Consider the following 72,089-nt stretch of genomic DNA (forward strand, 5'->3'; position numbering starts at 1 on the left):
CGCGCCAAACATTAATACCTGATATTTATGGACTAGTACCCTACAAGGTACCATATGACCATGATAGAAGAATGTATAAAATGTATTAAAAACAAGTAGAATTGTAAGTAATTTGAGATACTTCTTAATTATGCGGGTAATTGGTTAATTACCGGGTAACGGGACATTACCTAATTAACTAATAAGTTTGGATAATGATTAAAATCCTCACCATACCCTCACGTGGCAGAAAGCCATATCTTAAGCAAATGACTCTTAGTCATTTGGATTAGGTGGCCATCTAAGGTAAGGTAGATATAAACTTACGTAGAAGTTTGGTTTCAAGTGATTTCACCTTGTAGTTCCCTTGTCTTTTCCAATTAAATATTGGCAATATCATGGAGATATTGCATTACCAATAGATGTTATCATCTCCGTATCTAGATATCCAAATCTTCCTTTTCTTGCAGGATCGTCCATAGAATCACCCGCAGACATATTAATTAGACTAGTGGAAAAACAAGTTTGGTATTTAACAACATTCAAGGTCATAACACTTACTGAATATGGAATCAGTAGATGGTCTAGGATCTGGGGAAAAATGAAATAAGGATGACATCACTCTCTGCAGTTAGAAGTAGACAAGGATACAACTAACTTTTTCCATTTCATAAAGCAAACAGAAACATGAAAACTGAAGTATATTACTATAGTAGAAGGCCTTGGAAGGGGAACAAATGACTTACAAGGAGAGTTGAGTAGTGCCTTGACATCGTCGAAGTTTTTTTATGTATAGCCCCAGTTAACATGGTCATACACCATTTCCAAGAATATCATACAGATTTTTCCCTACTCCAGGTATGTTAAGGCTATCCCTTTTATCTTTTTGGCATGATCTATATGACACGAACAAAATGAGCAAATGCACAAATTCCATAAATGACTCCATTCATAGAAGTATTAGAGATGTCTATATTCTTGAATTCCCATATGTCTAATTATTCTATCGTCTGTTTATGGGTCTCAGAAAATACGTAAGTTGATAAAGTTTGTTTCATGATATTAATCAGAGGCATAATGGCCTTATGACATTCCGAAAGATTTTATTGATGTACTTCTCATGCATTGCATTCATTTATACATGCACATTGACCCATGATCAGATGGTGTTATATACGCGTATATATGTATATTATATGTATATGGGATATGGGAAAAGGTTACAGCGTTATATATGCACCACCATTTGATCAGCTGGTATACGCTGATGATTTGCCCACAGTGGCCGAGATGATATGATGGGATGCCCTCAAAGACTTGATGATATTATGAATGCATATACCCATGAATGTCATGACATTCATACGCATATGCATGACACTATAATTATTTCATGATTTACAGATTTATCTAGACTTACAGGTTGAGTCATTTACTCTATATTTCTTCCATGTCTGTTATATATTTATTTATGTGCCTTACATACTCGATACATTATTCATGCTGACGTCCCTTTTGTCTGGGGATGCTGCATTTCATGCCCGTAGGTCCTTATAGACAGGTCGAGAGCCCTCCAAGTAGGCTATCAGCTCAGTGGAAGATGTTGGTGCGCTCCATTTTGTTTCGGAGTTGCTTGTTTGGTTAGTAAGATTTAGACGTGTATTGTTTGGTATGGCGGGACTCTGTCCCGACCTTTATGAAAATTATGTATTCTTAGAGGCTTGTAGACAGATCTCATGTACGTAAAAGATTGTATGGCCTTGTCGCTCTTTGTTCAGTATACGAGTAGTTATTTTGGTCTTATAGGCTCGTATGTCTTATGTATAATTTGGTATCACATGTTGTATTCTACTTATCTCACGGCAGCCTTCCGGCTCAATTATCTATAATAGTATGACATGAAAAGATATGTTATGTTGGTACTCGGTTGAGTAATGTACTATGTGGCGGTCTCGCCCCCATGTTCGGGGTGTGACATCCTCGGAGCAAGACGACAGAGAGGGAGTATGACCTAATGTCATGGCCCTGAGCAAATTACTTGAGGCAATCTGTTCAGTGCTAGGGATTTTTGAACCTGTCCCCTCAGGTGTGCTTATTGATGGCCGAGGAACAATCTCGACCTCGGGCGATTCTGGGGCTTTGCTCGCATCTTTCTTCGGAGCCTCCTTACCACGAGGCTGGGTATCTAATTCAGAGGACTTGGCAACTTCGACGGGTTTACTGGCTCGAGCCACCAGAGCCGAGTCCTCGACCTTGTCTTCTTCCTCATTGTGAAACTGGTGGAGTGAGTCTATGTCCACGTGAATGACATTCCTCCTACGTCTCCGAGTAGGAGCCCTTTTATATTGGGGGTCTTCGGCTTCGAAACCCTTTTCCTCTTATTATCTTTCCCTGATTTTGGAATTGGGGAGTTGATCTCTTCCCAGGAGGGGCTTGCCTCATTTCGGAGAAATCTCCAATGCCTGCATAAATGAAAATTAGGTATGAGAAAAGCAATGTCTCCGATAAAGAAGAAAGTGTCAAAAACTTACAAGAAGAACTTACCATGGTGTTTGACTTCCCATCTGCCCCTCGCCAAATCATGCCAGCAGTGTTCGTCATACGAGAAGGTCGCAACTAGTTTTCGGACCCAGTCTTCGAGGTCGAGGACCGCATGGGGCATCCAAGTGATCGTTGCAAAAAAAAAAAGATGAAGGCATCATGCAATGCATAAATGGAATACAGAAAATTACTGGGGAAACAACTTCACTTACGGTCGGGGTTCCACTCCTCTAGGAATGGCATTTTCTCCTCAGGGATGATATTGCAGGTCCTCACTCGAATGAACCGGCTCATTCAGCCCCGATCTTTATCCTCGTCGTTGCTAGCAAAGAAGGACTTGGTCGACCGGCGTTGGAGCTTGATCAGCACTCGGAAAAGCTAAGGCTGGTACAATCGGATAAGATGACTGAGGGTGAACTCGAGCCCCTTGGCCTTGCTGGAGAAATAACAAAGGATGATCACTATGCACCAGAAGGAGAGGTGGATCTGGCCGAGGGTGACTTGATATCTTTTGCAGAAATCGATCACGATTGGATCGAGGGTACCTAGTGTGAAGGGGTAAGTGTAAACACTTAGGAACCCCTCCACATGAGTGGTGATACTCTCCTCGGGGGTGGGGATCTGTACCACGACCTCATCCAATCCTGGCCTCGAGGTGTTTCTCCGTTATCGAACAAATATACCTCGATGCATGCTCATATCGGCCAGGAACTGTAGGGGATTTTCGACTTTGAAGTCTTTCTTTATGATGCAGGCACCGAGAATGATCTCGTGAAGGGCCGACGCTTTGTCACCGGCCGGACGGGAAGAAGAGGAGGAAGTTTTCTCCTTTTGGGGAACAGTTTTGGAAGTTTTCGCCATTGATTCAGCTTAAAGGAAGCAGAAAGATATGGAGTTTGGTATTTTTTGATACTAAAGGGCGGAGCAGCAAGTAACGAAGGAGAGAGAGATAAAGAGAACGAGAGATCAGAGAAATTGCAAGGTGGAAGTAAAGTCCTTAATTCAAATAAGGAGCCCAGTATTTATAGGTAAGCGACGACAGTTCGGCGGCGCTAGTGGCCGACCTCTACTGTCACGCATTTAATGTTTTGGGGAAGTGAACTGATGGGACGTTTCGGTCACGTCGAGCGCTTACATTACGGGGATGACATCATCATCAGGGACTCCGAAAAACCGAGGCTCAAATCGTTTCTTATCATCTTATTTTAAGAAACACGGGGACTATCTGTATACGGTCAAAATCAGGTATGCCCGATTAGGTAGGCTCGAGGAATCGCTTCAAGAATAAGTCCGAAATAGATTGGGCTTGAGCCCGATGGCGGAGTTCGAAGCTTGAAGATCGAAGTGCTCGATGAACATTGAGGTCGAATATGACAAGCCTCGAGATAATGCCGTTGTGATTTTGTAACAGAAAAAGAAAGATTCCCGCAACGGCCCAAAGATCAAGGCGTAAATACCGGAACAAATTTGTACTAGGCGGTTAGACAACTGTCCATTTAGATTCCTTACTAAAAATGAAAATGTACCTTATTTAGGACTCCCCTATTATATAAAGGGGAGCCCATTCATTTGTAAGTTCATCAATTATTGGCAAAAGAATATACATTCTTCACTTTCTTGCTTATTATTCATCAGAATTGTCTTTTAGCTTTATTGTTCTTACTGACCTACCTCGAGGCCATCTTAGCTCGATGTCAAGACTTGCTTACACACTGGTTTGATACTTACTTCTTTAATTTATACGCTTGATTCCTTGATTATCAGTTGATATTGGACTAAATCACATATCTTTAAGACCTCAATACAAATTTAATTGTTACTCAGATTTTAAGGTAAACAATACCTTTAAGTGAAGATCTCACTTCCCTAGCTATCTCCTTTACCCTTCGGTTAGTTTTAGTCGGCAAAAGACTACAAAGTTAAAAACAAACTTGTTAGCGGACATATATAGATATTTCTCTATTTGGATTTAATCTAAATACATAGTAATCACTTACACTATAAATAATTTTTTATACTATAAATATATTTTTATTCAGTTATAGCAATTTTTTTTTACTTATTCTATTTCTTTTTAGTATTTAATATACTTAGTTTCTCTCCCCAGCCTTGACTATGTCCGGCTAAACGGATTCATATCTATGTTGAAGAACTAATTTCTCTTGCATATTAACCATGAAAAATCTAGACTCTTTCAAAATATAAAGAAATTTTAATATAGTTTCTTGGCTTGGTTCCAAGATGGTGGTACAGTCGACTCTGGTACTACTCTTATTGGCTTTGCCTTAGTGGCTACGTCTAGCCAGCTGTGACATTAAAGCCCGCTGAAGTTGTCAAAAGGGCTATCCCTTTCACAGTTAGAACTGCTAGACACATGGGCTCAGTACGAGTATGTATCGGACCTAGACAGACCCCTTGCTTGGGTAAAAGGATATAGATCCTTCCATACAGTTATTAAACTATAATAGAATTCCCGTATATTTCGAATCCTTATTGGTCGTGCGGACTACCGCCAACCTTCAAGGGTACTAAAGCAGCTAGATCTGGATGGCCGTGCGGACTACTGCCCGCCTACCTGATCCTGGTGGAAGAAATAATTTTTTATACTATCAATATATATTTATTCAGTTATAGCAATTTTTTTACTTTATTTTATAAATTATCAAATTATACTTACAATACAAAGTTATATGTTTAAGTTATATATATAAACAATTGTAAAATTTTCTTATAGTATCAGTGAATTTTGACCTCTGATAGCAAGTTAATACCATTTTTATCAGATTATCAACTAATTCATTTGAAGATATTTACATATAATTACCAAATAAACAACTTGATCGTGTAAATAATTTTTACCCCATTAATACATAGATTAAATTATTTTAATGTGATAGTATAAAAAATTGTACAACGCATATAAGTCAAACTCTGGTGTATTTTAAGTGCACCATCTATGTAGAACGTGAGTAAACAGAAGGTGGTGATAATTTTACCTTGCTCCTGGGGAAGGAAATGGTTTCATAACTAGCTCTATAAGTTCCATTTGAAGATCAAACACCTTTTTACCTTCTTCATAGTTTGAACCAAATGCAGCTCGTGAAAATGCATCAGAAGCCAAAGTTTCAAGATTGGGCCACAAATCCAACTCATAGGACCCTTTTTTTGAGACATTCTTTTCCCGTTTACTCACCATATCACAACAACTTAAGTAAAATATTAGTACCTTAATCTATGAAATATATATATTTTTAAAAAACTTTATCAATGATAATAATAAATAAAGTAAGTGCATACAATTGAGAATATTATTTGTATATGATTAAAATCGGGTTACCCGATTTTACTATTTGATCGAGGCTAGGGAATTGCATCGAAGGTCGGCCTCGCAACGGATCAGACCGAGGTAAGAGGATAAGGCACCGAGTTCGAGCACTGAGGTACCTATCGAATATCGAGGCCAGTAGCGATCGAGACCAAATGAGACAGACATCGAACAAAGCACAATAACAGAAAGGCGAGATATCCGTGACTGGTCGAAGATCATGGCGTAAATCTCGGAACAGACCAAATCAAGGGCAGTTATTTAGTTAATCATGAATTTGCTTCCGTAATTAGAATGGCGATTGGTGACAGTCTCCGAGTCATCGAGTTTTCTTAGGCTCGAAGGTTGTTATTCGTGAGCTTGGAGTAACTTTGCGGGAGTTTTATGAGCCCGGAGTTCCAATCTTGGAGTCATGCGAATGCCGAATTGTTGACGCTAAGTCCCCGAGTAATTCGGGATGCATTCGGTGGAAGGGTTCCTGCCGAGAGTACACTGCGATTTCCTTGTTTGGAGAATGAGGTGCTAAAATATACCCTTTTATTGCTTGGCGTGAACATATATCGTTTCATTGTTGTGAGCTCGGCCCGCGCGGGCGCGGTTCCTCGGACCATTCGGTCCGGTACATGATTTCCTATTGAAACTCAGTCTACTATTCCCCGGTCCTTCCGAAGGGATGGCGCCCTCGAAAGAAGATCGCTCGTCGTTTGACTGTAGAAGAAGGACAGTGATCTCATCGGATCCTCCTCTAGGGGTACGTTGCTCCGCTAATAATCTTGCTGGTGAGACCCTCTTTGGGGCGGAAGTCTGATTCGTGGGAAAAGAGCATGGCGGGCCCTGTTAAAGCCTTGGGATTCCTGGGTGGAGTTAGAATTTCCGAATGTCCCTGCCGGTTCTCTACATATAGGTTAGTGAAACAATAACAAAAGAGTGAAGCGGCTCTTCCTTACTACGGGATGCGTAGGCGATGCTCCTAGATTTGGTATGTTTCTGCCCTTTCGAGGTGTGAGCCCTAATACAGCCCTCCGCCGTGTTTAATCAGGCTCGGCCGAAGATGTGGTTTGCTTACCCTTTGATCATTCCGAGGGTGGAGGCATTGATGCCGGCGATGCTCCATATAACGAGGAGTTTCTCCTCGTCGCATATTGCTCCCTGTCGACCATTTTAATTCCGCCCCTTGCGTGGGATTTCATTCTTTTGGAGAAATAGGGCCGACGCTGTCTTCGGGTGGTGTGCCCGTGGCCATCTGAGTAAGACGTCCGTACCTTGCACCTTCTTTGATGGTACAGAGCTCGGCGTCCGAGCTCGAGCTTAGATGGACTGTATCGAGAGAATGGTCTTCCTACTTGTTGTGGTGATCGTCGTTTGGAATCCGTCACAAATTCGAGGTGCGGGAGTGATTTGGTTCGTTAGTCCGAACCGCCCCATTGGCTTTGGTCTGACATCGTTGGTATGCTTGATCGAACCACCTGAATTCATGAACATATGTTTTATTTGAAATAGATCAAATGAGGGAGAGGGTTACCAATGCGTCAGTGTGAGGCCGAGTGAAGTCTTGGTGTCCTTTTCTCTGGATGTAAGGGTGTCCTCTGGAATATATCCCTGGACCCGTTTTTCCCTGGAGACGAACATTTTTACTCTCCATTTTATGAGTCCTTGGAGGTTGTCGCCGCTCCTCCACTGTCGTGATAATACGCCGCGGCTTGTTTGCTTCATTCTTCCCGGTTGCCTTCCTCTCTTGGGGCTGGATTCGAGCCTGATCGCTCGTCGGTACTCGGTGGCGATTTTATTGAGTAGCACGGATGTTGTCCTCCTGAGCTAGTGGCCATTTTTGACCCCGTGGCCGTGCGCGCCCTACGGTTCCCGCTCCAGGTTGCGGTTCCTTCGGAGGGGTCTTGGTTGAATAGGTATGAATCATTCGGCGTCCTTGGTTTCGCTTATGGTGATCACAACGTTTGGTATAGCAATGCTGAAATCATATTCTTCTAGGCAGGGTGCCCCTACCGGCCATGCCTCGTCGAATCTGGTTCTGCTGAAGATTCCTCGAGGATGTGGCCCTCGAGCCATTTCTCGATTATTGGGAGGTAGGTTGCATCTTGTGGCGTTCCTCCTATCCGCAGCGCATGGATGGTACCTCCATCTTTTTGGCATTAGTTTCTTTGCCGGGATCCTGCTTGGGTATACCGAGCTCAAGGAGGCTCCCGGATGGTCGTCCACGGCCCTGATTCGTGGCTGATGTCGGGTACGGGCATCCGACCAGATCTCGGCTGGGTGTCTGATCAAGCTTCGTTTGAAATGTCCTAGAGTCGTCGGGCATGGTTCGTTTAGGCTTCGAGCGAAGGTCTGTGTTGCCCAGTCACCCGAAACCGGGGGCGATCTCATTCGCTCTATTAGGGAATGAGGTACGACTTCCTATGGCGTTTCATTCTCTCTTTGTTCGGCCTCAGATGTGTCGGGCTCTCCTGTTGCTGCTTCGATGGCATCAGCATGTGCTTCTACAGAGGAATCTGTTGATACGGTAAGCGAGTTTATGAGGTCAGGCGCAAGGCTAAGGCGCCACATCATGGTTCCTTTTGAGAGTGTTTCCCCGAACTTCTTCAACGAGATGGGCTCGAACTCATCATCCTGAGGGTCGCTGCCTTTTCCAGCACACGTGTAAGCGGTGGTGCGCTTGTCGGGATCCGAGGTCCTGTTGTACTTAGGGATTTTTGGCGTTCCGGATTTCCGTGAAGCGAATTTCGGGACCGCTTCCTTGGGGGACAACTATTGCATGAACATCCACGACCTTGACTTGATCCTCTTGGAGAGATCCCCAAGCAACTTCGCTACGGCAGGGTCTGTTATCGATCCGTTGTTGCATGATCTCTCGGGTACTAGATCGGCGCGGGGAGCTGTTTCCGGTGCTACTGTGCTGGGAGTTTTCGGATGGTTCTACAACTGAGCGACAACCAATTGTTGTGCCTACAACATTTCAAAAATATCGTGAAAACTAACTTCCTGTGTTTCCCGAGCCGGGGTTTGTTGGGCTTCATGTTGGTCGATATGTTGTATGCTCCCATCGGTGTGCGAGGCTTCGTCGACCTGCTGTGCACCTTGCGAACCCGCGTCCGCTGGAATTGGCCCAGATGTGTTATCGGGGTTCTGCGGCGTCGTGCCAACCACTAGAACAGCCACACTATTTCCGCCGTGATTTTCGGGGTAGTCGTTCTCGACTCTGTTTACCGAGCCAAACATTTTGACCTGAAATCAAGAGATCTTTGGACAAGAAAAAGTGTGAAAGATAACGTGTGTTTGTGCAATGGAACCAACAAGAAAAATAATCACTATTATTTTTAGCCCCACGGTGGGCGCCAAACTGTTTACCGTGAAAATGGTAACAACAATTAAATTTGTAAATGAGATTCTAAAAATACGTGATCTATTCTCGAGCTAGTTGTTTAAGGCAATTAATGCTAGGAATGTGAAGTTTAACGATGAAATGCAAGCTAAAACGAGGCAGTAATCAAACAGAGGGGCATGTTGCCCGGATGTAGGACTGGTCGATGGGGGACCTTGGGGTCGGTGTTCAGGTCGAGCTCGAGCTATCGGGGGCGATCGAGTATGGGATAACAATTGAGATATGATTAAATAAAGCTCTTTATGGCCAATACCAAGTGATAAAATGAAGAACAAGTAAGAAAATGATAAATGTTAAAGTGGCCTCGGGCCAGTGAGAATGAGCAAGTTAGAAAGAAGAGAGAGAGAGAGAGAGAGAGAGATATTATTGCACTTGTGGAGAAATGGAGCAACATCAGCCCTTTACAAGGTACTGCGAGTCCCCTTTATATAGGAGGGGAACTCGGCTATAGTACAACATGCATTAATTGTTAAGTATGGAGATGGGACGGCTAGATGCGACGTTTTGGCGTAGGCCCTGGATAGGCCGGCTTTGCCAGACCTAACCGCATGCCTTGGGAGCTTCTCCTTCTTGTTCTGGCTTCGATTTCCATCTTCTCTGAATCGGGCCTCGACGGGCCCCGAGGTAGGGTACCTCGGTCGTGACTTCCCATCCTCGGGTTCTCGAGGCGGTCTTCCGAAATGACTTGATAGCGAGAAATCAAGTCCTCTGATTTCGTCGCGTACAATTAGTAAATTAAATAATGCTAACAAAAGAACAAACCAAAATCAAATCAATGCTAATGCTAACAAAAGACATTCAATTCAATACTACGAATGGGAATGTATTGAATATCTATTTTTTATTTTGCAATAATTTTGGATAAAAATGCATAACCTCTTTTTATTTTTTCTTTAGCGTTTAGTCATGTAATTAATACTCCCTTATTAGTCTACTTATTTTAACATGACTTAGTACTTTTAAATTATGTTTATTTTTATTATGGCTTTTTAATTAACAATATTTATATTGCATAATTTTATTGTCTTTATTGTTGAATATTTTAGGATAATGCCATGACACATCTCATATTTTATATTATTTTCTTGGAAAATACTTTATATAGTTGCATCTTACTAGGATTAAAGAAATATTTTGAGCACAAGTTATATGTTTTGTTCTAGATTTTACCGGAAAAAACCCCCGAAAAAACTCGAATAACCCGAAAACCCGAGAAAATTCGAAAAAGACCGAGATTGAAAAACCTCCGTTTTATTGGTTTGGTTTGGTCTTTAGATTTAATAAGCCGACACAATTGGTTTGGTTTGGTAAATATAAAATCCGAACCAACCCGACCTATGTACACCCTACGTAGGAGTAAGGCATGTATTACCTTACTTTACTAGGCCTAGCATAGTTAAAACTGTTGGTTGGTACAGAACTTACATATGTAATTACAGGTATCTAATGATAACCCGGAAATGATATCTGTAGATCAATTTTAATAGGTTGAAAAAAAGAAGAAGACATTTTCGAGCTAATTATGCAGCTCCAGTATTTAAAAACTCTCTTGCTAGCTTTGAAGACTAACTGCATTGGCATAAAGTTGGAACTTTTCAAGTTCTAGTTTACAATCTGCGGTATGTAGAAATGTAATTAGAGGATCTAGAGGTTGAACAGGTGCAAAGTTTCTTTAAATTAATAATTATAATCATGCTTTACTTGTAATAGCCAGCTGGAGCATGAGGCTTTCAAAGTTTAGTAAATGAAATGAGAAGTCATTTGTTATATTCTTTAGTCAATACTGAGCTGCTGGAAAGAGTATAAAAGTCGAACAAATGTTTAATTTGAAGATAATAGCACATTAAATAAGTTTTTGTTTGTGAGGCTCCTTTCCGTATTGACTGGGCAAAGACAGACACAGAGACAAAGATGTATGAATTTTATTGTAGTTTTCTTTTCTCCACTGTATACAACAAGAAGCTGTAAATCAAAGAAAATCAGAACAGCATGCATTAATGAAACAAGTGATACCAATTTAGTTGTCGAGAAATCAAAACTAATGGAATTATGAGGATTTACAACTTCAATGGTATGTCCTTCCAAATTGCTCGTGAAGAGAGTGCAGCTTAGGCTACTGTAACTGATTAATTTTTATTTGGCCGTCCCTATATATATGTACTTGTCACTAGAAGTCTAGAACACGCTCATTGTTACTCCGGGATATTTCAAAGGAAAAATAAGTTGAAATTATTAAATCATGTTAGTTCTTTTGACTTCTGGTGTTATTAACCAATCCTCGTCTGTTGGCATGCTGGTGTGGTATTTGGTGATTAAAAGATTAAATATTCTATTAATTTAAGAGATAAATAAATATCAATAAAGTTATAATACACCGACTTTATGGTTTAGATTTTTCTTTTCTCCAATATTAAAATCCATGTCCAAAGCCTTTCTTAATTTACTATCTTAGCTAAGATGTATAACCTTGTTAACTTTCTTTTACTCCTATCTAATTAATGATAGAGAGAATTACACATAAGTACAATCCATATATATTAATCAATTATGTGATCTATATATAACTTTGCAAAGCTATAGCCCAAAAATAATAGGCCAAGATTCAACATCTAACTCTAAATAGATTCTCGAAATCACTATTTATTTTTTTTCCCTTCAAAATCTCAAGCTTCTAACCCAGTTACCGAATCAGTAATCATTTTTTTCCCCTTCAAGATCTCAAGCTTCTAACCCAGTTAACGAATCAGTAATTATTACTCAAATGTTAGTTCAACAAACCAAATTCATTTGGGTGGTAAAAATTAGATTTTTAAAAGAATCAACCATTGTAGAGCAAGAAGTGAGTTTAAATTTCTAATTTGATTTTGCGAGAAATTTAGAGTGGGTATTGTTTAGACTTGTTAGAAATATCTAAGGATGTTGTTTGGAGATTTGGACCAGTTTTAAATAAGAATTGTATTTTTATACAAGATAGGCACATTATGTATATAGGTCAATAAAATCATGTAATCATCATATCATATCATCATATTATACTAAAAGCGGGAAGCTTCTTCCTGCAAAGTTAGATTACTATTTTGCCCTTATTGTAAATTATTTTTATGTAAAATGTAATAAAATATTATATATTTAATATAATAAATATGAAATAGTAATATTATAATTAAATGACCATTAAATTACATGACCTTATTAATTAGGGTGAAAAATGTATCAATGGAAGGATAGCATAAAAGTCCGTAGAAGAGAGGTTGGGTAACGTACCCATTTAAGATATATTTTGTCAATTATTAATTAGTGAAAGAAGGAAGTAGCAAAAATAGTATAAAGGAATATGTATCTTCAAATATGTGTGTGCATTTTTTTTTCCAGAAACGGTTACGGTCGACAAAAAAGGTGTAATTAACCAATTTAAGAGACTACTTTTGAATTTCTGTAGCAAAGCAGAAATGAAAAATAGAAAGAAAAGAAATTAACTAAAATGAGAATGAAGGGAAAGAACTCCGTTGATTCTGTAGCAGTGGAAAGAACGAATAGCTTCTCTGCAAATTTTGAATTAAAGCAAACTAAAATAATTGTATATATGGAAGGTTAAACCGTTAAATGGAGGTAACAATGCAACCGTACATGAACTTCTATCAAATTGGAAAGGTGTAATACGTAAAGATAGGAAAAGTTGCAACTTTATGCTTTTTGTTATAAATAAATAATAAAGTAATTGAATAAATGAAATAGCATAGTTTTGGGAAATAATAAATGGCCTTTCTCCTTCAGTTACTCCCATCAACGAGCTCCTTCAGTTTCTCCTAAGACATTGATGGCTGCTTCTTTCACTTTCTTTTCCTAATAAAGTGAGTAAATTCATTATTAACTTAATGTTCTGGTTTTTTTACCCCATTTTCTCCTTCAAGAACACTCTAAAATTGGTGTTTTGGTTTTTTCCCAGACATTGATAGCTGATTTCTTCAGTTTCTTTTCCCAAAGTCACTCAAATTATTACTTTACTTATTATTTGCAGTAATTTCACTCTTTATATTTTGTTCTTTCATCTTCCATGATAAGTCCTTCTAAATGCCTTTCCAGATTCTTCCCAGCACTCTTTATAAATGCACAATAAGGTGTATTTGTCCCATAATCCTTATATTCTTTCTGGTACAGTTTTATTTACAGGTTTTTTGGTTGCCGCATCATAAAATTGGTAATAATTCTACACTCTTATCATTACCTTTAAACTTTATTAATATATTCATATATGTTGCCAGCTGAGCTGACGTCGCTTGATTTTTCAATTAAACCTCAAGAATCAGTAGCTTCTTTGAATATTACTCTTGTTATACTAAAAGTAGGAAGCTCCTGCCTACAAAATTGAATTACGATAATATCCTTTAAAATTTACTCTTTATTATTACATTAAAGTGGCTAAAGATGGAAAATTTTCTTAATTATTACTCCAAGCGTTTTCTATTTCATATTTGTTTTTTTTCCACGGTAGTTACAATTTTACAGTCTATTTGCATTCTTTGCTCTATAAAAGTGATAACACACTGTCTGATCACTAAGGCACAATATTCTGTTTCTCTTGCTATATCAAAAATTCCTTTTTCCCTAAAAATTCTTTGCGGCATGTCCTTGGCAAATGTGCCCTTCACGTTTCCACTTTCCAGAAGTAAGGCTTTTGCTAAATTATTAGCCTTGATGACATGTACATTTGAAGATTAGAAGAATGATGTATTAGCTAATTAACGTTTTCGCTTCCTTTTATTTCTTTCATTTTTAAAATGACTTCTCTTTGTTTTAGCTCCTTTTTCAGTTGCATGTTTCACTTGAAAGTTTAGAAACATTATTTCTTTTTCCTTTTCAAGAATCCATGGACAAAATAGTTAATGATTTATACGGATTAGTGACTTAGTTATCCCATTTAAAAAGTGTAATATGTCACTTATTATTTTGTCAATTTTAACCCATTTTATGTTATTATGCGATTTTAATAGATAAACTGAAAGTTCAAATTTCTTGAATAGCCTACATGGTGCATAATGGATGTTAGATTTGACACATGGTTATTGTGTTATGCTTATACACTAATATACTTTATACAATTCAACTAATATTCTTTTGTCAAATTTACAGATGAAAGGAGTCATAATCTTCTATTAGACAAAGGGTCCTTGTACGTACAAGGATGATATCAATAAAACTTTTTGATGTCAATAACTATTAAATATTTTTATTACGATATACTAGCCACTCTAAAGAAGACCTATGTTGATCAAATTTCTTTGCAACTTATACAAGTTACTACTTTCATTCGACAACAACTTATTGATATGTATGTATCTATAAAAGTAAGAAGGCTACAATTTCTTAAAGATAAGGGAGAAACTTCTAAACGTGAAATATTTGCAACCATAGCCGATGTTGGTCATATTCAAATGTAATCTAGATATTGTTGAAATGTAGAAAAATAAGAAAACTGTCACGTTGAATATTTGATATGACAATCCAATTTAAGTTGTTCAAATGATATAATCCTCTTACCTTCAGCAATTAAGTTAGAGCTTATATTTTCATCCCTTAAATTTTGGTGCAACTCATCTCACACGTATTATAATGTTATTCATACCATTTTAGAAGGTTTATACTATTAGGTGAAAAACAAGTAGGAGGATCTATGTTGGAGTTGTTGCTCCTTTGATAACTTGAATCCACGACCTTAGGATTGTAGGTGAGGGGTGTTGACCATCTGAGCAATCCCCTCTTATCGAGGTACAAAATGTTTTAATATAATTGCAAACAAGCTACACCAAGTTGGAAAAGTTGGTGCAATTGAAATATATATATATAATACACTTGATTTCAGGTGAGATACACTTCATTACATGATTGTCATAAAATTACAACAAGTAATAAAAGTCAAATATATCTAATTAAATTTTTATTGTTCATCTTTGTAGATTCATACGGTGTACAATCGTTTTAACTTCGACAAACAAGTAGCGATCCATATTGATCATTCACATAAACTTATACTTTATTCTTTTGTGAGTAGTTTTTACTCAACTCTTTATTCTAATATTTTTGATATTATTTTACAAAATAGTGTGTTACATTATTTGGCATACACGTGCAGTGCATGTGCCGATGAACTAGTAGTATATAAGAGGCATTTATACACTCATATACACTATTATACAAAATTTACTTCATCTTATTCTCTTATGAAATTTAACTTAAATCACTTTAAATTTCAGTTTTGAGCTAACCAATCAATTGGAACAACCCCTATTCAAACAACTAATAAACTCCATGTTTCATGTCTGCATTACACCTAGGATGTAGAGGCAAATCAAGGGAAGGTTAACTAATAGTTACTGAACTTGGATGAAACTCGGTGTGGAATTGAACTGGGCGTTCATATCTTTTGGAGAGATTACAAATTTTTGAGGAAGAAAATTATTAGCTTAAGCTTCGAAAGAGCTTTAATGGAGTTTTCCAGCTACAATATTCGATGTTCTTTACTCCAACCCTGGTGATGCCATTTCCATCTTATTCCTAGAAGAGTTTCGAAAATATATGGTCTGCAACATGATAATTTCAAAACCCCTCAGATCAGCCACTATGTACATCAGTTATTTGGGCAGATGCTACTTGTTTTCATGTTGTAGCCGATGGTGGCTAAACCGGGTAAGAACCTCAAATAAGGGTTAAACCGAGTAAGGTGTTTCTCCCAAATGTATTATACGTAATTGTTTCTTAATGATATAGGAAGGAAAACAAAAAAGACTTAAAACTCTTTTATTTAGAATAGGAGGAAGACAGATCCAAGTTCTAGGTAATCAAATTTACACCGTCATATCATTACTTTATTTAAAATATAATCAGCAGTTTATATATGACCTTTTTTATAACATAAAGTGTGATCTACTTATAAGTTTTAGTTTAGCAAATTATGATGGCATATATAGTAAATATTTATTTCACATTTTGCTAGTTGAGCCTGCCCTTTTAACCTTCAAATTTTGTTTTATATATATATCACACACATTTCAATATTATGTAGTTTTAGAAAGTTTATATTGATTGACACAGAATACACACGTCCAACACATGCATCCAGAAACTAGTTTACAAATAGCCAATTTGACGAGGATGTCAATTTGAACTAGATGTATAGGGTCAACGCATTCCTTTATTCTTCTTGTTCTCCAAGTTGTAGAAAGTAGGTGTTTGTTGCTTTCCTGACAATATTATATTTCGAATTTAGCAATTAGAAAATTAAAGGTTGACCAAGATGCATTCATGGACGAAAAGGCAAATAATAGCTTAGTGCACTGAGCTTAGACTCTTTCAGACAATCAAAGAACTAAAGGCATTTTGCCTTCTGTTACGTCTTCTTTATGGCTTTATGCTGGATTTTTCTTTGCTTCTTCAGTCTTTGTTGTTATTTTCATTTGATAACAAGCCAACCTTTTGATTACCCAACTGCAGATCTTTCTACAACTTGGGTTAACAGCTTTTCTGCACCCCATTCAGTGAATTTCACCGATGGTTCAATAGTAAGAGCTATACTACTCAGAGGAACCCTTGGTCCGAAATATGCTTGTGGTTTCTACTGTAATGGGAATTGTGAGAGTTACCTCTTTGCCATATTCATTGTGCAAACCAATAGTGTTTCCTTTATTACTTCTCCCAATATTGGGTTCCCACAAGTGGTTTGGTCTGCTAACAGGAATAGTCCAGTTAGGATCAATTCTACATTGCAGCTTACAGCACAAGGAGACTTAGTGCTTAGAGATGCTGATGGTACTTTGGCTTGGTCAACAAACAGTGTTGGAAAATCTGTTGCTGGCTTAAACTTGACTGATGAGGGAAACCTTGTTCTGTTTGATGCCAAAAATGCAACTGTTTGGCAATCTTTTGATCACCCGACTGATTCTTTGGTTCCAGGACAGAAGTTAGTATCAGGTCAGAAGCTAATAGCAAGTGTTTCAACAACAAACTGGACTAAAGGAGGTTGGTTTTCTTTCTCTGCTACCGACGATGGTTTCACTGCTCTCGTCGAGTCAAATCCTCCCCAAATATACTTTACAAGGTCTGTCGGTGACTTCAATACGAGTAGAGGTTCCATGTATGTTATGTATTTGAATGGAAGCTTAGCTTTATTCTCAAATTCTAGTGATCCCAACTATCCACGGACACTGGTGTTGTTTTATTGTCTTATTTATTATTTGGTGGTTGTTATAAATAAAAGGAACACCAGAATTTACGAGGTTCGGCTAATTTTGCTTACTCCTCGGACACAACCAATATTTTATTCCACTTCAAAAATACAAGTGAAATAATACTAAAGAGAGAAGATACAAATGCCTTAAGAAGATAAGAAGGCAAATGAGAGGTGTGTTTAAATCCTAAACATTAGGCCTCCTTTTATAGGGAAAAATTCTCAACCCCAAATTGTCACCCACCGATGTGGGACTTTTGACAATCAACAAATCTCCACCTTGGCAAAATTCCACATCTTCAATTTTCTCTCAATAACAAATTTTGGTTGTCTTCATCTTCATTCTTCAGTGTTCAACAATGTTGATCAAATCGAAACAATGTTGAAACTTGACCGCAGTCACCACTTTTGTCAGCATATCAGCAGGATTCTCTGTAGTATGAATTTTCTTCACCGTGACTCCACTTTCTTCTATGATTTCTCGTACAAAATGATACCGAACATTAATGTGCTTCGTCCTTGCATGATAAACTTGGTTCTTCGCTAATTGAATAGCACTTTGACTATCACAAAAAATTGTGATACTTTTTTGTTCAACACCAAGCTCCTTTAGCAATCCTTGAAGCCAAATTGCCTCCTTTACAGCCTCTGTAATAGCCATGTACTCTGCCTCTGTTGTAGACAAAACAACTGTTAACTGCAAAGTAGACTTCCAACTAACTGGTGCCTTTGCAAAAGTAAACACATAACCAGTAGTTGATCTTCGTTTGTCCAGATCACCCACAAAATCTGAGTCACAGTATCCAACTACAGACTGATTGCATTCCTGCTCAAAAACTAACCCAACATCTACAGTATTATGAATATACCGTAGAATCCACTTCACAGCTTGTCAATGCTCCTTTCCTGGATTATGCATATATCTGCTAATAACTCCAACAGCTTGTGAAATATCAGGTCTCGTACAGACCATTGCATACATCAAGCTACCAACAATATTTGCGTATGGTACCTTTGACATATACTCTCGTTCAGCTTCATCTTTTGGCGACATAGTAGTACTAAGCTTAAAATAGGGAGCAAGTGGAGTACTAACTGGCTTAGTCTTTTCATCTATGCCAAAACGTTTGATAACAACTAGGTCGGGAATCCAAATTAGAGTAAAAATTTGAGAAGTAAATGCGGAAGCAATAACAACAAGGAATTAAACAACTAAAATTAAAGAGATGAAAATAAAGGATATGGGAAGAATTCAAGGAAAGAATTCCAAGAACTTCCAAGAACGTAAGTTCTATAGCCTTGACAAGATCAAAGTAACAACGTCTTGATTTATGGAACAAAACAAACACCTTTACTTAAAAAGCAAATCAAAACAATAGATTCGGATCTTGACCACTTTACGAGTAACTTGAGACAACAATTAATAACTAGTATTAATCGCATTCTAAGAATACCACAAAGGAATCAAAGATATCATAAAAGAGAAGTAATCTTACTACCTTGAACTAAGAACTAGTAAAGGTTGAAAGATAAATCTCAAAGCACAAGTAACAAAGGTTCAAAAGAACTCTCAAAGTATGATATACTTAATCAATAAATGTTGTGTCTTATGAATGAGAAGAACTCCTTATTTATAGGAGTTAAAAGCACTTAAAATAATGTAGGGGGTTGCTAAAAAGTCATCTAAATTAGGTAGGGGGATGCTAGGGGTCACAATAGCCATCAAACTTAGGTAGGTGGCTCCTAAGGGGTAACAAAAGCCATCAAAATTAAGTGGGGGCGGCCAAATCCTTTTGGGGCAGATTTAGGCCTTAAACTATTAGTTTGGGCCATTGGTTTGGACTCCAATTGGGCTCCTTTTAAACACCCCCTTTTGGACCTCTTTTAAGGTCATTTTGAGCCCTATTGGTGGACTTCAAGGGCTGATTTGGTAACCCAATCTTCCTCCTCTTGGACTTCAATTTGGACTACCAAATAATTGTAAAACTTGGACAATTCATATCCTTTGGGATTGAGCTCTTCCTCTACAATTAAAAGCTTCTTTATTTGCCATTGAAGTCTAGCAACCTTAGCTTGCAACTCTTTAGCTTGAGATCTTGTAAATGGCCTTGGAGCTTCCAAAACTCTATCATCTCTATCATTGTCCTTAACTATATTTTGAGCCCTATTGGTGGACTTCAAGGGCTGATTTGGTAACCCAATCTTCCTCCTCTTGGACTTCAATTTGGACTACCAAATAATTGTAAAACTTGGACAATTCATCTCCTTTGGGCTTGAGCTCTTCCTCTACAATTAAAAGCTTCTTTATTTGCCATTGAAGTCTAGCAACCTTAGCTTGCAACTCTTTAGCTTGAGATCTTGTAAATGGCCTTGGAGCTTCCAAAACTCTATCATCTCTATCATTGTCCTTAACTATATCCTTGTTCTTGATGCTATCAACGTTGGAGTATTCTTTTCAAATATTCTTTTTGAGATAAACAGAGTTTCTTTGAACGTCTTTCTCTTATTATCTCCATGCCAAGAATTTTCTTTGCCTCACCCAGATCCTTCATCTCGAACTCCTTCTTCAGTTGAATCTTCAACTTATCAATTTCTTCCGAATTCTTGGAAGCTATCAACATATCATCAACATATAGGAGAAGATATACAAAGGAACCATCTTTAAGCTTGCGCAAATACACACAATGATCATATTTGCTTCTCTTGTACCCTTGCCGCAACATAAACTCGTCAAATCGCTTGTACCATTATCTAGAAGATTGTTTCAATCCGTACAACGATTTTTCAAGTTTGCACACCATATTTTCTTTTCCAGTAACTTTGAATCCTTCTGGCTGAGTCATATAGTTTTCCTCCTCCAAGTTTCCATGTAAAAATGCAGTTTTTACATCCATCTGAACTAGTTCCAAATCCAACTGTGCTACCAGAGCCAAAATAATTCTAATGGAGGAATGTTTTACAACTGGAGAAAACACTTCATTGTAATCAATTCCCTCCTTTTGAGCATATCCTTTGGCCACCAATCTTGCTTTGTAGCGAACATCTACTTGGTTAGGAAATCCTTCCTTCTTTGTAAATACCCATTTGCACCCAATTGCTTTCTTTCCCTTAGGGAGATTGGCCAATCTCCATGTATGATTCTGATGAAGGGACTGTATTTCATCATTCATGGCAATCCTCCACTTATCTTCTTCTGAACTTTGGACTGCGTCTTTATAAGTGGTAGGAACATCACCAGCTACAATTGAGGTTGCACAAGCAACCGTCTCTATGAGACGAACAGGTTTCGTTATTGTTTTTTTTGGCCTGCTGGTTGCTATTGATTCAAGTTGTTGTTGAGGTTCCTGAGTTGGAATTTCCTCTACTGGCTCTCCTTCCAGAGGGTAATCTTCATTTGTTTCCTCCTCTGCTTCTTGTGTAGGAAAAATAAATTTTCCCTCAAACTCCACCTGCTTAGAAGCACCTTCATTTTGTTTTGTATCTTGTATTACCTTATTTACCATAGCAGATTCATCAAAGGTAACATCCCTGCTGAATATTACTTTCTTTGTCATAGGACACCATAAGCGATATCCTTTGACTCCAGAAGTAATTCCCATAAAAATAGCCTTCTTTGCCCTTGGATCCAATTTTGACTCTGTCACATGATAATATGCAGTTGAGCCAAACACGTGCAAAGAGTCATAATCTACAGCAGGCTTTCCATACCATTTTTCAAATGGTGTCTTGCCATCAACAGCAGCAGATGGTAAGCGATTGATGAGGTGACATGCATATGTAACTGCCTCAGCCCAAAATTCTTTGCCCAAGCCAGCATTGGACAACATACATCGTACCTTCTCCAGCAAGGTCCGGTTCATACGTTCTGTCACTCCATTCTGTTGTGGTGTATGTCTGACAGTGAAGTGTCGGACGATGCGATCATTTTCACAAACCTTATTGAAATGATCATTTTTGTATTCACCTCCATTATCTGTGCGAATACACTTGATCCTCCTGCCTGTTTGATTCTCCACCATCGTCTTCCATTTGAGAAAAATTCTCAGCACTTCATCTTTGCTCTTCATTGTATACACCCACACTCTTCGAGAAAAATCATCAGCAAAGGTTACAAAATAGTGCTTCCCACCCAATGAAGGTGTTTTGGAAGGATCCCAAACATCAGAGTGTACATAATCCAAAATGCCTTTAGTATTATGGATCGTTGTACCAAATTTAACCCTTGTCTGTTTCCCTTTGATACAATTCTCGCAAAACTCCAAGTTGCAAGCCTTTACTCCTTTTAACAATCCTTGATCTGATAAAGTTTTCAAGGATTTTCCTCCAGCATGTCCCAAGCGCATGTGCCATAGCCTGGTTGCTTTTGCCTCTTTTTCGTCACTGGATGTTATCGCTGTCCCAATAACTGTACTACCGCGATAACGGTACATGTTATTGTTCTTCCGATTGGCCTTCATTACCACTAGTGCACCGGAGCATACTCTCATCACTCCATTTTCTGCAATGATTTTGAACCCTTTTGATTCTAGGGCTCCCACAGAGATGAGATTCTTCTTCAAATCCGGTACATATCAAACATCTGTTAATGTTCTGATCATTCCATCATGGTTCCTTAATCGTATTGAACCAATGTTGTGAGCACGTGATTTTTGCCTTATGAAAACTACTCCAGAATAAATCAAAAAATAAAATAAATTTCTTTTACTGTGTAATTTTTGAATTTGCGTGGTGTTAAATATTTGTGTTATGTTCATAAATGTTTACTTCGTCATAATGAAATGAAAATTAAAATAAAATACATGTTGCATGCATATAGGATTTAATTATGCATTTGAAAGATAATTTAAATAAAATCACAAAAAATATGCATTCGTTCTATTTTTAAATGTGTCGTTATGTGATTAATGTTTTATCTACGTGTTAATGGTTATTAAAAGATAATTAGTATTATTATAATGATAATTTTGTTTTTATAATTTTTGATTAGGATTTTATTAATTAATAATAAAATAAAAATATAAGTTAGAATATGAAAATCGGACCTGGATTAAAATCCAGGCCCAAACGAAATGAATCCCACAGCCCAATCCAACATCCCCCTGTCCGGTCCAATTCGAACAAGCCTAAACGACGTCGCATGAGGTACCTCAAATCTGAGCCGTTGATTCATTGCAATCAAACGGTCCAGTTCAGCCCTTGCATAAATAAAACGACGACGTTTAGGGCAACTAGATCTGAACCGTTCATCCATTTTGATCCCACGGTCTTAAAAAACTCACTCAAACCCGATCCATTTCAACCCCGGGTTGACCCTTTCCCCAACTTAAATCAAACGATGTCGTTTTGATAAGTGGATTGATCCTGGCCCTTCATCTTACTTGATCGGACGGACAATATCAATCCACCCCACCCCTATATAAGTCCCAAGCCCCTACCCCGGCCCCTAACTGAACACCCCCCTCCTCTCACTGTTCATCATCGTCCCCAAACCCCACTCCTAACCCTAGCCGCCCTAGAATCCCACCGCCTGAAACCCCCTGAACATCCTCTACACAAATCTGACCTTAGTTTCCTTCGAATCAGACCCCAACTCTTCGAATACTAAATCGAAGGTGGGTCTGAAAACTCAAACCTTTCCAATGGCTTCCAAAATAACACCATAGCTTCCCCTAACCACCCTAAGTATAGATCTGTTGTTTGTTTGGTTCGAATCCTCTCAGAACTCTTCGAATCTTCTTTTGAAGATTTGGACCAAACAAGAACTTACCCAGACCTGTTCCAAAGTGACACCAAATAACCCCTAGGCTTCCCTCACCCTTGTGTCGTATTTGGTTCTCCTCAAATCTGACCAGAAATGGTTAAGTCCCAAATCGAACTTTCAAGAACCCTAAAAATACCAGACTTTTGGATTCTGTCCAGATTGAATAAAGATTGAGGTTTAATCGACCTTAGTCGAAGTATTTTCAATGGAAAATACTTCGACTAATGTCTGTTTGATTTCAAACAAAATCCGAAGCCAAGTTGAGTTCGAGTCTGATTAAAATTCAGAGGTACTTTTCTATTTCTGTTTATTCTGTATGTATTTTCGTTTGTTTTAATAACTTGTTAATTTTTCATATTTTTGTTTTGATTAATTCTGTCATCTTTGTATCATGCCCGTCTTATGATCAAAATATGAAACTGTTTCTGTTGGTTGTGATTATTCACAATATAAGTAATCGACTCGATTAAGTTCGTCGATTAGTTATATTATGAATTCTCATTTATGATAATGCTGATTGAAACATTCTGTTTCTATTATTTTAGACTGATTATGGACAAATGTTGTAAATAGTCAACTGATTAATCCTCGTCAATTAAATCATGTTTGTTTGCGAATCAGTGAATTCAAATGTATGCTGTATATATTATTTTCTGAACAGGGCATTGTCAGTATATTGACAATGCTCCTGTGTATGTTTGATCTTGATTCAATGTTTAAGTCCGGTCTGAATTGTTATAATGATTTCAGTGATATGTTGTTATGTTGTTAGTTTTGAATTCAGTGTGATTTTACAAGTGTTGATTAAATGTAATTGTGTTAGAAAGTTACATCCTTAGTTAAGATTCAGTCCAAAACTTTAGGATTGATTATAGCTGCTTAAACAGATTTTAAAATCTGTATTGTTAGATTCTGAATTTAAGGCAGTAATAATAGTAATTACAGTAGGATTTCAGGTTTACTTTGGATTAAAACAGTAGGATAATGTGATAGTGTGCTTATAATGGAATGATAGTGGTTATAATTTAAGTAATAATGGGGAACAAGGGATAATGGGGCTGCTGAAAATCAGGATAAGGGCACTTAGATTTAAAGTATTCAAAAGTAGTTTTAATGGAACTTTTCTGATTTTTAAAAAAAGAGAAAGGGTCCAGGCAGCACTAAAAGAAAGGGGGCAGACCTGTATAAATACAGGATCTGATGGGCAGTTTTAAAAAAAAGGGGGGAGACTCAGTTTTTGAAAGAGAGAAGAAAAAATAATGAGAGATTAAGAGAAAAGTCAGATTTTGAATACAGAGTTTAAAGAAAAACTTAGGAGAGCTTGGAAGAAAGAAAAACAGGAAAAAAAGAGAGCTTTCAGACAGAAAAATTAGAAAGGAAGAAGAGAGAAAAAATCTGATTTGAAAAGGAAAGGGTCAGATTTTGAATACAGATTTGGAAGAAAGATTGAAATCAGATTTTGAGAGGGAGATCTTATCAGTTTTCATAGAAAGAAAGAAAAACTGAAGCATAAAAATAGAATTCTGTCTCAGAAGTCAGGATTGAAGTTGATTCTGTGTTTTAAAATTGAAATTTTTTCAGTCTGTTTTGTTCTAAGTCTCAGAATCAGAAATATTATTCTTTTCATTAAATCTGTCCGGATTTGTTCAATATCATTGTTCAGTTAAAAATCTGAAACTTCCTAAAAGTACTGTCACTGTGCATCTGGGTTCTTCGGGTCTTATTATTGCTCAAACCTGTGGAAAGACTGCTATTCCGTTGATTTTGTTACTGCTGCTACTGCTGAAATTTACTCCTTCTACCTTCATTTTCAGGTACATATCCTTTTAAATTCTATGTTGGAAAGAGATTCAGCATGACCGATAAATGAAGCTTGAATTGTAATAATGTCTGTTATTCATTTGAGCTCTTTAATTAAAAATTCAGTTTTGTTTCTTGATCAAATAAGTAATATATGTTGATAGGATGACTGTAAGTTAAATGTCCTTTATTGAAGACTGTATAAGTGTTGTAATAAGGTTAATTTTCTAAATTTTCATTAAAGTATAGTTATGATTGAATTGTTAAGATAGGGAATATGGCAGGAAGTTGGCTATTAGTTAAGTCCTATGACATTGTTAGTCAGGTATAGAATATTCTAAAATATTAAGAAAATGCATGGTTAGTGTAATTCGATTGTTTGGTTGTGGATTAAAGTCAGATGTTGTTAGTTGAATAAAGAGTAGTATAAAAATGTCAAAAACCATATTGCTAGTTTATTCTAATACCTGATTTAGTTATGGATTGAATGGTGTGAGTTATACGTTCATATATGGCGTAATAACAGGTATATATATAACCATTAAGGGATGATGAATTGATGTATCTCATTATGATGTTAAGAATATTATGAATGTTTAAGCGTACAACTATGTTGTATGTAATACAATTCGAATTGAATCAATTTGCATAATAACTCTATTCTCATCAATTTGATCATTTATCGTTATAAATAAGCGGAGTAATTATAATTCTGGATCAATAAATAAGCGTGTGAGAATGAGGTGATATGTATAAGAACAAATCACAACACTTTATATCAATGGTAAATAAAAGTAGAATTTGCATTAATTAAAATAAAATAAAAAAAATTGTTCAAAAATACTTCTTCCCTTCATAAATTATTTTTGTGAGTTTCATATGGCATTCATCCTTTGGTATATGTATATGTTGTATTTGTGAAGGATAATATTAATCATGTTCTTATTTTACTTTGAATTTGAATAGTCTTGGGATGAACATAATTAATACTCGGAAATTATAGTCAACGGGCAATATTTAATAAATTGTGAATTCTTTTAAAAGAATTTAAAGACATCCCTTGAATATGAATTTCTCAGTATTTTATATAAAATGTGTAGATACAACAAACAATTTGTGGAAAAATTCATAATACCATTAAGAATATTTGGTGTGATTAGGGATACGTTCGCGTAATCTGATTATACCAATAAAAGCAATTCGAATTATGCGTACGCACAATTTCGAATGAATATTTAATATAAGGGATTTCTTCGAGGACGTTAAATTAATTTCATAAAAACCCGAGATGTGCGGGTCACTATTTAAGAAAAACAAATATTCTTGATTCGACACAATTTCGAAAAAATGATTGCTTAATAAATATATTATCAAAAGTTATTGTGTACACGTACGCGTGACACAATTCCGCATTTTTAAATTTATAACACGAATATACGTACGCGTAATTCGATTCAAAGAAGGGTCCTTAATCACAATAAGTAAAAGCGGTAGAAAAATCACGTAACAAAATGTATTTAATAAAATCAAGATAATTAAGCTAATAATAAAAACAGTTAAGCGACCGTGCTAGAACCACGGAATTCGGAAATGCCTAACACCTTCTTCCGGATTAACAGAATTCCTTACTCAGGATTTCTGGTTCGCAGAATAATAAACAGAGTCATATTCTCCTCGATTCAGGGATTAAAATTGGTGACTTGGGACGCCTTAAAATTCCCAGGTGGCGACTCTGAAATAATTAAATAAATCCCGTTTCGACTGTCCTTCAATTGGAGAAAACTCCCCACGCGCCCCGCGAGCGCGGTAAAAAGGAGGTGTGACAGCTCACATATGGCATTCATCCTTTAGTATATGTATATGTTGTATTTGTGAAGGATAATATTAATCATGTTCTTATTTTACTTTGAATTTGAATAGTCTTGGGATGAACATAATTAATACTCGGAAATTATAGTCAACGGGCAATATTTAATAAATTGTGAATTCTTTTAAAAGAATTTAAAGACATCCCTTGAATATGAATTTCTCAGTATTTTATATAAAATGTGTAGATACAACAAACAATTTGTGGAAAAATTCATAATACCATTAAGAATATTTGGTGTGATTAGGGATACGTTCGCGTAATCTGATTATACCAATAAAAGCAATTCGAATTATGGGTACGCGCAATTTCGAATGAATATTTAATATAAGGGATTTCTTCGAGGACGTTAAATTAATTTCATAAAAACCCGAGATGTGCGGGTCACTATTTAAGAAAAACAAATATTCTTGATTCGACACAATTTCGAAAAAATGATTGCTTAATAAATATATTATCAAAAGTTATTGTGTACACGTACGCGTGACACAATTCCGCATTTTTTAAATTTATAACACGAATATACGTACGCGTAATTCGATTCAAAGAAGGGTCCTTAATCACAATAAGTAAAAGCGGTAGAAAAATCACGTAACAAAATGTATTTAATAAAATCAAGATAATTAAGCCAATAATAAAAACAGTTAAGCGACCGTGCTAGAACCACGGAATTCGGAAATGCCTAACACCTTCTTCCGGATTAACAGAATTCCTTACTCAGGATTTCTGGTTCGCAGAATAATAAACAGAGTCATATTCTCCTCGATTCAGGGATTAAAATTGGTGACTTGGGACGCCTTAAAATTCCCAGGTGGCGACTCTGAAATAATTAAATAAATCTCGTTTCGACTGTCCTTCAATTGGAGAAAACTCCCCACGCGCCCCGTGAGCGCGGTAAAAAGGAGGTGTGACAGCTCTGGCGACTCTGCTGGGGAACAAACAGTAAACTATAACCCAGAACCATTGGTTCAGGGTTTAAAGAATTCGAGCTTAAAATATCTGTGTTAATTGGCTTTATTTACTATCTGATTTTCAACTGTTTATATGCTAATATGCTAAATGTTGCTTTTTACCGCGTTAATATTATTTGAATTGTGAATATATACAACTGCTGTGAAACCCCCTTCTTTCTGAGTCTTCTGAATTTATGGTGTACACGTGCGCGTGACCCACCTTTCTGTTAAAGTCATACCAAATAAGACGGAGTTGGGACAAGTAACTAGGCCGGGTAGACTTTCGTGCTCCCGGTACGTTGCCCCCGCTTCGGCTCAAACTGTCCGTTTGGGTAAGCTAGGTTTAGAACAATCAACCTCAGGTTTTACACTTAGAATAACTCAGCCATGTACCGGATCCCTAGTAGGAACGTCTATTTGCATCATATACATTTGGCCTTGGAGACTCAACACAGGGGTTGGGTCTGTCTAGGACAGGTGAACCCGAAACAAAAAGACCATCCTGATGCATCCTACTTGCTACTTGTGCATTCATTTGCTTCGAACATGCTTGTTGACCAGCTTAAACGAAATCATGGTGAGAAGAGAGGAATAAAATGGGTTGTTTTTTTTTTAAAAAAAATAAAAAATTTCAAAAAAGAAAAAAATAGTTTTAAATCTTGAAATAAAGGTATTTAATAAATAAAAATTTTCGAAAATGATTTTTTTAGTATAAATTTTCAAAATGAATTTTGACTTTATTAAAATTAAATTTCAGATACAAAATGAGCACCACACAAAGCCTCTCGTCCACGAGTACAGAAGAATTTCTATTTCAACTTCAAATGTGGTGGTATGATTTAGGCGAAGATGGTAAAAAATGGGTCGTCAAGCATTTGGGAAATCTCTCGGACATTATGAAAGTTAAACCCCGTGATGATCTGATTGCAGCGTTAGTAACTTTTTGGGACCCTGCTCACAATGTCTTTCGTTTCTCTGACTTCGAGCTTACTCCTACATTAGAGGAGGTAGCTGGATATGGTGGTTTTGACGGAAGTCTAAGAAATCAAAGCTTGATATTCACAAAGGCTCCTTCGGACACATATGATAGCTACAAGACGAGTCCATCAACCATACGTCTGATGATGTTGATGACTCTGTTGTAACTAATGAGAAGTCTGAATCATCACAATCAGCTACATTTGAATCCATAATGGCCTTTCCATTGTTATGTTTGACATTATTCTTCAACTTCGGACAGTCTTTCTTCCAGTGCCCCTTTTCTCGATAAAAAGCACATTCATCTTTGCTGGGTTTAGATCTTGACTTGGATCTTCCCTTCTTTGTCCTCATTTGATTTTGAGGACGACCCCTCACAACCAGTGCTTCTCCTTCTCCGCCCTTTTGTTTTTCTCCCTTTCTTTGTTCATAGCTGTACAAAGCCGAACAAACTTCTCTGAGAGAAATTTCGTCATTCCCATGGAGTAGAGTAGTTTCAAGGTGCTCGTACTCATCAGGAAGTGACCCCAATAACATCAAGGCCAAGTCACCATCATCAAAAGTTGGATCCATATTTTGAGTGACCAACTTATTGAAACTGGTGATATGTTCGTTCATTGTGGTACCAGGAACATAGGTGAAGCGAAACAGTCTCTTCTTCATGTACAATTTATTTTGACTGTTTTTCTTCAAAAATTTATCCTCCAGTGCTTTCCATAATTTACTTGCAGAAGTTTCCTTTGTGTATTGATATTTCTGCTCTCTAGCAAGGTAGGATCGAATGGTACCGCAAGCAACATGGTTGATAATTCTCCAATCTTCTACTCCAATAACATCTGGTCTTTTTTCTTCAATGGCAAGATCTATCCCTTGTTGAAAAAGGACAAGGTACGATTCGTCAAAAATTTCTACCGCAAATTTCGCATTTGACACAATTCTTGTCATAAGCGAAAATGTCAATGATGACGTATTATTGACACTTGATGTAGATTCTTCTTGTTTATTGTCTCCCATTTTGACACGAATATTATTTAATAGCTGACGATACAAATCAAAATTATTTCCTTTCTGGTGTGGAAGATCAGACTAAGCTGCAACCACAAAGCATACTAAGACAAAACCTTGACACAATTACCAAGATAAATCTTTTCTGATGTGGAAGATTAGAATATGCTGCAACCAGAGAGCATACTTAGACAGTACCTTGGCTCTGATACCAATTGTTGCGGAAGCCAAATGTATATAGTGTGAATAAGTCACAACTACTATACCAAAAATTATGACAGCCACCAAATAATAAATAAGACAATAAAGCAACAATAAAAGGAACACCAGAATTTACGAGGTTCGGCTAATTTTGCCTACTCCTCGGACACAACTAATATTTTATTCCACTCCAAAAATACAAGTGAAATAATACTAAAGAGAGAAGATACAAATGTCTTAAGAAGATAAGAAGACAAATGAGAGGTGTGTTTAAATCCTAAACATTAGGCCTCCTTTTATAGGGAAAAATTCCCAACCCCAAATTGTCACCCACCGATGTGGGACTTTTGACAATCAACAACTGGTTTCTATTCCTCAAGCATCCTCAGCTCAATATATGAAACTGGAGTCTAACGGATACTTGAAAGTGTATGAGTGGCAACGTCAGTGGAAAGAGGTGGATGATCTCCTGACAGGTTTTTATGGGGAGTGCAATTACCCCGTCGTCTGTGGTAGATATGGCATTTGCTCAGGGAGGCAATGTAGTTGTCCCAAATCAAGCTCTAATTCAACAAGCTATTTCAGACAGATAAATGATAGGCAAGCTAATCTGGGTTGTTCTGAGACCACAAGGTTGACTTGTAATGCGATAAATAACCACAGGTTTTTGGAACTACAAGATGTAGATTACTTTGCATTTACTGCAGATATTACAAACACAGATATGAATACCTGTAAAGATACATGTTTGAGGAACTGTTCCTGTAAAGCTGCTTTATTTCGTAGTGGTTTAAACTCTTCCATGGGGGAATGCTACCTACCATCCGAGATCTTTTCACTAATGAATAATGAGAAGGAAAGGACAAGGTACGATTCCTATGCATTTATAAAAGTACAGGTCGAAGCTGAACCAGCTGCTGCAAATGGGAAAAAGCGCGTTAATGGTGCTATACTGGGCTCTGTCATAGGAATTGCCATCTTAGGCATCATAATTGCAATTGCAGCTTTCATATTCTGGAAGAGGAGAAAAGCCATTGAAGACGAGGAGAGTTATCTAGATCACGTGCCGGGAATGCCCACTAGATTTTCTTACGATGATCTAAAGGCTGCAACAGAGAACTTTACAAAGAAGCTCGGTGAAGGAGGATTTGGGTCAGTTTTTGAAGGATGCTTAGAAGATGGCACAAAGATTGCAGTGAAATGCCTTGACGGAATAGGCCAAGTCAAAAAATCATTCCTAGCCGAGGTTGAAACTATCGGCAGCATACATCATGTAAATCTGGTACAATTAATTGGCTTCTGTGCTGAGAAGTCTCATAGGCTTTTAGTCTATGAGTTTACGAGCCATGGATCACTTGAAAAATGGATCTACCATGGGAAACAAGAGCTTACTCTTGATTGGAACTGCAGGCGGAAGATTATTCAAGACACAAAGGATTAGCTTACCTTCACGAAGAATGCAGGCAAAAGATTCTACATCTGGATATTAAGCCCCCAAACATACTCCTAGATGAGAAGCATAACGCTAAACTCTCTGACTTTGGGCTTTCAAAGCTAATTGATCGGAATCAGAGCCAAGTCATGACTACGATGAGAGGCACTCCTGGTTATTTGGCTCCTGAATGGCTTACTGGAGTTATAACAGAAAAGGTAGACGTCTACAGCTTTGGCATTGTGATCTTGGAAATTTTGAGTGGAAGAAGACATTTTGTGGCATCCGAGTCCGAAGAGCAAAGGGTAATGTTGAACTTATTCAAGAAAAAGGCAGAGGAAGGGCAATTGGTGGATCTTATTGATAAGCATAGCGAAGATAAGCAGTCTTACAAAGAAGAAGTTATAGAGACGATGCAGATTGCTGCCTGGTGTTTACAAGGCGACTACACGAAGAGGCCGTCAATGTCAATGGTGGTCAAGGCAATGGAAGGTGTTTTGGATGTTGAAAAGAATCTGGACTATAGCTTCCTTAATCCACAAACAGTCGGTAAATTACCAAATATTACTTTTTCAGATTCAACTCCTTTACTACCTTCAATCCTATCAGGCCCAAGATGAGGAGAATTTGGCTAATTTCTAGTTTTGCTGCTGTGTAAATTTCTCCTCCAATGTTCACAGAAGTTAAGATTGTTTTTGTTTTTTCCAATTTATTCATGCAAAGTTTGTTCGATATGTACATAATACACTTATCACAACTTTCTCCAAATTGTACAGACTATTTACTCCAAATGACTCATCACTCTATAATACTTTGCACACTCCAATGAAAAAATTCAATAATTACAAATTCTGCTCCTTCATTTCAGCAAGAATTTCATAGTTTCAAGGCTGCTGCCTAACATATCAAATGGATAAGTAAATCATTATCAAGTATTTGCAACGTATGCAAAATAAAAGAAAGACAGAAACTAGACATTAAAAGTTCTCAGCCAACCTGAAGGACTTCAACAAATTGGGTGACTACACGAAGAGGCCTTCAATGTCAAACTGTTGTGCCACCTACTCATGCTTCAATACGACCTACTCAGAAACGAGAATCACACGAGCACGAAACCTACAGGTATTTCATGCCTTCGCAATTTCTACGATTAAGTGATATTCTAAGAGACGAAACATGATATGAGTATCTCTTTAAATTTCTGATGCAATATATTAGAGAGGGGAGAAGGTTCTGGAAACTTGTGGAGAGGACAGCTTATAAATACTGAAGTGGACACAATATGTCCATACCTTTGAATTATCACTTGTTTTTTGCTGCCAAAAGCCATTTGATGTATTTTAGTAGCAACCCATGATGTATCATTGGTTTGCCTCTTCTTAGAACATAGTGCACACAAGCTTTCTTATGAGAAAAGAGTACAACCAACAGCTTCCAATGAGGAGAATTCGTTCTTTGTATTATTTAAAACTTCAGCACAGTCTTGGGTGAACGAAAATCATCACGAGTCTTGGAGTTGGTGGAATATTTATTGATTTCTAAAAAATAATATGTGTAATTATTAAGGGAAGCATGTTATCTTACTTTACTAGGCCAAAAATAGGAAAGAAACCACCTCCCCTTTTCCTTTTTTTCTTTTTTTACATGATGTGAAAAAATAGAACTGACACTAATTAAGTAATCTAGGGTTAGCCAGAGACGAAGCCAAGATTTGAACCTTATGGGATCGGAATTCTAGCCCGTTTATGTTACTTGATTCTAAATTAACAATTTATACATATTCAATTAACAAATACAGGATTTGGATAAAAGTTACTGGGTTCGGCCAAACCCGCAAGACCTATGCTAGCTCTCTGCCCGGGGGTTAGCAGTGTTTCAATATAATACTCAATCAAAATGACCAAACAAATGTGAGGATTCGATGTTAGTAGTATTCTAACTCGGTTCAAATAGTTAGAAATAGTTGGTTGGTACAAGTACTTAGATATCTTAACTACAAGTTGGTTAAATTTTTATTGGTCGAAAAAAAGAAGAGGGAAGAAACATCTTCAAGCTAAATATGCAGCTCCGGTATTTTGCGAAACTGTATTTGCATGAAGTTGAACATCTTTAAGTAGTTTACAATCTGCAATAGAAGATTCAAGATTAAGTAAAAGCCATTTGTCACAAATGCGAATGCTCATCAATGCGCCCTTTCTTAACGAATGGAAAATGAAATTAAAACCTGAAAATAGGTGGATATCAATGCTGCAAGATGCATCTTAACCACTGAAAAGAAAGAATAACAACTGATGTCTTCATTTGTTCTCCCCCCAATATGCACATATATGAAAATCAGACACAATTAGTGATGTCAATTTAGCTGTCAGTCATTTTTTTGTTAGTCTTCTAATCAATTGTAGACTTGGCAATGGGGTGGATTAAACTTTTTGTGAAGTAAAGCCTCAGCAGAGTGACCCACCCTGGTGCCATCTCTAGTCAATAGTCAGCTGCTGGAAAGATAATAGCACATTGAAAAAGCTTTTGTGAAGCCCCTCTGAGTGTTGACCGGGCAAAGATTGACAAAGAGACACAAAAGTTGGAATTTTTAATAGTTTCTTTCCTTATCTTTGGTGCATATCCAAGAAAAGCACAACAGCTAATAGAAACAAAGAGGAATCCAAAGATTTTGTTAGTACTGATATCTGTATGTAGTAAACTAATTATGTCAATAGAAAATAAAGTTGTGAGCATGGTAATGAAAGAGTCACCTGCTAGCTTTCGGACCAAACTGCATTCACATTTTCTAGAAGTTCAAAATTTGCAGTCAATAATAGTTTGAGATTCAAGATTCACTTTTACAACTGTGAATCATATATTAAGGCATTAAGTCATAAGTTATTTTTTTTAGCATAACAAGATGAAGCTAAACTTTGAGATATAATAATTGAATGAAATGCCCAGAACCTGCAGCAACTACAAAGATGCAAAATCCTAATAAAATATTTTCATTTTTCAAAGCACAGAACATTGTGCCTGAAAGTCATAGGGCCCTATATTATATTCATGCTTTATGTCACGACCCATTTTCTGAACAAGCCGGGACCGGCACTCGATCACTAAACATGACCGAGCGAACCATCTCTGTTTATCAAATCTATTATAACTCCAAACTTTATATGCAACAAGGCAATACTCTAACCAAATACTTTTGATTAATTTAAACATTTAAATAAATTAACTCCAAAACTTTATTCATAGTAACCAATGAAATACTGCTAAGTTATTATCAAAAACATCTGAATCTTAACCCAACGACTATGTCTATGAAGCCTCTACTGATAAACTGACGCACTGCTCAGGACATGAGATTTCTTGGCCAGTTCTCTAAGTAACAAAGAAATAACTAAATAAAGATGACTCTAACTCGTACAAAAGCGGAGCTCACCAATAGCACTGGAAGAGAAGGAAGTCCTAACTCGTAGCCTGCTCACCTGCAAATCCGGTTCCTACGTTGTATCGCAGACCAACGTAGGTTCCCAAAAGAGAACGTCAGTACCATCCATTGTACTCAGTGAGTCTCAACACAGGGGGCGAGACTTTAATAATATATACATTACGAGAAAAGGTTCTAAATGCATGTAAAACATAAAGCTTATAAGAATAATTCTATATAATTGCATAATAGCAGTTTATGAATATTCTAAAAGAAATTCTTTTCTTTTTCTTTCTTTTAAAAAAAACATACTTCACTTTATACTTTGGGAGTTCCAACTATCCTGACATGTTTCTGTCTTAGTCACCGTGTGATCGGCGCGGGTTCGATCCCAACCTGATCGAATAGGCCCAATCCACGAGGTGTCACTCGATTCATGGTTCTCAGCGCTCATGTATCATACCTTAGCTTAGCTAAGTAAATTCTCAGCAACGAGACCCTCGGCTCGTGTGCTCCCTACTTTGGCACAAGTAGTTTCAGGAAGTCAACGTCTTGGTCAGGACCCTCGGCCTGGACGATGACCCCTTCTCAGAATAGAGGATACTCCCAAAAATCTTTTCTTTCTAAAACTTCTTCTTTTGACTTTTCAAGTCTAAATCCTTTCTGGAACATCCTATACATACTCATACTGTTATCCTTAAATGTAAAGCATGGCATAAGAATGAAATAAACATCTAAAAGTATTTCTAAACATTCTTGCTTCTTCATAAATTTTCAACATGAAAATAGCATATAAGAATAACATAAAAATCAGAAAATTTATGCACATATATCATAATAAATCATCTAAACTTTTGTTAGAACAATTCTAAGTTAATAGGTACTCACTCGCTCCAATTAAGTAAATATAAACTCTTTTAAGCAATTCATCAAACACCTTGTATGCGTGCTTTTGTGAGTTAAACCACTTTAGTAAAGGGTTATCAACTCACCTCAAAACTCTTTGAGCCAATACGTAGACCCCAGTCCAATTTATACCCGTCAAACAATTGATTCTACAACAACCAATGCATTTTAATTAATTATAAAGTTTAACACCTAAAAATGAGATTTATTGGTGATATAGAGGAAGAAAGGAATTAACTATTCAATTATTACCTATTACAACTGTGGGGTAATTGATAATAGAGAAATTCACATACCTGAGTTTAAGAATTAGTGATTTGTAAAGAACCCTAGAATTTTTTTTTTCATTTCCTGCGTTCGCTGCATAAACAGATCAGCGTTCTGTTTTTTTTTTTGTGTGTTAGTATTCTGTTGCTTATTCTTTGGACCCTTTTGAGTTTTGACGTCAAAGGCAAGGCTTTAAAGCCTTAAGCCTTTTTCTTTCATCAGCCCTTTATGGGCTTAAGCTTGTCCTCCAATTCTTTTTTTTTTTGACTTAACTAATAATTAATGATACTCACTTTTAATAATTAATAATATTAAAATTATTAATATTTCCCTAATTGTATATCTAATTATTTATAATGTACACACACACAAACACACACACACACACACACACACACACACACATATATATATATATATATATATATATATATATATTTCACTATAGGCAAGATAAAAATAATAGTAATAATAATAATTTAGTTCTATAATTAGTGTATCTTGAAACTTTTATAAATTTGAGGAGTGTTACAATCTTCCCTCCTTAAAAACATTCGTCCTCGAATGTTGCTAGGGCCTTATTCTTAAGCTAACAATCATTTCTTAGGTCCTTGAACCTCTTAAGTTTTCTTAGCACTACTCACTTTTCCAAGGGACTCAAAATTTTGGCTAACTCCCTTTTCAAAAATTTCGGCAGAGTTTCCCTTGTAAATTGGACTACCCAAATAAATATCCCTATCACAAATACCACAACTACATCAACAACAACTAAATATACCATAACAGGCCATTCATAGGCACCATACAACAACAACAACAACAACAACCCAGTATAATCTCACTTAGTGGGGTCTGGGGAGGGTAGTGTGTACGCAGACCTTACCCCTACCCTAGGGTAGAGAGACTATTTCCAAATAGACCCCCGGTATCCTTCCCTCCAAGAACATCCCACAATTAATTACTCACACTCCGGCAAGGAGGTACCACAATAACTAATAAGAATCTAAAGCACAACACTTTAGCAAAAGTAAATCACTTTAATGAATTAAATATACTCTGGCATAAACTAAATCACTACAACAACAAAATATAATATAGGAAGGACATAAACACTTGCTAACTTGTATTTAATATATGAAATATAAATGTCAAGCCAAACCTAGGTTCACATACCTTGTTACTCAAATAAATAAGGATACTTCTTCCTCATATCTTCCTCGACCTCCCACGTAGCTTCTTTTGAATCATGATTACTCCACAAAACTTTTACTAATGCTATATCTTTTGTTCTCAACTTTCTTACTTGTCTATCGAGAATTTCTATAGGTACCTCTTCATAAGTCAAACCTTCTTTAATTTCTAGGGTATCGGCAGGTATTATATGCGACTCATCATGAATGTACTTTCTAAGCATAGACACATGAAAGACAGGATGAACAGAGGACAACTCAACAAGTAGCGCTAGCTTATAAGCCACATTTCCTTTCTTTTCTAGAATTTCATAAGGTCCGTTAAATCTAGGGCTAAGTTTCCCTTTCTTACCAAACCTCATAACTCCTTTCATTGGTGAAACTTTCAAAAATACCTTATCACCAACCATGAACTCTAACTCACGATGGCTCTTGTCAGAATATGACTTTTGACGACTCTGAGCCGCTTTAAGTCTTTCTCTAATTAGTTGAACTTTCTCCAAGGCCTCACAAACAAACTCTAGACCAATCAACGGAACCTCTGCTGGTTCAAACCAACCCACTGGAGACCTACATCTCCGCCCATACAACGCTTCATAAGGAGCCATGCCAATGCTGGCCTGATAGCTATTATTTTAAGCAAATTCTATAAGTGGAAAGTGATCATCCCAATTACCTCCAAAATCTATAACACACACATGCAACATATCTTCGAGAGTCTGAATGGTCCTTTCTGCCTAGCCATCGGTCTGTGGATGAAAAGCGGTGCATAAATTAACCTTGGTACCTAATCTTTTCAGAAATGCCTGCCAAAATTCACTGTGAACTGAGGGCCTCTATCAGATATGATTGAAACTGGAGTACCATGCAATCAGACTATTTCTTTAATGTACAACTGCGCATACTGCTCTGCGGAATCTGTCGTCTTTACTAGTAGGAAATGCGCGGACTTTGTCAGTCGGTCTACAATAACCCAAATTGAATCATGTTTATGGTATGTGCGAGGTAGACCTACTATGAAATCCATATTAATCATCTCCCACTTCCACTGTGGTATCTCTATATCTTTAGCTAGGCCACCAGGCCTCTGCTGCTCGGCTTTGACTTGCTGGCAAATTAAACATTTAGCCACATGATCTGCTACTTGTTTCTTCATGCCTTTCCACCAATACAACTCTTTCAAATCTAGATACATTTTGGTAGCACCTGGGTGGATAGAGTACCTCGAACTATGAGCTTCCTTTATTATGGCCTTCCTAAGACCATCTACATCAGGCACACATAACCGGTCATTCAACTTCAAAACTCCGTCACTTCCTAAAGTGAAAGCAGTGATTTCTTTGCTTTTGACTCCTTCTTTTAATTTCACTAAGTACGGATCTTCGTCTTGCTTAGCCTTAACATGCGCAACAAGGGAGGATTGCGCTAGGGCATAAGCTTATATCTCCTTCTTCGGTCTTATCCAATCTAACTCCATCATTTTCTAGTTTTTGAATTTCTCAACCTAAAGATCGCCTTTGTACTGCAAGATGGGCTAAGACACCTATTGACTTCCTACTAAGTGCATCTGTTACCACATTAGCTTTGCCCGGGTGATAAAGGATATTGATGTCATAATCTTTCAAAAGCTCGAGCCACCTTCTCTGTCTCAAATTTAGTTCTTTTTGCTTGAAAATGTACTGGAGGCTTTTGTGATCTGTAAACACTTCAGAATGCTCGCCATAAAGGTAATGTCGCCATATTTTTAATGCAAACACCACTGCTGCAAGCTCCAAGTCGTGTGTGGGGTAGTTCTTTTCATGATTCTTTAACTGCCTAGAAGCATAAGCAATAACTTTTCCATTTTACATAAGAACACAACCAAGGCCCACTCTGGAGGCATCACAATACACTGTGAACCCACCCGAACTTGTCGGCAAGGTTAACACAGGTGTAGTGGTCAACCTCTTCTTTAACTCTTGAAAACTCTGCTCACGAGCGTCTGGCCATTGGAACTTAACTGCTTTCTGAGTCAACTTAGTTAATGGAGCTGCAAGTGAGGAAAACCCCTCTACAAACCTTCTATAGTAGCCAGCTAACCCCAAGAAACTCCTAATTTCGATTGGCGTTATTGGCCTAGGCCAGTTCTTGACTGCTTCTGTCTTCTGAGGGTCTACTTTTATTCCTTCACTATATACCACGTGGTCTAAGAATGCCACTGACTGCAACCAGAACTCACATTTTGAAAACTTGGCATAAAGCTCATTCTTCTTCAAGGTCTGCAAGGCTATTCTGAGGTGTTCTGCATGATCTTCCTTGCTCTTAGAGTACACCAAAATATCGTCTATAAACACAATAATAAAGGTATCCAGGAATGGATTGAAAACTCTGTTCATGAGGTGCATGAATGCAGTTGGAGCATTTGTCAACCCGAAGGACATCACTAGAAATTCATAGTGCCCATAGCGAGTTCTAAAGGCTATTTTAGATATATCCTCTTTTCTGATTCTCAACTGATGGTACCCTAACCTCAAGTATATTTTTGAAAAGTACTTTGCACCCTGAAGTTGATCAAATAAATCATCAATTCTTGGCAGTGGGTACTTGTTCTTAATGGTAACTTTATTCAATTGCCGATAGTCGACACACATTCTGAGAGGCCCATCTTTCTTCTTGACAAACAGGACCGGGGCACCCCATGGTGAAACACTCGGTCTGATGAAGCCCTTGTCAAGAAGGTCTTTCAACTGTTCTCTCAACTCATTAAGTTCTACTGGAGCCATCCTATAAGGAGGTATAGATATGGGCTGCGTGCCTGGCATGAGATCAATGCCGAAGTCTAGATTCTTTGGGGAGGAAGTCCGGGAAGGTCATCTGGGAAAACTTCTGGAAATTCTCTAACAACTGGCACTGACTGAAAAGCTGGTGGTTCTGATTCTGGATTAATAATGTGAGCCAAATAGGCGAGACACCCCTTACCGATCATTCGTTGTGCCTTAAGGTAAGAAATAAACTTACCTACAAGCGATGTTGAACTACCCTTCCACTCTAAGACTTCTTCATTTGGAAATTGGAACCTGACTATCTTGGTATGACAATCTAATATGGCATAGCAGGAAGACAACCAATCCATACCCATGATCACATCAAAATCCACCATTTTTAACTCTATGAGATCGGCTTTGGTGTTGCGACCTTGGACTGAAACTATACAACCTCTAAAGGCTCTAGTGACTTTCACTGACTCGCCAACTGGAGTAGATACTAGGAATGGCTCACTAAGTTGTTCAGGTTCTAGTCCGAGGTTAATTGCAAAGTATGGAGTCACATATGAAAACGTTGACCCTGAATCCATTATGGCATAAGCATTATGTCAGCAGATTAAAACTATACCTGTAATAACTTCTGCAAATGCCTCTGCACTCTGACGATCAAGTGTAGCAAACAAACGGGGTTGTCTCCCTCCCTGAGTAACTCGATCTGCACCTCTGCTTGCCCCATACCCGATCTGATTATGAGAACCACGAGCCAGAGGTGGTGCAACTGCATTAGCTGAGGAACTAGAAGGACGAGTTGATCCACCACTGAAATTACGTCGCTACTTTGGGCAGTTGGCCTTTATATGACCAATGTCTCCACAATGATAGCAACCATGAAACCCAAGCTTGCACTGACCTGAATGTTGTCGTTTACATTTTCCACAAAGACCTTGTTGGTGTGAATGTTGCTCAGCATGACTCTGGCTATGTGAGGATGGTGTCCTAAAATTCTGATTCTGGCGAGACTGATTTTTATAACTCTGGGTACGTCTGAAGGAAGACCCACCACCTGACTGATGACTGGACTGAGCTGGTGCTAATGACTCCTTATTAGAGGAATCCCTTCCACCTCCGCTGGATGTACCATTAAACCTGCCTACTATCTGGGCTTTCTTGTTATGCTCTTTTTCTTTTCTCCTTTGTTGTCTGTCTTTTTCTAAGTGCTTGGAGAACCCTACAACAGAGGAGAAAGATGTCATTCCTACCGCTGCAGCTGATGTCGTATCCTTAATGTGGTAAGCCAAACCGCCAACAAACCTGCGAATCTTTGCTTTTTTTTGTCTTAACCATGTGAAGAGCATGTTTAGCTAACCTTATAAATTCCATGTAGTACTCTAGCACACTTTTATTCCCTTGCTTGAGCTGTTCGAACTTTGTAGCCTTAGCTTCCCTATCCTCTTCCGGGATAAAGTTAGCCATGAAGGCCTCTTCAAATTCTTCCCAAGTAGGCGAACCATCATTTTCATCTCTTTCCTTCTCCCACATCTCAAACCAAGCGCCAACCACATCTCTAAGCTGGTAAGCAGCCAGCTCTACAGCTTCATCATCAAATGTTTTCATTACTCGAAGGGCTTTCTTCACACCCTCCAGCCACAACATTGGATTTTCGTCAACTATAGAACCATGGAACACTGGAGGACTCAACTTCAAAAATTCATTCACTTTTGAGGACTCAGAATTGTTCTGTCTATTTGATTGAGGTGAAATCTCATCTCTTCTCTCGTTCTGGTTGGCCATGAAGGCTTTAAACATCTCCATAGCACTGTTGACTGCATTAAACATCTGACTCACCTCTGGAGATATAGTTGTCTGAGCCGGAGCTGCTGTTGGGGGCGCTACTGGATCTTGAGGTACTGGATCATCATGCTCCACCCCTTCTTCATGTTCAACCCGGGTACTTGAACCCCATTTGTAGTTTTACCCTTCCTTTTCTGAGTTGAAGCCTTTTTAGTTCTGCCTTGAGCCACAATAGTAGCAATAGTTTCTGAGCATAATCCTGTGTGTCGGTGTCAGAGTTGCGAGTACGAGCCATTTCTGCGAGTTTTGGAGAAACGAATACATTAGATAATTTCTTAGAGGTAGGATCTACTGCACGATCTAAAGTATGAGAAAAATAAGACTTTTCCTAAATGTTGGTAGCCTCCTATTTATAAGTATGGCGCGCATCATACACATAAACAAGACTCTACTAACACAGCTTTATAGACCCCTAGGACTCCATAAACCTAAGGCTCTGATACCAAGTTTGTCACGACCCATTTTCTGAACAAGCCGGGACCGGCACTCGATCACTAAACATGACCGAGCGAACCATCTCTGCTTATCAAATCTATTATAACTCCAAACTTTATATGCAACAAGGCAATACTCTAACCAAATACTTTTGATTAATTTAAACATTTAAATAAATTAACTCCAAAACTTTATTTATAGTAACCAATGAAATACTGCTAAGTTATTATCAAAAACATCTGAATCTTAACCCAACGACTATGTCTATGAAGCCTCTACTAATAAACTGACGCACTGCTCAGGACATGAGATTTCCTGGCCAGTTCTCTAAGTAATAAAGAAATAACTAAATAAAGATGACTCTAAAGAATACTCCACGAACAAAAGCGGAGCTCACCAATAGCACTGGAAGAGAAGGAAGTCCTAACTCGTAGCCTGCTCGCCTGCAAATCTAGTTCCTACGTTGTACCGCAGACCAACGTAGGTTCCCAAAAGAGAATGTCAGTACCATCCATTGTACTCAGTGAGTCTCAACACAGGGGGCGAGACTTTAATAATATATACATTACGAGCAAAGGTTCTAAATGCATGTAAAACATAAAGCTTATAAGAATAATTCTATATAATTGCATAATAGCGGTTTATGAATATTCTAAAAGAAATTCTTTTCTTTTTCTTTCTTATAAAAAAAAATACTTCACTTTATACTTTGGGAGTTCCAACTATCCTGACCTGTTTCTGTCTTAGTCACCGCGTGATCGGCACGGGTTCGATCCCAACCTGATCGAATAGGCCCAATCCACGAGGTGCCACGCGCCTCATGGTTCTCAGTGCTCATGAATCATACATTAGCTTAGCTAAGAAAATTATCAGCAATGAGATCCTCGGCTCGTGTGCTCCTTACTTTGGCACAAGTAGTTTCAGGAAGTCAACGTTTTTGGTCAGGATCCTCGGCCTGGACGATGACCCCTTCTCAGAATAAAGGATACTCCCAAAAAAAAAATCTTTTCTTTCTAAAACTTCTTCTTGTGACTTTTCAAGTCTAAATCTTTTCTTTTTTGGAACATCATGTACATGCTCATGCTGGTATCCTTAAATGTAAATCATGGGATAAGAATGAAATAAACATCTAAAAGTATTTCTAAACATTCTTGCTTCTTCATAAATTTTTAACATGAAAATAGCATATAAGATTAACATAAAAATCTGAAAATTTATGCACATATATCATAATAAATCATCTAAACGTTTGTTAGAACAATTCTAAGTTAATAGGTACTCACTCGCTCCAATTAAGTAAATATAAACTCTTTTAAGCAATTCATCAAACACCTTGTATGCGTGTTTTGTGAGTTAAACAACTTTAGTAAAGTGTTATATCAACTCACCTCAAAACTCCTTGAGCCAATACGTAGACCCCAGTCCAATTTATACCTGTCAAACAATTGATTCTACAACAACCAGTGCATTTTAATTAATTTCAAAGTTTCACACTTAAACATGAGATTTATTGTTATTGGTGATATAGAGGAAGAAAGGAATTACCTATTCAATTCTTACCTATTACAAATGTGGGGTAATTGATAATAGAGAAATTCACATACCTGAGTTTAAGAATTAGTGATTTGTAAAGAACCCTAGGATTTTTATTTTTTTTCCTTTCCTGCGTTCGCTGCATAAACAGAGCAGCGTTCTGTTTTTTTTGTGTGTTAGTATTCTGTTGCTTATTCTTTGGACCCTTTTGAGTTTTGACGTCAAAGGCAAGTCTTTAAATCCTTAAGCCTTTTTCTTTCATGCTTAAGCTTGTCCTCCAATTTTTTTGTTATTTGTTTTTTTTTGAATTAACTAATAATTAATGATACTCACTTTTAATAATTAATAATATTAAAATTATTAATATTTCCCTAATTGTATATCCAATTATTTAAGTGTATACACACACACACACACACACACACACACACACACACACACATATATATATATATATAATAATAATAGTAATAATAATAATTTAGTTCTATAATTAGCGTATCTTGAAACTTTTATAAATTTGAGGGGTGTTACATTTTACTTTTAAAGGAATCTACGAACATGATTCCCTTTCAAATTGTAGTAAATAAATTGAGAAATCATTGTTATAGTCAAAGTTGGCTGCTGATTGGAAGTCAACAGAATGGAAGATATTAAATGAAGCTCTTCTACTGAGCAAAGATTGAAAAAGAGATCCACTCTAATAGAAACTGATATATGGAGCCAAAATACAACTACAGATATCACTTTGGAATTCTGCATGATTTATTTTACTTCAACTGTTCACATTCACAACAAGGTCATATATCCCAAAAAGGCATTAAGTTTGCTGTTGGCTTCGTTTAGAAAGCAATGACTGCAGAATGGAGACTGCATTTTCCTGTTATTCTCTTCATTTATCTCACTTTCTTTTCTTCTCAGTTTGCTGTATCCAAACAGTACGCCGTGGAATTTCAATGTCAGTCTTTGGAATTCTACAGCCGGAGTTCCCACTTTCTGGATCAATAAGCCTTTTGTAAATCGTAATTATTCCACCACAGACTTCTCTGCCATTACCCCCATCCTTCTGAGTGGAAAAGATTCTGGCTCTCAGTTCCTCTGTGGCTTCGTCTGCAATTACGAAGTCACGGGATGCCTTCTTGGTACCCTCTTTGTGAGCACGTGATTTTTGTTTTACGAGACAATCGCTCCAAAAGAAATAAAATAATAACAAACGGCCCTGCTGTGCAATTTTTGGATTTTACATGGCACTTTGTTAATTATTTATGATTTTTGCCAATTTTTATTTTTTATCAAAACAAAATACAAAAAATATAGATGTCATGCGTAATTTGAACCGTAATCCGGTTTGTTAAATAGAAAATCATAAAAATCCGCATTTTTTGTCCTGATTTGTTTGCCTTGTTTAATTTTACCTACTTTTAACATTTTTTTTATGTATGCGTGTAATAAATACATTAAGTGTTGATTAATGTTGTTTAGTTTTTAGTTTAATTAGGTTGTATGTTTAAAAAAAATTTAGAAATAAAAAAGAGGGGTTTGAAACTTGTTTCTAGTTAAGTTTGGGCCAATTCCCATTGCAAAATCTGAGGCCCAAACCCCACAACCCAACCCAAAACCTGTGCTTGCCCCGGTCCAGACCAGCCTACTTCAAAAACGTCCAAACGACGCCATTTTAACCTTGCCTGATCTGGGCCGTTGATCTCAGATTGATCAACGGCCAAGATCACTTCCTCATAACCCATGATGAACCCGACCCATTTCCACCCGGACCAACCCAAACCCCCTTTAGATGAAACGACACCGTTTCTCCTAAGCCTTCAGATCCAAGTCATTGATTTTGATTGATCCGACGGCTGAGATCAACCCACCCATTCCATATATAAGCCCCCTACCATACCCTGCCCCCCTATCCAAGACCCCACCTTCGTCCTCATCCCATTCCCCTCCAAACCCTAAGCCGCCCCTGTATTCTTCACCATGAAAGCCGGCGGCATGAACGCCGGTGGCCTTCACCTTAACACCATAGGACCATCTCACCCCCCTGAACATGGACCTGTAGACCGTTTAGTTCGAATCATCCTCCAGGTCCTCGAATCTTCATTTGAAGATTCGAGCAAAAACTCGATCTACACCGATCTGCCCTAGATTCATACCAGACAATCCCCGGACCCCCCTCGTGACTAAACCATGCTTGGTTTGGTCCGAATCTAACCATGGAAGCCCAAGTTCCAAATCTACCTTCCACAAAACCTAAAAACCCCAAGCCTGGTCCGTGCCTGTTAAGCCAAGAGGTTAGGGTCTAATGGACCTTAATCGAAGTGTTTCTCATCTGAGAAACCCTTCGATTAAAGTCCGTTCAACCTTAAAAAGGGTCGGTTCAAACACAAGCTGATTTTCTGTTCCTTCTTTCAAAGTTTTAAGGTAAGTTTTGTTTTCTCTTTATTTTATTTTTTTTAGTCCATGTGTTGTTTAAAAGGCTGTTCATGTTTTGTGAAATTTGTGTTTTTGAATTTTACCAACTGTGTCCTTTCCACCTTGCCTGAACTTCGGTGTTTGATTGAGTCCTTCTTCTACTTGTTCTGATAATGTGTATGTATGTATGTGTTGTGCAATTAGCTGAATTTCAAATTTGAACTGATTAACTGATTCCTCGAGTACAATTCTGCTTAGTCAGTACAATTCAAATCATGTGCTTGATACTGTTAAATGTCTGATTTTGGTTACGATTGTACATGTTATGATTAATATAGTCGAGTCGACATGTGTCGTCAATTAGTTTTAACTGTCTAAACAATAACCAATCGATTTGCTTCTGGACACATTTGCTTGAATCAATTAGGAACTGAGTTTGTTTACTTATAGTTGTTATTTTGAATCAAAAATGTAAAAGGATTGTTTTGTTTAGTTACAGTTCTGAATTGGAGGGCATGTGCACTTGTGCACAACATGTGCACTTATGCACCACATGTGCATTATGCACAACCTGTGTCCTGCATAAAGGTTTTTATTAAGTCTAAAGTAATTTGACAGCACATGCTGTCAGATTACATTCTGCTGCCCATATTCTGCTTTAAGTTTCAGAAATAATAAACATTACTAAAAAGGTAAGCCTGCCAAGGGAATATCATGGGGGTTTGTTTTTATTTATTAAGTAGAAACTGAAAAGAAAGGCAGCACATGGGAGGGTGTTCTGATTGTCCAAAGAGGCTGTTAAGGGTTTGATTTTAGGCATATAAAAGGGGATAGAAAAGATTAGGGAGAGGGGGAGATAGACCCAAGAGGAGGAGAGCAAAAATATATACACATACACACATAAGTCAGGCATACAGACTTTAAGATAGACATAGATACACACACACGGACAGAGAAAGAGAAAATACACATAGAAAAATTTAGTTTTGGAGATTGAGGGTTGCAGTTCTGAAAAGCAGAAAACTGGAAAGAACTTTGTTTGATAACACAGACAGACAAAACTATAAATTGCATTCTTCTTGCTGTCTTGATTTCAATGGTCTTGACCTGTTTGTCCAATACATGATTTCTTCTAAATCCAACTGAGTCTGCTGGTTGTTTGTTGGTTCACTCTGGGATTTGGTCTAGCTGGGATTTTGGTTCTACTCCAATTATTTTGTTTTGTTGTTGCTGCTGCTATTCTGCTATCTGCTGCCGCTGACTCTTCTGCTTCACTTCTTCTTTGCATTTCAGCATTCAGGTACACATTTCGAGTCCCATTTTTGGTGTTAACTGTAACAGTTCGAAAGCATGAAGTGAAAGGAGTTTGAAGAAATTTAGATGTCTGTTTTGTAATGCTCATGGTATATTGACTTCTTTTGTATAAATTGATTAGTGCGTAATTCAGTAGTGAAAGATTAGTTAGTTAATACTTAATCAAGTTTTAGCCTCTTGCATCTTAGTTTATAGTTGTTTGTTAGTACAAGATGTAATGGTACAATACGTAGAATGTATGGATAATTGGTATAGAAGTTTCGACTGGATTCCCGTTTAACTATAATGACATGCATACGATAGAATATTTCCACCTTACACAATAATGTTCTGTGTTATTTTAGTTCTTTTATCAGGACCGCTAGGCAATATATAGGAGCACGTTCGAATCCCCATTAGTAATAATGCCTAGCGTTCAATTTCCTTAATCTAGCCTAAATAAGTCTAGTTAAGTTCGATTCGAGAAATGTTTGGATACAAGTATAGCATTCTGTCAATCTCGCACGTTTCACAAGGTACGACGCCTCTTCACTTTGTAAACAATTAAACAGAAATTAATAAGAATCCGTTTTAGGCCAAAGCATATAATTAAATTAGCATGTATCTTTTTCCTTCTCGTTTTAAAGACAAATGCATTAGAAATGTAGCCACTGTAGGATATCCTTTCTAAAATAGAGACGAGCCTCGCCAAATAAAAAATGCGAAATTGAGGGGCCCTCAACAACTAAACATAATAAATATTTAGAATTCAGGACAGGCCGTTTAGTAAACTTCATGGCCTTTCCCAAAAGTAACAATACACTAGTTGCTTTAGGAGCACCTTTAATAATTTAACCTTCTTAAACACGGGTGCACATTGATGTGACCCAAATCCAAGTCTCAACGGAGTCAAAATGTGTTGACGACCACGGGTGCATTGATTGTGACGTGGTTCGAGATGCATTTTCACGACGTTGCAATTCTATAAAAATAAATGATAATAATAAAAGTGGTTTTAAACTTAATAAAAGCACATAAGTCACAACATGTATTTAAATCCGATATTTAGCCATTATAACAATTTAAGCGACCGTGCTAGAACCACAGGATTCGAGGGTGCCTAACACCTTCCCTCGGGTCAACAGAATTCCTTACTTAGAATTTCTGGTTCGCAGACTTCATTTGGAAAAGTCGAAAATTTCCTCGATTTGGGATTCAAGATAAACCGGTGACTTGGGACACCAAAAGCCAAACCTTTCCCAAGTGGCGACTCTGAATTAAATAAATAATCCCATTTCGAATATTGTCACTTAAATTGGAAAAACTCCCCTCGCGCATTTATCCTTCGGGGCGGGCGCGCAAAAAGGAGGTGTGACAGCTCTGGCGACTCTGCTGGGGATTACAAACCCAGAACCACTGGTTCAGGGTTCAAGAATTCGAGCTTAGAATAATTGTTATATTTGGCTTTATTATCTGATCTTTATTACATGTTTTTGCATAACGTGCTAAATGTTGTCTTTTACCGCTTTGATATTATCTGAACTGTATATAAACTGTGCCGAAACCCTTCTCTTCTTACCCCCGGGGAGAAGCTCGCTGGTCGAGACTCCCTATTCTATTAGTGTCAATACCTGAAATAAGAAAGAGGTCGGACAAGTTACAAAGCCGGACGATCTCGCGGGTCTTCGGTACGTAGCCCCCTCCTCGACTCGAGTTGTCCGCTCGGGTACACAGTCTAGAACAAATACCCAGGTTGTGAACCTAGTATAACGAAACTTCATGCCGGATCCCTAGTAGGAACGCTTATTTGCATCATGTTGCATTTGACTTAGGGGACTCAACACAGGGGTTGGGTCCGTCTAGGACTAGCAACCTGAAATGAAAAGACCATCCTGCTGCATCCTATTTGTTTTGCGCATTTATTTGCTTCAGTTCCGCATGCCGACCGGTTTCTAAAAATAAAAGGAAAAAATAGCAGCGTAGGGAGATATTTACTTCTTTTGGAAAAACCAATGTCCGAGTAGTGTCGAAACCTCGCCGGAATTTCTTCTAAAAAATATATATAAAAAAAAAATTGTCTTCTAGTTTGATTTATTTTTAAAAAAAATATAAAAATTTTCTGTTTATCACTTTCAAAATAAAAAAAAAAGAGAAGGTATTTATTTAAAAGTAAAAAAAAACGGAAAATTCATAATTCAAAAAAAAATGTTGTTTCTTTCGTAGTACACCTTTTATAAATTCAGACTAATAGTCCAAATATTTCCTAAAAAAAATATTTTCTTTAGTCTTTATCTCTTTTCAAAAGAAAAAAAATATAATAAAAATATATATTCTTGTTTTCTAGGTTGATTTGATTTTCTCTATTCACGATATCCCGAACTACGCCGGTTTGATTCTCACCGGATGGTGAGATACGTAGGCAACCCTCGTCGGGTTCAACTTCATTTTTGCTAAAATAGCCAAAATCAATAAATAAATAAAAAAAAAGAAAAAAAAGGAAAAAGATGTGTCAAATTTTAAAAGAGTCATAAATAAGTCAAGTGATGCTGTTTTGTCATAAATAGCCGAATGTTCCCGAAAAGGGACGCCGGAAGGCTGACTTTGCATAAACAACCACCTTTGGGTCTTGTTTAGCATTTTTGTCCAGTTGACCCACACAGCCTTAAAATCTTCGTCCCCGAAGTGTTTAAAGGCTGTGTTCAAAACTTGATCCCCTCTGTAAAATATTTTTGAGTCAAGTCATTTTTGTTAAAATCACCTTAATAAATGTGCAGGATGAGCACGATGCAAAATGAACATTTTTCAATAATGACCAAAATCCCTGTCAAGTTACAGCTATGGTGGAATGATCTAGGTGATGAAGGACAAAATGAGGTCAAAAAATATCTGAAAGGTCTCGTGGGTTTGTTGGAAATCCAGCCTCGGGGAGATATCATAAGAGCTTTGGTTACCTACTGGGACCCGGCGCACAATGTTTTCCATTTCTCTGATTTTGAACTCACCCCGACTTTGGAAGAAATGGTCGGGTACATCGGGAATGAGGAACTTCCGTTGAGGCAAAAATACTTGGTCGCCCCAAGAGTTGTCACGGTACATCGGTTCCTAGATTCATTGAAGATACCCAGAACGGTCCACAACCCGGATCTGGCAGCCGGATTTTGTACTCCATGCTTCATATATGATAGGTACGGTCATGAGAGGGGATTCAATAATCCAATCAACAAACTGTGCAGCAAAGGTGTTCGTCAGAAGTGGGACAAACACAGACGGGTAGCTTTCATGATGATGTTCCTGGGCCTTCTGGTATTTCCAAGGAAAGACGGAAACATTGATTTGAAGATATCCGGGGTCGTCAGCACTTTACTCACACAAAATGACAGTACTCTCGCACCTATGGTGGTATCTGACATCTTTCGAGCTCTTACAGCTTGTAAAGCTGGGGGAAATTTCTTCGAAGGTTGTAACTTGCTCCTACAAATATGGATGACCGAGCACCTCTGCCATCATTCCGAGATTTTGAGCCATGGTTCCCCGGAAAAGACTTGCATAGAAGAATTTTACACGAGAACCAAAGAGATCAGTTTGCCCAAAGGAGTCCTGGCATGGACCTCGTTCTTTCAAGCTCTTACTGCCAGCCAAATACAATGGACGCTAGGATGGTTGCCTGTTGATGAGATCCTATATATGTCGGCAGCTAAAACTCATTTCTTACTGATGGGGCTTAAGAGCATTCAACCTTACGCACCCTGCCGAGTTTTGAGACAGTTCGGAAGATGCCAGACAGTACCTCATGAGGAAGATCTTAGCACTCAAGCAGTTGAGATAAGTCCTAACGGACAATTCCCAGAAGCAAAGATTCGCCAAATCTGGAGTGAGTGTCAATATTTGAAATCAGATACTTGCGTGCGGGATCGAGCCAAAGGAGAGACGGCGCCAGCTTACCTGGCATGGTACAGAAGGGAACTTAAGCATGAAAGGCCGGCTAAGAGACCCCACATCCTGAATTTCGCTGAAACATCGCAAAAACAATGGGATTGGCTAGCAAAAGAAAGAGGCTATTGCGCCGAAATCAGCAGGTTGAAGCGACAAGTGGAAAGCCTAAAATATGATCACAACGTGCAAGTTGCTACCAATCTGGGAGAACGAAATAGGTTGATTCAGGAAAATGAAATGCTCAAAGCCCAGATCAAACAGACAAGGATAGATGCGGACAAGCAGCCAAGGCATCGAGCAGATGAGCAGTTGATAAAAAGGCTAAAAGGCAAAGTCAGGGAATGGCAAGAGGATTTAGAGAAATCTAAAAACATCATAGCAGAGCTCAGGGCACAATGGGACACAAGAGCAGATAAGCATCGCCGACACTTGAATCAATTGGAAGGCGATCACGAGAAAACTGTTGCTAAAATAAAGAGAGAGATGGCTACACTTGAGATCAAAGCAGCTAATCAGGCCCATGATTTCCAAATTGAGAGCAGATACTGGTACGATTCGTTGGCCCAGATGAAGTTAGAAGTACAACAACTAAAACATCAGCATATACAGGATGCTCAGATGTTCAAGATATGTAGCGATCAGATAAAACGCCTACTCATAGAGAAGAAGCAAACCAGAGATAGGATCAAGGCCATTGCACATGCCATCACCCGACGATGCCTACGATGTGAGAACATGACCAGCGTTACCGTCCTCTCGGTAGTAATGAGCTATGTCAAGCAGACCATGCATGAGTTGGAGCAACTTGAGAAGGATCTCACACCTAGGACCGCGGCGAGGCCGAACGATGCCCCGCGGACACAAATTGTCAAAACCATAATGTACTCATAAGTCGAGTCTGTATCTTAGCATCTGTTGCTTGTTTTTCCCATCAGTTTGTTTAGTCTAGGATGAGTCTAGGTTTATTTTTAAAGTTTTCTCTTTCTTTTGCAAAATGTAGTTTTGTAATAGACTGTTTCGACAATAAAAGGTGTGTTTCTTTCATTTGTGTTTCGAACTACGTAATGATCTGATTCACGTAGGCATCGTGATACGTAGGCAATCCTCATCGGATCCGGTCGCATTTTTACCGCAAAATAAAAACATAAAAGAAAAAAAAAGAAAATAATAAGAAAAGGGAAGCCTAAAAAAGGAATGCCGGAATGACGCATGCTTTCGTCGCAACCATGTAGAATTCACTTAACTGTATAGGTGCATCATGCTCAACGTGAGGTTGCCTATCTGTTATCTTGTTTCAAATTAACCGTGCGTTTGTCGTTGAGTATATTCAGGGTTTTTGGAAAAGACAGTTGGTTTGGTGAAAGTCTGGCCTCGCACTCATACTTCACGAGGTCAAGGAGAAGTGTTCAACTACCTGTTGTTAGGACCAGAAGCAGTACTCACACTTACTTCACCAGGTCAAAAGGAAGTGTGGAAATGTCTTCAGAAATTCCGTTGCAAACAATCCCTATTTCCGAGGAGAGCTCGATCTCAGCCGTCCTCACACCTGAATCCACAACTGCGGAGGAAAATAGAATCCTACGGCTCCGCATGTTGGAAATGCTGGACGACTGGAATAATGGGAAAGAGCCGCCAAGTGTCATTCCCGGATTCCCTGAATTATTCTCCAGGTCAAGTGGGACTTCTAATGTCCCCATAAATTATCCTGCTACCCTATTAGGGTACCCATCCTTCTCTGCTGGATCGCCTTCTGAGCCTCATCCCCGAATGTCAGCCACCGATGCAAGCATGAACATCTTTACTGCACCGCCTTGCCCGATTACGGCACAGCCTGCCACATACAAGCCGAGTTTTGACTCATCCTCTTTTACATTCCAAGCACCATCGTTCTCAATGGAACCAACTAGGTTCGCTACCAGCACTAATCCTCCACCGCCTCAGTGCGAGCTTGCACCCGGGCAGGATCAGAACCCCAGAATTGCAGAACAAAATGATATTGCCAAGAGAATGAGAAGCCTTGAACAAAGTTTGAAAAACATGCAAGGATTGAGCGGGCAGAAGAGCGTCTCTTACGCCGACCTATGCATGTTCCCTCACGTTCATCTACCAGCGGGTTTCAAGACCCCAAAGTTCGAGAAATACGATGGGCACGGTGACCCCATTGCACATCTTAAGAAATACTGCAACCAATTGCGGGGAGCCGGCGGAAAAGAAGAACTACTAATGGCATATTTTGGGGAAAGTCTAGTAGGGATAGCCTCGGAATGGTATATGGACTAGGAAATGTCTCGATGGCATATATGGGATGATCTCGCCAGAGATTTTGTGAAACAATTCCAGTATAACATCGACATTGCACCAGACCGAAATTCTCTGTCGAATTTGAAGAAGAAACCTTCAGAAAACTTCAGAGAATATGCTATTAAGTGGCGTGAACAGGCGTCAAGAGTGAAGCCTCCCATGGATGAAGTGGAAATGGTCACTACCTTTCTCCAGGCTCAAGAGTCTGACTATTTCCAAAACATGATGTCAGCCATGGGTAAGCCATTCGCGGAAGCGATCAAGATTGGAGAGATGGTGGAAAATGGTCTGAAAACAGGTAGGATTCTAAGTCAAGCAGCCATAAGGGCGACCTCCCAAGCCGTCCAAAGCGGGTCCGGAGGAATGACAAGAGGGAAGAAGAAGGAAGAAACGACCATGGCAGCCTCGGAAGCAAGGGAGTATCGTCATCCCAGGCCCCGTTTTCCGGAAAGAACCCCACAACACTACTACCCCCACTCAAATTTGGCATGCGCTCATCAACCTTATATGGTCATGAATGCCCAGCCTTACGCCCATCCACCACAACAAGCCAACCGAGGCCCAGCTCCACCTCCCAGAAATCAGCCTCCTTACCGCAACCACTATAACCCACAACCCCTGCAGAATAACTTCCGCCCTTAGGAGCCACCTCGAAGGCGGACTTTCACGCCCATCAGTGAACCATACTCAACTTTGTTCCCGAAGCTAGTCCAGTTGGGTTTCTTGCAACCAATCCCTCAAACAAAGCAAAACCCGACGTCACCTTCTTACAAAGCTGGAGTCAGATGCGCCTATCATTCAGGGGCCAAGGGACATGATACAAATGACTGCTGGTCGTTGAAAAGAGTGGTCGAAAATTTGATAGAGCAAGGGAAAATAGTGCTAAGGGACGAGGAGATCCCGAATGTAACTAACAATCCATTACCTGTTCACAATACTGGGCCGCTGATCGGAATAATTTGTGAGGACAAAGAGTTCGACCCTGCTCTGAAAGCCATAATTGCCATTGTCGACACGGGGAAGAGGCCCGAAACAGACCAGAAACCAGAAAAGGGGGAGGAGGCCAAGGCTATAAAGAGCGAGCCTGAAAAGAAGGTGGAGAAGAAAGTGGTACCGGTAAAGGATGGAGTTCTTTACATACCACGAGGTCGAGCTGAGAAGACGCAGAACTTCGGGATCAAAAAGGCAAAACCTGTGTACATTCCAAAAGGGGCCTATGTGGTCCGGGGGACGATTCAACCACCTCGGCTAAATGAGCCAGTGGTTATCGGACGCGTGCCACAAAAGCCAATGACCAACCCGTCCACAGTGCCGTGGAATTATCAAAAGACTTTGGTAATGTACAAAGGTAAAGAGGTCATGGGAGAACTTCCAGAAAATACTTTCATTGGAAGGTATTCAAATACCCAAGAACTGAACAACGCCACACAAAGGCGCTTCCCGCCAAAGAAGCCCGTAAGTATTGAAGAAGCGGAAGTGTTCTTCCAACAAATGAAAATGCCGGATTACGAAGTGATAGATCAACTGCGCAAGTACCCCGAGCAAGTGTCCATCCTATCATTGTTGATGAGGTCGGCCGAGCATCAAAAGATCTTACTGAAGACCCTGAATGAAGCATATGTGCCAGTTGAAACCTCGTTTGAACAACTAGAGCGGATGACAGAAAGATTCTTCGCCGTAAACCAAATCTCTTTCAGCAAGAATGAATGATTTACCCCCGGAAGGAGCGGCACACAACAAGGCTTTGCATCTAACAGTTAAATGTGAAGACTATTATGTCAAGCGGGTAATGTTGGATGGGGGTTCAGGTGTTGACATTTGCCCGCTCTCCACGCTGCAAAGAATGGAAATTGGGACCGGAAGAATCCGACCCAACAATGTCTGCGTAAGAGCTTTCGACGACATCAAGAGAGATACCATGGGGGAAATAGACATGTTGTTGGTCATAGGACCAGTTGAGTTTGAAATAACCTTCCAGGTGCTCGACATGGACACATCCTACAATTTCCTCGTCGGCAGACCTTGGATTCATGCGGCAGTAGCTGTGCCTTCCACTCTTCACCAGATGGTGAAGTTTGAGTAAGAAGACCGAGAGATCGTGGTCCATGGAGAATATGAGCATGCTATCTATCGGGACCCATCCATCCCATATCTTGAACCGAGAGAAGGGAGCGAACATACGGTCTATCAAGCTTTCGAGATTGTACTAGCAGAGCAGCACAAAGAGGGAATACCCTGCCCCCAGCCTTTCTTGTCTAACGCCTCGGTTATGGTGGCCAAAGAGATGATCCGGCACGGATTTAGGCCAGGGAAAGGGCTTGGACGAACCCTTCAGGGAATAACAGAACCCATTACCTTGCCAGTCACCAAGAAACCTTTTGGACTAGGCTTCAAACCTACTCCAGTAGACGAAGAGTGGGCAAAGAAAAGGAAAAATGAGGGTTGGAAGTTACCTCGACCATTGCCGGATTTATATGCAACTTTCATCAGGCCAAGGTACGCTGAAGAAGAAGATGATGAGGTCTTCACAGCTGAGGAAATCGAGGAGATATGTGGGGCGATGAGAGAGATGCTCTACGAGGTCCACATGGTTCAACCAGGTGAAGGTACAAGCACTGCTGAGATGATGTACGTGGGGCCGAATGCCAAACTTCAAAACTGGGAGGCCACGCCATTCCCGACTAGACGGAAGTCTGGGTAGACCTGTCCTGCCACCTTTCCTGTGTCACAAGTTATCTCCAGGACATAACTTGAACGTTTTCTTCCTTTCAATTGTTGTTTTGAATTCCTAAGTTGTAAACAATGTTGTCTTCCAACTTTCCAAAGAAAATAAAAAAAAATCATCATTGCTTTCCCATTCTTTCTTTTGTTCTGATTTTTGTTATTTTTCCTTTTATCTTTCTTTTCAGTTATAATAATGCGGCTTTAAATATGACATGCTTACGGACTTCATGCCCAGAGCACAATGAGCTATTTAACTGCGAATTAATGAACCCAGAACCAGAATATGATGCGGAAGAAGCTTTTAGGGAAATAAACCGAGAGTTGGAATATTTTGAGAATAAACCTAAGCCAAATCTGAATGACACCGAACCGGTTAATTTAGGAACTCCTGAAGAAATCCGGGAGACCAAAATAAGCATTCACACGGACAAGAAAATGCGAGAGGTGATAATTCAACTTCTTTTTGAATTTAAAGACGTGTTTGCTTGGTCATATGATGACATGCCAGGTCTAGGTGTTGATCTAGTGGTTCATAAATTGCCGATTCATCCTGATTGTCCTCCAGTTCAACAAAAGCAACGAAAGTTCAAAACTGAGGTCAGCGACAAGATTAAAGAGGAGATCACTAAACAACTAAAAACGGGAGTGATTCGGGTAGTCCAATATACAACATGGTTGGCGAATATGGTTCCGGTACCGAAAAAGGACGGGAAGACTCGGGTATGTGTAGATTACCGAGATTTGAATAGAGCAAGTCCCAAAGATAATTTCCCACTGCCCAACATCCACATCCTCGTTGATAATTGCGCCAAACACGAGATACAGTCTTTCGTAGATTGTTACGCTGGGTATCATCAGGTACTGATGGATGAAGAGGATGCCGAGAAAACTGCCTTCACCACGCCTTGGGGCACCTACTGTTATCGGGTCATGCCATTTGGTTTGAAGAATGCTGGGGCTACTTACATGAGGGCCATGACTGCCATTTTTCATGACATGATGCATCAGGAAATAGAGGTGTATGTGGACGACGTGATAGTCAAGTCCAGGACGCAAGATAATCACATCCAAGACTTGAGGAAATTCTTCGAGAGACTAAGAAAGTATGACTTGAAGCTAAACCCAGCCAAGTGTGCTTTCGGAGTTCCGTCGGGCAAACTTTTGGGTTTCATCGTAAGTAGGAGAGGTATTGAGCTGGATCCAACTAAGATAAAATCCATCAGAGATCTGCCTCCCCCGAGAACAAAGAAAGACGTGATGAGTCTGTTGGGCAGGTTGAACTACATCAGTCGGTTTATTGCCCAGCTGACAAGCACGTGTGAGCCCATATTCAAGCTGTTAAGGAAAGATGCGGCGATTAAATGGACAACTGAGTGTCAAGAAGTCTTTGATAAAGTCAAAGAATACCTTTCGAATCCCCCAGTCTTGGTCCCTCCAGAACCAGGGAGGCCACTTTTCTTGTATCTGACAGTCTTGGAGAACTCTTTCGGTTGCGTCCTCGGGCAACACGACATAACCGGAAAGAAAGAGCAAGCAATCTACTACTTGAGCAAGAAATTCACCGGCTACGAGGCCAAATACACACTGTTGGAAAGGACATGTTGCGCTCTCACGTGGGTTGCTCAAAAGCTGAGACATTATCTCCAAGCCCACACTACGTTCCTCATAAGCAGGTTGGATCCTTTAAAGTATATATTTCAGAAACCGATGCCTACTGGAAGACTGGCCAAGTGGCAAATCTTGCTTACTGAATTCGACATAGTCTATGTCACTCGCACGGCAATGAAAGCCCAGGCGCTAGCAGATCATTTGGCCGAAAATCCGGTCGATGAGGAATACCAGCCATTGAGTACCTACTTTCCAGATGAAGAGGTAAATACTGTAGAAGTAGTCTCAGAGGACGCTCATGTTTGGAAGATGTTCTTTGATGGGGCCGTGAATGCCAAAGGTGCAGGGATTGGGGCAATTTTGATCTCGCCTTCTGGTCAGCATTATCCCGCCACAGCTAGACTTCGTTTCTTTTGCACGAATAATACGGCTGAGTATGAAGCCTGCATCATGGGCATGCATATGGCAATCGATCAGGATGTCGAAGACTTACTGATTATGGGAGATTCTGACTTGATTATCCGGCAAGCCCAAGGCGAATGGGAAACTCGGGATGTCAAACTTATCCCTTACCGACAGCATGTGGAGGACCTCGGCAAGCGCTTTACATCAATAGAGTTCAGGTATATCCCGAGGTGTCACAATGAACTGGCAGACGCACTCGCTACTCTGGCTTCAATGCTACCCTACCCGGGCAACGCCCACGTTGATCCTTTGGAAATCCAAATCAGGGAAAGACACGGTTACTGCAATGTAATCGAGGCGGGATCAAATACGCAGCCTTGGTACCATGACATCAAGAGGTTCTTGAAAGCGCAAGAATACCCCGAGCATGCTACTGGAGATCAAAAGAGGACCGTTAGGCGACATGCAAGTGGTTTCTTTTTGAGAGGTGAATTGTTGTACAAGAGAACCCTGGACCTCAACTTATTAAGATATGTCGACGCCGAGGAGGCGAGGAAGATCATGCATGAAGTACACGCAGGTGTGTGTGGACCTCACATGAACGGGTATGTCTTAGCGAAGAAAATCCTTCGAGCAGGTTATTACTGGATAACCATGGAAAAGGATTGCTTTAGCTTCGTTCGGAAGTGTCATCAGTGTCAGGTGCACGGTGATCTGATTCATGCTCCTCCCACAGAACTGCATCCCATGTCTGCGCCTTGGCCATTTGTCGCCTGGGGCATGGACGTCATTGGACCAATCGAACCAAAGGCTTCGAATGGACACAGGTTTATACTGGTTGCCATAGACTACTTCACAAAATGGGTAGAGGCTGTCACTCTCAAGTCGGTCACTAAAAAAGCTGTAGTGGATTTTGTACACTCAAATCATATCTGTCGTTTCGGTATTCCTGCGACTATCATTACAGATAACGCAGCAAACTTGAACAGTCACTTGATGGGAGATGTATGCTGTAAGCACGTGATTTTTACTTTACGAGCAATCGCTCCAAAAGAAAATAAAAATAGTGACAAATGATTTCGTTGTACAATTGTTCGAGTTTTTCGTGACATGTGTTGTTAGTCATTTGTGGATCTGTCCATTTTGCATTTAATCATTAACAAACAAAATACAAAATATGCATGTCAGGGTGATTAAACCATAATTCGGTCAGTAAAAGAAAATTCAAAAAATATATGTGCATCGTTCGTTCTAGGCTTTTAGTTAACTTACCGAAATATTTTTTGTGATAATTGTGTTAAAATGTTGCATTGTTGTTGGTTTTAATTTCATTATTTTATTGTTTGTTATTTCATTTTTGTTTTAAAAGAAAAAAATAAAATAGAAAACAAAAAGAGGGATTGAAAATCGGGTTAGGCCCAGGAAATAAAACAAAAAGATGGGCCCAAACCAGCACAAGTCCGGTCCAGACCAGGCCTGCCCAGGCACCTCCTGAAACGACGTCGTTTCAGGGACGGTTAATCTGGGCCGTTCATTTCCATTGATCCGATGGCCCTTATTAGCCCTCATGACCCGACCCATTCCCGTTTTTTGACCGACCCCTCGATTAACCAAACGGCACCGTATGGTCTAGCCTCCCCAATCCTGGCCATCAATTTTAATCAATCCAACGGCCAGGATTGAATCAGCCTCCCCGTATATAAGCCTCCTATCATACCCCACGCCCCCTATTCTAACCCCCCCACTCATCGTCTTCATCCAAACACTGAAGCCCCCCCCCAAACCCTAGCATCCGCCCTAGCTTCCCTTTCACCAGAACCCGGCGGCACGAACGCCGGTGACCGCCTCCTGAACACCCTAAGACCCCCTCCCTCTCCTGAACATAGATCTACTATCCATTTGCCTCGAATCACTTTCGTTCGTCTCGAATCTTCATTTGAAGATTTGAGTCGAACCCGTACCTATGCCAAGTTACCCCATCTTCATACCAGACACCCCCCTGACCTTCCCCGTGACCAAACCAAGCTTGGTTTGGTCCGAATCTACCCACAACTCCTAAAAATCCAGATCTGAAAATCCAGAACTTGAAACACATGCACCTGGGGAACCTGGCCAGTCTTGACAAGGGTTTGAGGTCTAATAGACCTTAATCAAGGTGTTCTCATGTGAGAACACCCTGGTTAAAGTTCGTTCGGCCTCAAAAGTTCGAAGTTGAATCAGATTTGGGTCTGTTTGATTTAAACATTTTCGGTAAGTTTTCCTTTCTTTTGTGATAGTTTTGATTAAGTGGTCAGCATGTGTCATTATGTTTGTTTGTTATTTTTTTTTGTTATTTTTTCATTCGGATTTCTTTCATCTCTGTAAAGACCTTTTTATTTGGTCGATTGTGTTCTGTGTATGATTCTGAATGTACTCTGTGATAAACATGATCGTCGATTAGTTTAATCGTCAGATAAGTTAACTCATATAGGCCCCAGTAATTGAACAAAAATTGACTGATGCCCTTTAGGTCCCTAAATATATTGTTTATGTGAGCGATTGATTATTACCTGCTATAATTAGTATAGTCGACTCGATAAATGTCGTCGATTAGTTTTCTATAACTAATGAAACGAACGAACTAATAATGTCGCATGACTAATAAGCCTGTATTGTGGTTTGAATTGGGCATTGCCTATGAATATTAGTTTGTAACTACCTTGTAAGCAATTAAAAAAGCCAGGCTGGGGCAATTCTGAAATCGAATGGTTAATGCCCAAAGTGCCCTGATACTGCAATGGGCAGGGCAGTGATAATCAAGGGCTAGCAAGGGTAGTCTGGGGTTTGAAAAGAACAAAAATGATTAGTTTAAATGAGCTGACAAGTAGGGTACTAATTTGGGATTAAATTAATGCCAATGGGGAACAAGACATAAGAGCATGGGAATTTAAAATGAATACTAAAATGAACCCATAACTCTTGATTAAAGAAAGCCAGGCTTGGGGAACAAAAAGGGCTGGCATCAAAAGATGCTTAGGATGGGCTTAATAGGGATGGGCAGACTGCAAAGTTGAGGATGCAGGCAGCTTAGCTGCACTAGGTCGATTAGCTTATAAAGAAGCTGTTTTAGAACATAAGAGAGGGCTGGAGTTTGGAGTCTTAGGCTAGACTTTTAGTCTTCAGAAAAAGAGAGAAAAGGCTGGAAATTTTAGTCTGGAAGAGAGGTCTTGTGAGTTGAAGAAAACTGAAAAAAAACAGAAAGAAATTTCCAGAAATACTGTAACTGAACACTGTCCAAGAATTGCACAAAGAAACCAAGTTGGTTATCCTAACTGGGATTGTTCTTTGTTCCATTAAGAGAAGTCTGTGTTTCTTCTGTTGTGATTGTTGCTACACTGAGCTTTCTGTGTGCTGTTGGTTTGAGTTTTAGTCTCCTTGATTGTTGAAACTGTGCTGGTTATTTGCTGAGCCTTGGTGGTTATCGAACTTCTGTGGCTATAGCACAAAATATTCTGTTTCCTTTCTCGACTGGTTTTGTTTCCTATCCTGTCTTCCTGGGATTATTAGTCTGTTGCTCGACCAACGTGTGAACTTCATCTTTGTGGCTGTTTGGTTGTTGCTGTGTTGTGCCATTTATCTGCTGCTGCTGTGCTTGCTGCGTACCACTCAGCTGATCATTTCCTTCTTCTTTTGTTTCTCTATACCAGGTACATGACTAATACTCTGTCAAATGTAATTGGAAAGTTGAGCATGAATACAAAAGAAAAGACCTGAAGAGTGACTTTTATACACAGATTGTTACATTAGATATCATGTACTGTATAATAGTTTTCATTCCTGTTTTGATAATGGAAGTAGCCTGTATGCCCAGTATATATCAATGTAGATTAGCTGAATGTTAGTTTATATATGTATGTTGTTAGGTGAAAATATTCCCAATGTAATAGGTTGTATCTTAGACTTAGTTTAACTGTGCAGTATATTCTTTAATGTAGGCCAAGCATGAAAACTATCCACTACTAGTTAATTTCTTTCCCTTTAATAGGCGATCCTTTTATAACTGACAAACCACGCCATAGAACCCAGAACAAGTTCACGGCCTCAACCTCACAAGGGTCGAGCCCAGGTCGAGGACAGATCAGGCAGGCCCGCATCGAGCGAGCAGTGGCCCAGGTCTGGCCAACCGCGCGTGGGCTGGATTTGGGCCCAGGATTATTTGTTTGGCCGACTGTGCACGCAGCTTCGGTCCCGACTTGTTGTTAAGCATTTCCGAATTCCATTACAAACAACTTGCAAGCATGTAATTAATTAGGACTATCTACCGTTTTCAATTGATAGAGACGAACACGACAAGAAACGTAGTTGCTATAGGATATCCTTTTAAAATAAGAACGAGATGAGCCTCGATGAAAATAAACAAAACACGCAGATGCGGGGCCCTTGTTAAATGTAAATTATTGAAGCATTTAGTTTCCAGGACGGGTTGTTTAGCAAATCTCACAACCCTCCTAAAATAACAACACGTTAGTCTCTTTAGGACACGCTTTAATAAACCTTACCTTCCTAAACTCGGGTGCACATTTATGTGACCCAAATCCAAATCTCGACGGATTCGAAATGTGTTTCTAATCACGGGTACATTGATTGTGACGTGGTTCGAGATGCGTGTCCATGACGTTGCAAATTCATTTTGAAAAAAATAAGAATGAGATGAGCCTCGCCAAATAAAATACAAATTGCGGGGCCCTCAGTAAATATTTGCTTTAAAAATTATTTAGACTTCGGGATGGACCGTTTAGTAAAATTCCACGGTCCTACCCAAAATAAATACGCTAGTCGCTTTAGGCGCGCCTTTAATAATTTAATTTCCTTAAACTCGGGTGCACATTGATGTGACTCAAATCCAAATCTCAACGGAGTCAAAGTGTGTCGACGACCACGGGTACATTGATTGTAACGCGGTTCGAGATACATTTTCACAACGTTGTAATTCTTGATAAAAACAGTAAATGATAAAAGCGGTTAAAAGTTAAATTTTGCACATAAGTTCAGACTTGTATAAAATCAGATAATCAAGCCGAATATAACAGTTGAGCGACCGTGCTAGAACCACGGAACTCGGGAATGCCTAACACCTTCTCCCGGGTTAACAAAATTCCTTATCCGGATTTCTGGTACGCAGACTGTAATATGGAGTCATTATTTTCCTCGCTTCGGGATTAAAATTGGTGACTTGGGACACCCTAAATCTCCCAAGTGGCGACTCTGAAATAAATAAATAAATCCCGTTTCGATTGTCCTTTAATTGGAAAAACTCCCTTGCACCTTCTCTGGTGCGGAAAAAGGAGGTGTGACAGCTCTGGCGACTCTGCTGGGGATTCCTTAACCCAGAACCAATGGTTCAGGGTTAAGTATTCGAGCTTAGAATAAATTGTTATTATTTGGCTTTATTTATTATCTGATTATTACATGTTTTTGAGACTAATGTGCTAAATGCTGCTGTTACCGCTTTGATATTATTTGAACTGTATATAAACTGTGCCGGAACCTTTCTCTTCTTACCTCCGGGGATGTGCTCACTGGTTGAGACTCCCTATTCTGTTAGTGTCATACCCTATGTAAAAGAGGCTCGGAAAGTTTCTAAGCCGGCTGGCCTTTTGGTTCCCGGAAAGGAGCTCCTTCCTCAACTCGAGTTGTCCGCTCGGGTACACTGTCTAGAACACCGACCCAGGTTTTGAGCATAGAATAACGTGACTTCATGCCGGATCCCTAGTAGGAACGCTTATTTGCATCATGTTGCATATGACTTAGGGGACTCAACACAGGGGTTGGGTCCGTCTAGGACTAGCAACCTGATATGAAAAGACCATTCTGATGCATCCTATTGTTTTCCGTGCATTTATTTGTCTCATACCCGCATGCTGACCGGTGTTTGAATATTTGGAATATTGTGAAAAAAAAGGGAAATAACGGTTAAGAATTGATTGTTTATTGTTGCAAAAAAAAAAAAAACAAATACTGTCAAAACTATGCCAAAATTTTGAAAAGTCGTTGTTCTGTCTTTCAAAAATAAAATATCAATAGAAATATATAGTTTGTCTTGTCAAAAAAAGACCCTATCTTTAAAATGGTTTTTTTATGAAAATAATAATAAAAAGAGTCTTGTGTTGTCTTTACTTTTATTATTTGTTGCAAATATATGTATATATATATATATATATATATATATATATGAAAAATTCAAAAGTTTTGCTTTACTTCAAAATGTATATATATCTTTATTTGTGGCAAAATATTTGTCTTGCTAAAGGTCTAGAAAAGTCCTTTCAGGCTCCCAGTTTTCGAAACAAAAATCCAAAATATTTTCCGTTATTGACTTCTTTGGAAAGTTTTTATATATATATACGAAAATTCAAAATTCACAAAAAATCGCATATATTTTGTTTTTATCAGGATAAGTGTCGTTTGTTAAATCTTATTAATAAATGTGCAGAATGAGCACGATTCCGAATGAACCCTTTTCAATCATGAATAAAATCCCCCTCCAATTGCGGCTCTGGTGGAATGATTTGGGCAAAGAAGGGCATGACGAAATCAAGAAGTATCTGAAAGGCCTCACGAGTTTGTTGGATATCAAGCCACGAGGAGATATCATAAGGGCACTAGTCCCCCACTGGGATCCTGCGCACAATGTCTTCCGTTTCTCAGATTTTGAACTTACCCCAACTTTAGAAGAAATAGCAGGGTATATCGGCAGCACTGAGACTCCTTTGAGGCACAAATATCTGATTGCTCCAAGAGCTGTAGCAATACACAGGTTCCTGGATTCTTTAAAGATAGTCAGAACAATTCATAACCCTGACTTGGCAAAAGGTTTTTGCAGCATGAGTTTCGTATATCAAAGATATGGTCACATAAAAGGATTCGACAAGCCAGAAAACCAGTTGTGCAGCAAAGGTAATCGCCAAAAGTGGGAAGAACATAGACGGATTGCTTTCATGATAGCTTTCTTAGGACTACTGGTATTCCCAAGAAAAGACGGGAATATTGACATAAAGATAGCAGGGGTCGTCAGTACGTTGCTCACACAGAGTGATAGTACGTTGGCACCCATGATAGTATCTGATATATTCCGGGCACTCACTTCTTGCAAAGCCGGAGGAAGCTTTTTCGAGGGTTGCAATTTGTTGTTGCAAATGTGGATGACCGAACACCTATGTCACCGAGCCCAGTTTCTAAGCCATGGATCCGCTGGAAAGACCTGCATAGAGGAGTTCTATACCAGAGTTAATGAAACCTACCTACCAGAAGGAGTCACAGCATGGACCTCATATTTCCATACCCTCAACGCCAGTCAAATACAGTGGGCGCTAGGATGGTTACCGATCGACGAAGTCATATACATGCCAGCAGCCATGCCCCATTTTCTCTTAATGGGACTTAAGAGCATTCAACCATACGCGCCGCATCGGGTTTTAAGGCAACTTGGGAGGTATCAGATAGTGCCAAAAGACGAGGATCTGAGCATCCAGGTAATCGAGATCAGTCCCGACGGCCAGTTTCCTGAAGCAAGGGTTCGTCAAATTTGGAGCCAATGTCAATACTTAGAAGCAAATACTTGTGTAATGAATCAGGCAAAAGGGGAAGTTTCGCCCGGGTATCAGGCCTGGTACAAAGGGGAGACATCACCTGGAAGACCGACCAAAAGACCTCACCTGCAAGAATTTGCCCAATTCTCACAAGAACAGTGGGGCTGGTTGGCCAAAGAGCAGGAATATCTTGCCAAAGCAGGCAAACTGAAGCAACAAATCCAGGATATAAAGTTTGAGTGCCAATTACAGTCTGCTGCACACAAAGGAGAAAAGAACCAGTTAATCAGAGAAGGCGAGATCCTCAAAGCTCAGATCCGGAGAATGAAAAAAGAGGCTAATAGCCAGCTGAGAAGCCAGGCAGATAAAAGATTGATAGCAGGGTTAAAGGATCAGATTGCGGAATGCCGGGAAGATTTGGAAAAAGCCAGGGACAGCACAGCGAAATTGCGAACCAAGTGGGCAAAGGGTGCGATAGCTCGGAGGCAGCGCCTGCAGCGAGTCATAAGGGATTATGAACTGAGCATCGGGACATTAAGGGAAACGAATGCCTCTCTTCAAGAGAGGATCTTCAAGCAAACACGAGATGCCCAAGCCGACAGAAGGCGATGTTACGAGGCAATGACCAGAATGGAAAGGCAGATGGAGATGTTCCAGGACCAGCTTGCCAGCAAGGCACAAACACTAGGATTGAAGAACCGACAGATAAGGCAGTTGTTCGCGGAAAGGGACAACATTCGGGGAAAGATTGACGAGATTGGGCATTACATCTACATGAGATGCCTGGCATACGAGCAAAAGCCTCGAAAGACCCTCCTTGTTTCCATCATGGGTTGCGTCCACCGAATCATGAATGAGCTGAAAAACCTGCAGAGGAACCTCACACCAAGGGCCGCGGAAAGGCCGAATGATGCCTCGCGGGTCCCTAAGTTGGAAAATTAATCTTTGGTTGAGTCCTGTTTATTTGGCTTTGTCGCTTTTCCATATGTTGTTTTCCTTTCTTCAAAACGGGTTAAGAACTGTGGAGTCTGTACTATTGCTATTCCTTGCTTGAAGTAATTTGTAATAGCAAAATTTTGAGAATGAATTTAATGATTTCACAAGAATTGTGTGTTTCTTTACTTTAAGGCAGAACTACGCCTGGTCTGATTCACGCGGGGACGTGATACGTAGGCAATCCCCATAAGATTCGACCGCTTTCAATAAATAAAGAAAAGAAAATGTAAATAGAATAAAACGCAGGGTTTCGCAAAATACTTTAAAGAGACGAATGAACGAGCCGGAATGACGCATGTGGTTTGAAGCAAAGCATGTAGAAACGGTTAACTGCCTAAGTGCATTGCATCCTCTATGTGTTATGATCAAATCTGTTAAGCTCTAACACTAACAAAGTTTGTTGTTGTCCGATACCAGACAGTTAGTTGTTAAAGAATTCTGGCAACACATTCATACCAAACCAGATCCAAGGGACCGGTAGCAACAAACATGACTAATTCTGAGAATAGTAATGAGGAAGAAAGGCCGATGAGCCAGTTGCTAAAAGAGGCAATGGAAAAGATTGAAAGGATGGGACTAGAGATGCATGCAATGCAGCTAGCCCTGGCCAAAACGCAAAAGAGCCCTGAGACACTGGGACACGTGCCGGAGTACCCTCACTCTGGCCCTTCCACAAGCCGCCCAAATCCCCTCTATCATCAAGAAAGAAGCCCTCATGATTCCCAAGCTCCACCACCCCATCAACCTCTCCCAACACCCAATATTCCCATTTTTGTGGGACCTGCATCAGCCCCTTTGCAGCGAACGACCAGTGAGCCATTGTTTCAGGCTCACGATACACAATACTATCCCCCTGAGCCCACATTCCACGCACCGGAACCACAGGCTTACAATCCCCATCTGGAAGTACCGGCAGAAGACGAGAAGCCGGTTAAGGCCCCTGAACAGGATGAAGTGTTGAGAAAGTTCAAAAGCCTGGAGCAATCCTTCAGGAACTTACACGGGCTGGGCAGTCAAGTCAGCGTGGCATACAAAGATCTGTGCCCTTTCCCAGATGTCCAACTCCCGGCTGGGTTCAAGATGCCCAAGTTTGATTTATATGAAGGGCACGGTGATCCCATGGCACATTTGCGGGGATTCTGTAGCAAAATGAGAGGGGCAGGAGGCAAGGATGAGCTTTTGATAGCTTATTTCGGCCAAAGTCTGAGCGGATCTGCACTGGAATGGTATACCAGGCAGGATTTCAGCAGGTGGTACACGTGGGATGACCTGGCGCAGGCTTTTGCAGGTCATTTCCAGTACAATCTGGAGATAGTTCCTGACCGTCTCACGTTACTGAGAACTGGGAAGAAACCCGGGGAAAGTTTTCGCGAGTTCGGGTTCCGCTGGAGAGAAAAAGCAGCTAGGATCGATCCTCCCATGAGAGAGGGAGAGATGGTAGACTACTTTTTGCAGACATTGGATCCAACCTACTTTGGTCACTTGGTGACAACAGTTGGAAAATCTTTCAACGAGGTGGTCAAAATAGGGGTCATGATAGAAGAAGGTTTGAGGTCGGACAAGATCTTAAACTATTCGGCACTTAAGGCCACAACCCAGGCTATTCAAAGCGGCACGGGAGGTGCGCTAAGAAGAAAGAAAGAAAAGGTTGCCACGATCGAGGCAGGCAGTTGGTCCAGGGCTGGCAGGCCGCACTACAACCAACCCAGGCCTCACAGGTCAAATTACCCATACAACCCACCACAAAATTTCTATCCACCTCGAGAACCACATTGTTCCGTACACCAAGCCCAGGTATACACTCAGCCTCCGGTTCGCCCACAATGGCGCGCACCGGCTCCCCAGAACATATATGCACCACCACAAAACACTTACCCTCCACCAAGGGCATATAGAAATCCTTCAGGGGCAGGTTTCTGGGGAAATCCAGATGCCAGAAATGACAGGTTGCGGAAGCAAAGAACCTTCACCGAACTGGGAGAAACCTACACCGCTGTGTTCCACAAGCTGCGGCAATTGGGTTTGGTTAGTCCTGTCCATACTCGGGAACCAAATCCCCCACCTCAGAATTTGGATCGTTCAATCAGTTGTGAATACTGTTCAGGGATGCTCGGGCACGATACCGAGAAGTGTTGGAAGTTAAGGCATGCCATACAGGATCTTATTGACACCAATAAGATTGAGGTCCAGACACCGGAGGCTCCTAACATCAACCAAAACCCACTGCCAGCGCACCACGAAACTCACGTGATTGAGTTGGTGTGTGAGGGAGGAGAATTAAGAAAACCCTCACAAACAGTGATGATGATCCAAGCTGCCCCAAAAGAAGTCTTAACCAGTGGAGGAACAAATGTACCGTCGCAGGGAGAAGGCGTCAAGCCAGTAGTGATATTGGGGAAGAGCCCGTCCATCATAACAAGCAAACCCGAGCCAAGCAAGTTGGTAATACCAGGGATCCTGCCCACACCGGCAGTCATGTTGAAAGGGGTATGTAAAGAACGAGTGACCATAAAGCCGGTGGTCCAACTGCCAATACTTGACAGCAGGGCTGTGCCCTGGAAATATGAAAAAGCAGTGGTGACGTACCAAGGAAAACAGGTGGAAGAAGTCAGTTATGAAGCGCAAGGGCTGACTCGATCAGGTCGATGTTTTGCTCCGGTGGAGTTAAGAAAAACCAACCCAGTGGCGACCAAGAAGCCAGTGTCAGAAGAAGAGGCTGAAGACTTCCTGAGGAAGATGAAAGTACAAGACTATTCTGTGGTTGAGCAGCTGAGAAAAACACCTGCCCAAATCTCACTATTGTCATTACTCCTCCATTCCGAGGAACATTGTCGGGCCCTGTTAAAGATATTGAACGAGGCCCATGTACCCAGTGAGATTTCTGTAAACCACCTGGAAACCATTGCCAGCAAGATTTTCGAGGTGAACAGAGTGACATTCTCAGACGATGACCTGCCAGTGGAAGGAACGGAGCACAATAAAGCTCTATACCTAGCTGTCAAATGTGAAGACTCGGTGGTAACCCGAGTATTGGTGGATAACGGCTCAAGCGCCAATATTTGTCCATTATCCACCCTGGACCAGTTAAAGGTTGACCGTGGAAGAATCCGGGAGAACAGCATCTGTGTCCGGGGGTTTGACGGAAACGGAACAGCCACTGTGGGGGATGTTGTACTTGAACTAACCATTGGCCCGGTCCTGTTTACCATGGAATTCCAGGTATTGGACGCCACGGTATCTTACAACTTGCTGTTAGGACGACCCTGGATTCACGCAGCTAAAGCGGTGCCTTCCACCCTACATCAGACAGTGAAGTTCGAGTGGGAAAGACAAGAGGTCATGTTGCACGGCGAGGATACAACATGCACCATGGGTGGAACCATTGTGCCTTTCATAGAGACCACTGATGACAAGGGTCCCTGGGTCTACCAGATTCTCGATACAGGGTCGGCCAACAAAATTTCTGAAGGAGAAATCATCCCGCACCCTAGGGTGGCTGCCGCAACAGTCATGATGATATCAGAAATGCTGGGTAATGGGTTTGTGCCGGGAAAAGGCCTGGGAGTTGAACTTCAAGGGATAGTCCAACCTGTCTCCCTTCCTAAGAATCTGGAAACTTTCGGGTTGGGGTTCAAACCAACCGCAGCAGACAGGAAGCAAGTGCGAAAAATGAAAGAGAGGGTCTGGTCTCTGCCTAAACCAATGCCACGCCTCTCAAGGTCTTTTGTTAAAGCTAGTGCCAAGGGGTCAGCGATCCCAAAGATTCGAGGACCTTTGATCGGCATAAGTGAAGACCTGGATCAGAGTTTTGAGAGACTATTCGCGGATGTCAGTATGGTGGAAGCTGGAGAGGGTTCCAGCAGAGCAGAGATACAATTTGTGGGACCTGAGGCCAAGACCAACAATTGGACGGTTACTCCTCTTCCTGTCCGAGGGGAGTCTTGGTAGTAGGCTTTGATTAATGTTTTGTTTGTTTGTTTGTTTGATCGGATTATTCAAGGGTGTAATCCCAATTTTACTTTCGTTTTGTAAAAGTGTGAACCCTTTTATCCTGCAAATTTAATAAAGTTCTTTTCTTTTGTCCCGTTTTAATTTCTTGTTTTGTTCTTTTTCTTTCTGAACAGTTCTCTTTTTACTGGTCCTAATGACATGGCATGCACAGCGGATCTTCGACCTAGTCTAATAAATCAATCTGAATCTGACTCAATGATGCAAGAGGTCGTTTGTGATAATGAATCCGAATGTGACGAAGGGGAAGCCTTCGAAGAAATAAATCGAGAACTGTTCCAATTTGAAGAGAAACCCAAGCCTAACCTAAATGACACTGAGGCTGTGAACCTAGGAGACGCTGATAACATCCAAGAGACCAAAATTAGCATCCACATTGAGCCGAATGTCAAAGCAGGATTGATCGAAACTCTCAGGGAATTCAAAGATGTTTTTGCATGGTCATATGATGATATGCCTGGATTGAGCACCGATTTAGTGGTTCACAAGTTGCCCACTGACCCGGCATACCCTCCGGTCAAGCAAAAACTAAGGAAATTTAAAACAGAAATGAGTGTAAAGATCAAAGAAGAAGTGATTAAGCAGTTGCAATCGAAGGTCATTCGGGTCACTCGATATCTCGAGTGGTTGGCCAATGTGGTACCAGTCCCTAAGAAGGATGGAAAAATCAGGGTATGTGTCGACTACCGCAACCTCAACAAAGCAAGTCCCAAGGACAATTTTCCGCTACCCAACATTCATATCCTGATCGATAATTGCGCTGGGCGCGAGATCGGATCCTTTGTGGATTGCTATGCGGGCTATCATCAGATCCTAATGGACGAAGAGGATGCTGAGAAGACAGCATTTATTACGCCATGGGGAACCTACTGCTATCGGGTAATGCCGTTCGGGTTAAAGAACGCTGGGGCAACGTACATGCGAGCAATGACTGCTGTGTTTCATGACATGATACACAAAGAAATAGAGGTGCACGTCGATGATGTGATCATCAAATCTTGGCATCAGGAGGACCATGTCGCAGACCTAAGGAGATTTTT

The 72,089-nt window shown here is 39.6% G+C and overlaps 1 protein-coding gene, 1 long non-coding RNA gene and 1 pseudogene across 3 annotated transcripts; 2 read left to right on the top strand and 1 right to left on the bottom strand.

Annotated features, from left to right (window-relative positions):
- The first annotated feature begins 7,781 nt into the window (after positions 1–7,781).
- LOC107830542 (G-type lectin S-receptor-like serine/threonine-protein kinase At5g35370) lies at positions 7,782–18,168 on the top strand. The gene is made up of 4 exons (XM_075223950.1): positions 7,782–7,926; positions 8,290–8,377; positions 16,672–17,440; positions 18,142–18,168. Exons 1-4 carry the CDS (start codon positions 7,782–7,784, stop codon positions 18,166–18,168), a joined length of 1,029 nt encoding a protein of 342 aa, XP_075080051.1.
- An 11,861-nt stretch (positions 18,169–30,029) lies between these two features.
- On the top strand, positions 30,030–33,582 carry LOC107830399 (G-type lectin S-receptor-like serine/threonine-protein kinase SD2-5; annotated as a pseudogene).
- Positions 33,583–33,588: 6 nt separating this feature from the next.
- On the bottom strand, positions 33,589–36,261 carry LOC107830398 (uncharacterized). 2 transcript variants are annotated; one of them, XR_012695738.1, is made up of 4 exons: positions 36,075–36,261; positions 35,865–35,927; positions 33,919–34,945; positions 33,589–33,752 (listed from the first exon to the last, which is right to left on the bottom strand). It is a non-coding gene; the product is annotated as an uncharacterized LOC107830398 (long non-coding RNA). The 2 variants fall into 2 exon arrangements; XR_012695737.1 differs by having other exon boundaries at positions 33,589–34,945; positions 36,075–36,237.
- Between the last annotated feature and the right edge of the window lie 35,828 nt (positions 36,262–72,089).

Source organism: Nicotiana tabacum, chromosome 10, assembly GCF_000715075.1.
Source record: "Nicotiana tabacum cultivar K326 chromosome 10, ASM71507v2, whole genome shotgun sequence".
In the NCBI taxonomy this organism is placed as follows: Eukaryota; Viridiplantae; Streptophyta; class Magnoliopsida; order Solanales; family Solanaceae; genus Nicotiana; species Nicotiana tabacum.

Coding starts and splice junctions, on each gene's coding strand:
- LOC107830542 (XM_075223950.1), top strand. CDS start 7,782: ATGGTGATCACAACGTTTGGTATAGCAATGCTGAAATCATATTCTTCT. Junction 7,927..8,289: donor CATTTCTCGATTATTGGGAG/GTAGGTTGCATC, acceptor GTTCGGCCTCAG/ATGTGTCGGGCTCTCCTGTT. Junction 8,378..16,671: donor ACGGTAAGCGAGTTTATGAG/GTCAGGCGCAAG, acceptor TTGCTTCTTCAG/TCTTTGTTGTTATTTTCATT.